At 37.7% G+C, this 72,089-nt stretch overlaps 1 protein-coding gene across 1 annotated transcript; it reads left to right on the top strand.

The window, feature by feature from the left end:
- The first annotated feature begins 12,117 nt into the window (after positions 1 to 12,117).
- RASEF (RAS and EF-hand domain containing) lies at positions 12,118 to 40,387 on the top strand. Its single transcript, XM_036403483.1, has 17 exons — positions 12,118 to 12,485; positions 22,723 to 22,869; positions 23,651 to 23,741; positions 26,217 to 26,312; positions 27,312 to 27,389; positions 27,906 to 28,021; positions 28,698 to 28,766; positions 29,702 to 29,786; positions 31,172 to 31,263; positions 33,389 to 33,623; positions 34,637 to 34,774; positions 34,870 to 35,017; positions 35,896 to 35,977; positions 37,022 to 37,136; positions 37,998 to 38,117; positions 39,106 to 39,182; positions 40,279 to 40,387. Exons 1-17 carry the CDS (start codon positions 12,118 to 12,120, stop codon positions 40,385 to 40,387), a joined length of 2,166 nt encoding a protein of 721 aa, XP_036259376.1.
- The last annotated feature ends 31,702 nt before the right edge of the window (positions 40,388 to 72,089 follow it).

The raw sequence follows: 72,089 nt of genomic DNA, 5'->3' as shown, positions 1-72,089 counted from the left end.
TGAGACTGTGAGCTGATATATGGGTCTCCTCGAGCCAGGTCTTATAAGCTCTTGGAGATTTATATCACACCCAAGATAGCTCAGCTACATTAGAAGGCATAAAATCAGCAGGATGGCTTCTGTGGTAGTGTTGGAAACAGAGAAGTTTTAATAAAAAGCAAAATAACAAAACTCTTTACAGAGAAAAACCAAACCAGGTGCAAGAGGTTCTTACTCCTGGTAAAACACCTCACAAAAAGCGATTAGCTCCTTTGTACTCTTCTTTTTCTACTAAATTGCTTAGGCAGGACTTTTTGGCTCTGTCCAATTAGCTATCCTTAAGTTTGAAGTGAAGTCCCCCAGGTCTTATGAGGTGTCTTTTTACCAGATTGAACAGAGAAACTTCTGGGCCTCTTTCCTTTTTAAGGAAACAAAGGATAGTTTTGTCATTCTGTCAACAGGGAGCACATTCCTATAGTTAGCTACCTGAATTTCCCTTGTGAAACACGGACATGTGAGCACAGACACTCTGTAGCAGTCAGCAGAGAGGTGGCAAGTGGAACAAGATTTGAACCCACTGTGTTAGCTGTACTGATTGGCTACACAAGGGTTCAATGCATGGAAGAGGTGTGGGCTCACTGCACATGCCGCCTCTATATTTGCAGGAGCCTGGGATATCCTAATGTCTGGTAACCATAGAAAGCAGCTGCTTTGAACAGGCTGCCAGGCATGTGTAAAATCCTGTTCATATGGACAAATCATAATTTCAATTTGTACAAAGTTTCTGGGAAAAAAAAAGGATCTCTTAAGGGAAGGTGGTGCACATGGATTTCATGTGGTAGTCCCCTACTAAGAGTCATCTCCTCCTTTTTAGGACTTGATGCTTTGAAACACACAGTGGGGTGGTATCTTGTAGGTCTTATGAATTTGAAAAGCAGTTTTCTGTGTAAAAAGGGGAAAATGTCTGATCTCTCTTAGGAGTAGGTAATTCATAGTTCCTAAAGGCTGCGTTTTGTAAAAGTTTTTGGAAATTTCATGACATTTTTAGTTGGTTTCAGTTGAACTAATTGTGAGAAATTGAGCAATAGGAACAAAATTTTATCTGTTTGAAGCAGTCCATAATTGAGAAATTAGTTTATGCATTATTTGTTCGTAAGGATGACATACTTCAGATATTGTAGTAATATCATCCAGTGAAAACTATTACCACTTGTGCTGCACATTCCAGGGAAGGATTTTTTTTCATAATTCAACAGTTTTTTGGTTTTTTTCCCTCTGGCATATTCCTTAAAAAAATTACACAAACAAGGAGGAGAGGAGAGTACAAGTAATCAGCTGCACTGTCCTCAGAGCAGTTCTTCAGCATTCTATGCAAGGAATGTGGGTTATAAATTAGGCTGATGGAAAGAAATCCTTGCCCATAAATCTGATATTCTTCAACAAAGAAATCATGCATGTTTTAAAAGCTCTGAGGTTGCTTAAGTATTTTCTGTTAAGGATCATCTGACTGATTTATTTATTTAGACTGACATGATTCTTTGATTCTATAACATAAAATTGTTTTTATAAGGATGGACTGCTGATCCTTCATCCGATCTTCCCATTTCATACCACAGTATTGGATATTATCATAAATTTAGGTATATCAAAGCTTAAGACAGGACTCTGCCCCTCACAGTCACTTGGAATTGTTTGTGATGAACTAGAGCCCTGACCAGTCAAAAGGAAACCCAGTAGGGTACAAGTCCTTGCCACAGGAGCATCTAATTCTCCAGACTGCCTCTCAGGAGTCGATCTGATTTTTTTCTACATGTGGTTTTACATTTCTTCATGGCAGGCTTCAGTTAGTTTTAACAGTACGAAACACAACATAATGAAAACATTATCTTCCTTTGTAATTATGACACAATCTTTAGTCTGAGTTTCCTCTTCCAAGGTTAGGCATCTAAAATAAGTTACTTACATGGCAACTTTAAGATTGGCCTGATTTTCACAGCTGGCAAACACAATCTGTGTAGCCACTGTATGTTTCACAGGGCTAACTGAATTTCACAGTTTAAGAAAACAGAAGTACTGAGTTGATTTTGGAGTGGCCCACAGTGAAATTGGCAGGTGCCTGAAGCTGTCTGGATTGAAATGGGGGCACAGGGGCCCTGCAGGCAGCCCTGCAGGGCTGTGCTCCAGCTGCATCTAGGCAAGCCAGCACATGGGAAATTTCTGCTTTCCTGAGCTGGATAACTCACCCACAGTTATCCCAGGAAACTCTTCACCATGATTGGTAATACGTCCTTTAAGGATATCTGGCTTTAAACTAGCTTTGTTAAGCACTGGGCTCAATGTGCCAAGTTGAATCCTTCAGTTGAATCCTTCAATTTCCTATATGTCTACATATGGCTGCATGACAGGTGGTTGCCAACTGCAACCAAATATAAACAAACAAACCTGACAGGATCCATATCCTGTAAATAAAGTTTCAGTGGCTCTCCTGACAGTTCTTCTCCAACTTCTCTTTCATCACTTTCAAATACCTGCTCCTCTGCTTCCATGTAGGTCTTGTATTAAATATGAATCCTTTCTTACTTCGGTCCCTTGAATTTTGTAAGACAGAAATTACTCCAGTCTTGCAAAATACGAAGACAGATTGAAGTAGTTATGCAATGCATGGAGAGGGGAGCTCCTCTTCTTCTTAAAATAATAGAAATGGCATAGAAAAAATGGCATTAGAGAATATGAAAGAACTGATTTTGTCTCTTTTCTTCTTCAGATGGAATGAAAATACTTGGAAGAGGCAAAAAAGAATAATCATGGTAATTTCAAAAAAGTTTTTTAATCAGAGAGAAGGAAATATGTTAACAGAAACTGGTAATAAGAACAAAGAATAAAGTTTGAAGTAATATAAGACATATAAGTAACATAATTCTCTTCAGGAGAAATGCTCTTTTGTATGCTCCTAGTTTCAGGAAATAATCACACCAAGTTTGCAGCACAATGCAGGTTCAAGATTATGATGAGAAATTTAAACAGGGACTTTCTTATCTGGGTGTATATTTGCCATGTGAAAGCAGCTATAAAACCTATCACCTTGTCCTGTGTGACTCCTTTGGGATGAATGGACAGTTTAAGCTGCAGTCTGGTTTGTTGCAGAATACAGAAGGTGTTCCATGAATAAATCTAGTTTTTCCCTAACTGTAATCTGTATTTTCAAGGCAGTTTGACCGCTATGAAGCTTGAGTTGCAAGTGAGATCTCTGGTGGCTCCTGTTACACAGCAGTAGCTTTAATTGTAAACCACTAGAGAAAAAAGTGAAGAGTTGAAAGTAAAACAATGTCTTTTGCCTTCTCTTTTATGTCACCCTTAGGAAAAGTAAAAGAATGTAAGATGGTGTTACTTACCTATTTCTCAGAAGAATTGTAAAGGGATTTTAAGTTGTATTTGGAGGACCTTTTTCAAACTCCATATATTCAAACTCTCCCTTTGTTAAAATTTTCTTCAAATCTTGCTATTTTCCAGAGGTTTTTCCTTTGACAACTTATACATTATTTCCTTTTATTTCCTTTGATTTTTCTAAAGCATACAAAATTACATTGAAACATCATCAACAGTAGTAATGTCGAAATATTCTGCGTTTAATATTTATTTATGGTTTTCCAAAAGTAAAGCTGACTCAGCCTTTAAATGGTGTTATGTGTAGGTCTCTATGCCTATAGAACCTATGAAGGTGTTTTTAAAGACACCTGGAAGAATGTAGGGTTAGCTTGGTTTTTGTTTGTGGGTCTCTTGGTTTTTGTTAGTTGGCCAGCTTTTTCTTGGTCTGTCTGGAATGTGTGAAGCTCAGTTTCTGCAGAGGTGCCATTAAAATACTTTTTAGTAACCACAGAAGACAAGTGAGGGCTTGGATATCCTTCAGTCTTAGACTATGGCTACAGCATTTCCTTTCAGATTGTGAGGACTTAATTCAAATATGAAAGCATTATTATTGTCATTAAGGTCAAAATGTGTTCTAAAAGCCATTCACAGCTAACTTTAAAAATGCAGTCAGGTTTTGTTACTCTCACAGGAATATTTTTGTACTTCAGGATACTATATTAATGTTATACTAATTCATAACGACTGTTGTTATTCACTTTTATATGCTGTCCATTACTTTTTCAAAATTTCAGCTCTCATAGATTTTTTACAGCATTGTGATATAGTTATTTTAAGTAGTGTATTATGTTTTTATTAAATGACATAGCACAGAAACTCATGAAGAGATTTTTAATAAAACAATGTGTTTTATTTAAATATCACTTTTTAAAATTTATCATGAAAGTAAGAATAATCATGAAAATCTATGGTACTGCTACAATAGATCATTTAACAAATTGTTAAGAGCATAACTTTTTCTGTTGCTCTGGATTGCTTGTGAATAGTTTTTATTTTTTTTCTTTTTTTTCCTCCCTCAGATTGCTGTGTTCAAAATTACCTATTGGTTCATCCTTAGTTTTGATTGAAAGTTATCAGTTCACACAGACTATTTGAAATCAGAGCTGTCCTTACTTTTACTGAAGACAGTCACATGAAGTGTTTTTCCTCCTGCATCAGGTGGGGGAACTCGATGGCCTCTTTGTGCTGAGAGAAACCCCAGAAGTCAGCAGAGCGCATTCAACTGTCATACAGCTATAAAGTGGAATGAAATATAATATCCCAAAGCTTTTAGTCATGTAGTATAGTCAGCTAAAGCACTTAGACATCACCATGGCTAGAGCCTAGTTCAGTGCAGCTGAGCGTGAGCTGAGCTATTACTTGTGTACAGCTGTTTCAGAAATCAGGTGCTTTTGGAAGAGGGTCAGACTGTCACCAAAAGCATTTATGTTACAAACACAGAATTAACTTTTCATAGGAGTTCTTGAGTATTTACTTAGAGGCAACTTCGTCTGTAGAAAAAAAAAAATCATTGGAATAATTATTTTTCTAGTCTTCTTCAGTTGTGTAAATATTGAGGAAGCCTCATATCAAGCCTGTTAATGGATTCAGGCTCATCAGAACATGTTATTTTTCTTCATGCTTTGGGGACAGGTGAAAAGCAACCCTCTGTTAATAACAACCCTTTAGTGGAAGAAATGTTCAATAGAATTAATTCTCTTTTTTCCTGACTGATTTTATACTGTGTTGCTGAGATGAATTGTCTTTTCTGCAATTTCCATGCTAAGAAAAGAAGATTCCTTAAATTGGTAGAAATGAAAAATTAGTGTGGCTGTATAACTCTGTGATTATTTTATGGTTTGTTTTACTTTTCTTCTCTGAGTCATGCAATCTTTAATCTCTTTCATTTAAATCCCCCATTAATTTTGTTTTATGTTTCCTGGATGTTTCCTTTTTAGAAGATCCTTTAGGATGGCTTTACTACATCTGCATTTTTGTCCACCTCTCCAATATTTTATGGCAATATTTTTTGGTTATTGTAATAAGTAATAACTTAAGGGTTTTTATTACACTTATTTTATTTCTCTCATGATAAAAAATTAACCCTCCTTAGGTGGAGAAAGGTGAAATTGGCCATGTTCACAATTATTCAGCATTTAGGTTTGAACTATTGTCAAAGTGTGATGTATTCAGGAAGTAAATTCTAATAGGATTATAATCTCAAATGTTATTCTGACCTTTTATAAATAAAAAGGCCTACACAGGTAATTTTTCTGCTCTTGTAAATTAAAGAAAAAGGACTGTTCTCTGGCACTGACGTCAGTGGGCATGGCAGTGTCTACCTTATTATTGAACTGGATGTGCCTTCCAAAACAGAGTGGCCACATTAAAACTGGATTATCCCATCTCCCAAACAGTGTTCATTGAGACAGAATCATGGGAGATGCTAGCTGTGCTGCAACCAATGCCAGAGGTTGTTCTAAACAATAGAACAGCATAGGTAGGTGAGTTTCAGTGTCTTTGGGAACAGACACAGAATCATTAGTTGCAGTTAAGGGGACTTACAGATACCATCAGGTTTTGGCTGGGGAAGTGTTAATTTTCTTCACATGGCTAGCACAGAGATGTGTTTTCCATTTGTGCTGAAAACAGGGTTAATAACATAGAAATTGTTAAAGCTGAGCAGAGCTTACAAAGAGTGAAGTCTTTCTCTGCTTTTTTGCATGGCCTCACTGGTGAGGTCTTCAGGGGTGTCTAGGACTTATGAGGGCAAACAGCCAGGACAGGTGACCCCAGCTGACCAAAGGGATGATCCAGACCATATGACATCATGCTCAGTATATAAAGGAAGAAGAAGGGGTGTTTGGAGTGATGGCGTTTATATTTCCAGGTCACTTTATGTGTAATGGCGCTCTGCTCTCCTGGAGATGGCTGAACACCTGCCTGCCCTTGGGTAGCAGTGAATGAATTCTTTGTTTTGCTTTGCTTGTATGTGTGGCTTTTGCTTTCCCTACTAAACTGTCTTTATCTCCACCCATGAGTTTTCTCACTTTTATGCTTCTAATCTGTCCCTGATGCTGCTGGTGGAGGAGTGAGTGAGTGGCTGTGTGGGGATTGGCTGCTGGCTCGGGTTAAACCTTGTCCCCATCCAAAATTGTTGTCAATGGAGCATTGACCAGTGATGTTTTCCCCAGGAATATTGCCCAGAAGGCTCGAAATGTAGGAAGGTCCAATGGCCCTATGGGCACTGAGCTGCTCAAAAGCAAACATCCCTCTTGGGATATACAGGTAAGACATTCTTCCCTTATTCTTTTAAGGCCTGTCCTGGTGATGGTACACAGAGTTTGCCTAACATGAATAGCAGAATTGATGTGAAAGAGTGGCAGACACTTTTGCTAGGATAAAGTAGGAAGAAGTACTGGATATGTGTGTCTTGTTTAAGGAGGAACCTGAAGGTAAGAGCATTACACACAAGATTGGAAATGAATTCCGTCTTCCTCTCTGTCTGAACAGATTTAAGTATTTCGTGCTCTAGTTAAGCAAATATCTTTCAGACTGTCTTACAGCTGCTCAAGTGATTGAGTAGATACCATTTAGTCAGAATCTGTGAAAATAATGTAAGATTTTTTGGACCAGACAGAGAGAAATAAAAGATGGATTAGAGATCAACTGGCATATGGAAAGCTGTCATCTAGCATTTTCACCAAAGTCTATTTTTGTCTAGTTATAATGCACTGTAAAACATAGATGCTTGGCACAGTGGCTTTGAGCAGCTGTGTGCTTCTCAATTCCATCACTGTCTCCAGTATCTTTGTGGTTAGGACACTTGCATGAGGAAAAAGAAAGGTGACCCTAATTTCCTTCAGGCAAGGCAGTGGTTTAAACGTGAATCTTCTGCTTCTTGGGAAATGTTCCAAAACATTGAGCAAGAAAGGGAGATAGGTAGAGGGTGAAATAGTGATGATTGTGTTTGCAAGGGAAACCTGGACCTTGCTGTGTTTTTGAAGGAGCTTTGGCATCATTTTGCAGAAAAAGGTCAAAGCTAATCCTGACTTGGAAGGAAGCATGTCTGTTTGACCTAAAACTGTTTATCTCTCCCTCAAAAGGACACTTATATCCTCTGTTTTCAGCAGTGCTCATTGTTAACAGGATTTGCACATGGGGAATTGCATTTTGAGATGTCCATTTCTTTAAGAACAAAGAAGCGTCATCAGTAGATGTGATTTGGTTTTGACTATTAGAATTGAAAAAAACTATATAGACTACCCAAATCAAGGAAGGCTTCCCATAAACAAAATGAAATTTGTTAGTATTTTGTAAGTAATCATACGATTCATAAGTAATCGTATTGCCAGCTGCTTACGTTATTCAAAAACACTACAGATTTTGAGAATTGGCAATATAATAATATGCCTTTAGAACAGACTTCTAATGTTATTTTTTAGGGGCTGGAGAACATTAGACCAGGATGAAAGTGATAGCTAACATGTCCAAACTAGGCCCAGCAGTCATAATCAGTCATTTCAGCATCTCCCTGGCTATTCAGTTGATCATACAGACAAGATTTTTAAAAAGACTGCCAATACTTAATAATTTCTGCAAAAGCACCTTGGGTACTTTGATATTTAAATATCAAGGGTCACTTTTGTCTTTTTCAGGCTGAAGATACTTCACCTGAAAGTTTTATACTTCATGATCTGGAGTCATCATCTGAAGTTTGTTAAAGTGTTATAATACCATAAGAGTCTTTTAAACTTTCATTGTCTGGACTGCTAAATGTTTAGGAGAATAAAAAAAAAAATCTGTATATCCTGAGAAACATTTTTGGCTTTTAAATGTACCTCTTCTTAGACAAAGAACTTTTATTGTCACTTTTTGTGTCATTTTATCAAAAAGTCAAAGCACAAAATTGTGTTCTCTCAAAATATAATTTTTAAATTTCTTGAACTAAGTTTTTAAAGACATAGATTATGCCTTTTTTAGGGTGAATCACTTTCAGTAGTATTAAAATTATGCAGCAGGGAATGAGAGCATGCAGAAATGTTCTATGATCTGTCCAGACTTGGCATTTAATATGTACACCTATCCTATGTGTTTCACACAAAGTGCATGCCAGGATAGAACCAGGTAAACAGTTAGTTTAATGCCATCAAAGCACAGTTCAATGCATCAAAGCATAGAAAATGCCATCTAAGTAATAAAGAGTGCAAAGGAAGACACTTTGGCAGTAAGAGAATGGCAGAAAATGGAAACCACTAGGAAAAACCACTACCACAGCCCATCTCATGGAGAACTCCCAGACTCTGCTCTGCGCACCATCACCCTCCTCTCCTTGTCCTTCATGTGCCTGTGCACACTGTGCTCCCCTTCCTGATGGCACGGGTGATGAAGAGGTCCCGGCCAAGTAGGTACCAAAGGTACAGATGGAGTGCCACACTGGAATTGTGATGCTTTGAGATCTATAGTGATTTGTAGAGATGGTAAAGTTTGTGCTGGGGGCGGGGGGAAGAAATTGGAGTAGGTTTATATAATTAGTTTTCAGTTGGGATACCTGTATATGATATGAACTGTTTTCAATATCACTGCTGATTCTATTTTATTTATGCTCTCTTGATGTCATGTGCTTTCCATGTAGATTGCACAATTTATGCTCAACTGCTTAAATTGTCCTAATGTAAAACAGAAAAAGGTGAATAAGAGAGTAATTGCAACCACAGAGGGATAAATTTCCTTTCTTAGCCAACCCTAATGCTGGGAAATTTAGTTAAAGTTTGCAGAAACTATCCAAAATATACATTCTGTCCTCAGCAGATCAGAATAGTATGGATGACATTGTAGATAATGCCCAAGTCTACAAACAATAATGATGAAAAGTAAATCAATGAATAATTGTTCCAATTTATGTTCTATTTCCTAACTTTTAAATGCTGGATGTTCCAAGTTAAAAATCTTCCTTTAATACGTATGTAAGGTTCCTGAGACAACATATAGAGAGGGATGGGAAGAGGGCTGTTATTTCAGGCATTGAATCTGACTGGAGCAGAGTACTCCAGCTTTTTTGGGCTTCTGCATAGCTCTGCATAGCTACCTTCAGAGACCACATGTATTCAAATAGCATTTCCAGGTTCCATAGTTTATCCCAGTGGTCAGCTCAGCTCCTTTGCTTCTTTGCTTCCTGGGACAATAGGTCTTGATATCATATGTTGCCAGCCTTTCTTTTCTGACTTACCTGTCTCTTCCAATCTGTAATATTTAATCTCTGTCTCTATAACAGTGTCAAAATCCACTTTTTCCCACTCAGTAAAATAGGACACTTTAGTAGTGATACAATTAATCCTTTCTCATTCATCTGTTGCCTTAGGTCTCTCTAAAGTTCCTAAGAATGATTTAATTTTCTCTTCTGCCTCTTCAGCCAAATAGATGCTTGGGCTAGCTTGTGAGTTTCATGGCACAGTGAAGCAAAACAGATGACAGACTGAAAATTGAAGGCATGGCATACCTGTATCTTCAGTATCTTATGCATGAATTAAAAACTTCTCTTATGAATTTAAGACTACTATGCCACATAAACAGTGCCTTGTATTTGGATATTTATTTAATTTAGAGCTGGATTTGAAGAGCAGGTCATTCTAAGAACAGAGACATGATTTCAGAAGAAAGCATGCCATTGCCTGCTGGTAATCCTGGTCTCACCACTCTTTGGTCCATTAAGACCATTCTTTGGTCTCAACAAATATTATCTTAACATTTATTATCTTTGTGTGGTTGTGTCAGAACTATTCAACTAACCCATGTCCTGCTAAGCAAGAAGCAAGCATGGGCTGTGTAGTATCGTGCACCATTGCAAGCATGATCTGTTTTGCAGCATATACCTATGCCACGGTAGTGCTAAATGATACACTGTGCTTCATGCCAGTGCCTGAGATTTGTGTGACAAAACTTCTCTAACAGAAAAAAGATAAGGAAAAAAGGGCATGTCCAAAGTCTATGCCCTCTGCTTAGCAGCCCAAGGTAGTGACTATTAGTAAAGATACACACAAGAGTATGTTACAGAGTGGTTAGGATAGCTGACCAATGTCAACTCATAACTCTGCAGCCACAAAAAAAAAAAAAAAAAAAAAAAAAAAAAAAAAAAAAAAAAAGAAAAGAAAAAATAAAGCAAATAAGCCATAAATAAAGCAAATAAGGTGAGCACCCTGTCTGGCTAGTCAGACACAATCAGACCTGGATGAGGCTGCTCCAGTTCACCTCATGAACTTGTCCACTCTGAAAGCCAAATGTCCCAGCCCCTATAAAGAGAGCTGGGTTGTATATACAAGACAAGTTTCTCTCTTTTGATGGCTGAACAACCCTTCATCAACCCCTTAAATGTTCCATGATACACTTTAGTTATAAAAAATTGGTAGATAAATAAAAGACCATAGAACAGGAAGAATACTTTTGTTAAATTAATTCTGTTTTACTAAAACACTAAGAAACTGATGATGAGCAACTTTACTATTATTAGTAGTTTTGCAACTTTGTGGTGGAAATGTAATAAAATGTGTAAAATCACAAATTTAAGTCTTTCTGCTAGCTTATATTTTAAAGCTAACATTTATATTTCAAATTGCTTAACAGATACATTTCCTTAAAGTGTGGGGAACATTTTACAAAACTCTTTACTCTCTAGAGAAAGACTGCTGGCTGTCTGCCTAATCCTGATGGATTAATAATCAAAAGCTGCACAAAATGAAAAAAAAAAATCCCTTTGAGGGCATTCTACCTCTTAGGTAAAGGAACTTGATAGTTCCCATTTACAGTATGTGCTTTATTCTGAGGAGAGTAAGATGGACTATTTGTGCTTTGCTAGATCACATAATTAGGCTGTTTTGGTCAATAAGGAAATGCTGCTTTGACCATTAGATTTGTAGTCTGTTTATCACAACTGTGATATAACACAATTTACATCTGCAGATAGACATTAACAAGAATAAGTGCAGAGAATTAAATAATAATTTTAAAATATCCCTTAGATTCAAATGGAATCTGAGTCTTGAATTTGACTTCAACAAGGAAAACATCTTGACTTCTGTCAAGAAAGACACTAGTTCTTCACAAAGCACTGAAAAGCTGCCTCCTCTAGTTTATTGATTTGAATAAAGCTTTTACATTTTCAGTTTAAGATGGGATTTTAACAGTCCACATTTCTAAATCACCGCTGGTGAGGCATCTGTGATCACATACCCACAAGGTATAACTCCAAGACTATTCGTGCCAGAGAGAATTTATCTGTTCAAACTTTGTGTTATCATGTGGCTTCTGGGTCTTCCATGAACGTGAAGAGTATTTTTATTATGTTGGAAAACGGCAGTTAGGTTTAACACCTTATACGGTGACCGCACAGCGTCAGGACTCACATTTGAGTGCTGCAGGGGGGTGAGACATGTGTTTTTACCCTGCGTTGCTGTCTGTAGTTACCTGTGCCGTTCGTAACATGCTGGGCCCGAGGGGAGCCCCGTGCCCTTACACTCCGTGAGGAGGGTGCGCCGGGGCCGCCGGCAGCCCGCCCCGGGACCTGCCCCGGCCCGGAGCCGCCACCTGCGTTCCGCCTCCCGGCCGTGCCCGGCCCCGCGGGGCGCCGGGGCGGAGCGGGACCCGGCCCGCCCCGCCGAGCCGCAGGTAGGGCAGCGGCCCACGCCGTCCCATCGCGTTCTGTCCGCGGTCGAGTCTCCGCGCCCCCGGCGCTGGCCGATGGATCCCGAGGCGTCCGGGGACGAGCTGTCTCGCCTGCGCGCCCTCTTCCTGGCGTGCGACGCCAGCGGCTCGGGCCGCATCGAGCGGGAGGACTTCGCTGCCCTCTGCGCCGAGCTGCGGGTGCAGCCGGCCGAGGCCGAGGCCATCTTCCAGCGCCTCGACAGCGACCGCGACGGGGCCATCACCTTCCCGGAGTTCGCCCGTGGCTTCCGCGGCGCCACGCGGCCGCAGCCCGCTGGCAGCGAGCCGGGGGGCGAGGACATGGAGGAGGAAGAGGCATCAGCGGTTTGGGTCGCCGCGGGGCTGGAACAACCCTGGAAGGACTTCGAGGTGCGGCTCGGAGACGAGGCGAGGTACATCCCCAGGTAAGGTCCGGACCCGCCCGCTGCGTCCCACGCCGACCCCGGTGGGGGGAGCGGGCCCGCGGCCCCGGGGTCGGCGGGCTGGGCCATGGGCACCTCGGCCCCGCCGCTGCCGAGCTGGCCCCGCCGTCCTGCGGGGCGGGAACGGCTCTCCTGGCGGAGCCGCCGCCGGCGCTGATGCAATCCCAGCTGGGGAGCGGCCGAGGAGGCTGACCCCTCGCCCCCGTGCCTGCAGGTGCAGAGAGCTCTCCGCACACCTGCCTCTCGGCTGCGGTGGTTTCCAGCGGTGTTCTTGCAGCCTGCAGCTGCTCCTGGCTCCCTCTGCTCTGTTATGCCAGCGACCCACGTGGGAAAGTCTGGCTGCTAGAACGCAGGAGATGTGAAGTTCTGCTGGCTCCGCAAGAACTTTCTCCTCGTGTTGTTCCCCGACCGGCCCCCAGCATTTTTCTTTTAGCCCAGTCAGTCTTTTCCTGGTAAAGGCTGACCAGCAACATCGTTGCCTCCACATTAACGGTGTTGGTAAATATTGCCCTCTATGGGATGAGCTCCCTGAAGTTTGTGAGAGTCTTTGTCCCCGGTCTCAGTGAAATGAAGACAACTGATGGTAGCTGTGTTGGAGAGTAAACCCATTTACCACGGGTCTGTCAGTACGCGGCTGGTTCTAGTGTACAGAGACACATTTTGGTCACTCTCAGGAATCTCCCTGAAAGCTGAGGTGGTCAAAATGAATTTGAAAATGTTGGCCATAGAAAGTACAGAGTGGTTCTGCTTAATTTTAAAATTGTAATTTATGATGGAAAATAAGTAATCTGAGTTTCAGGACTTGGCAGCTAGTCAAGAGAGGTTAAGAAAGTAATGCACTTGAATATAGATAGCTCCATGTTTTTTCTATATAGTGCTCTTTAAATTCCTACCTATACCAATTTGGTTCCAGCCACATTAAAAATATTTTGGATTATGAGGCGAAAATTTTCTTCAGAAAATTTTTCAGTTAACCTACTAGTCATGTGTAAATCCAGAGTAAATTTTCTTTTCTTTGTGGACTAATACACTTTAGTCTTATTGGACTGCCCCATTTCAGACAGGTTAGTATTTTTGTACAGGTTTTAATTTGTTCATGGTGCTTTCCTTGTTAGACACTTGCTTTCTAAAGGACAAAAGACTGTTTGAGAACTTGCAGACACAGTTAAAAACCTGAACTCAGAAACTCAGTAGGAGCTGGAAAAAAATCTGACTCACAAGCCAGTGGTAACTTGTGAAAGCATCTGTCTCCTGTTGGTAATAGTTCCGTTTCAGTATCTTGGTTACTGTTTGCAGCAGCAGTTTCAGTATAGTCTGTGTCTAAAAGGATAATAGGAAGGGGAACAGCTTTAATTGGCTCCACTATGCAGACACATCTGGTAATTTTGCTAAATTCATCATGACATAATGTAATTTGTGTTATGGTTCTTTTACATAAAAACTGAAAACTAAGTTTTGATGGTTAAATACTATCAGGTAGGCAGTAGTTTGATGTAAATGTTTCTTATTCAGGTTCAGATTTGAGCATCCTTCACAGTTAGCTGTATTTATTAGATGTGTGTCAGTGTCAACTGAAAAACAATTGGTTTTTTTTCTCTCTCATCCTGAAGTGCTAGGAGCAGGTGTGTTCTACAGCTCAACTTTTTTCCAGTTGTAGTCCATGTCTTTTTTTGTTGAAATATACGTGTAAAGTTTTTTTCCCATGTGAGTATTCCCACTAAAATCATTAGGACCACTTACATGAGTAATAAATAAATTGAAATTCTTGGAGAATTTCAGTAGAAGAATATAACAAAATCAAGTGAAGTACAAGCTGGACTTCAAAAAAGATATTTATCTTTTTGTTTAAATGATTTAATTTGTTTTAGTTGTTTGTCACTTCAAGTTTTTATTAAGGAAAGGGCAGTACTTTGAAAACTAGAACAGGCTTGGAACACACCTGAATCTTTAGTGCTATAAAAGAGTTGGCATTCTTATGCTGGGATTTATTGCTCTTCATAGATTTGTTGTGACATTGATATCTGTGAGAAAAGTAATTACAGAGGAGAAACTCCTCAAAGCCAGATGAGTGCAGTTGGGAGTCCATGTTTTTTAATCTCAGTTGTGTGGTTTTTATCTTGATCCTTTTGGGGTTCAGTTCCTCAAAATGCTCTGCCTTGTGGCCGCAGGCTATGGCACAAGACTGTGGCCAGCAATACATTGGCACATGTGCTTTGATGCTGTTGGGGTTTATATAGAGAGAAGCAAGGCATAGCAAATGGAAGTAGAGAGGTAAGGATTGAATTCAGGAGAAAATGACACAGTAAACATCTGTGGTCTCTGTCCCTCCTCAGCTTGAGTGGAAATCATGGAACCCATGGAAATCAAAGGGAAAATGTCCACGATGCACATGGTTCTGTCTCCGTTGTTTCTGAAACTGGAAGTTCAGTTTCTTTGACTGAACTTTTAGAAGACCTAAATTCCCTCCATAACGAGGTGTGAAACTCAGTAACAGAGCTATACCTTGCCCCAGTCCTCAGTGTAGTAGCAGGCATTTAATGCAATTTGTTTACTGCCAGATACTAAAATAAGCGTATATTAAAATAAGCATATTTCGAATTTAATTACTTCCTTGCAAAAGATAATTTTATTATGGGATGGATCATAGCTCTGCTGTTTGGTGTATCAGTTGCACAGTCCTTTAAGATTATACTTCAAAATATTCAAGTCTGTGCTGAAGCTGTGGTTTTATTTTTTGCAGTTAAACAGGCAGAGTCGCATTAAAGAGTCTCTGTACAGCCTTTCTCCTTTCCTCCTCACTTGAACAGATTTTTTGTACTAAATTAAGTTTGATTTCTTGGTTAGGTGTTTACTGTGAGTCAAAGTATGTTTGCCTTAGCCTTTACTTGTACTTGGTGGGCAATTTGCTTCTAGGGAAAATAATGGTGGAAGGTCTTTGCAGGCTGATAACCTAATATGTGGAGTCAGACTTTAGTGGAATTTTACAGAGGGTTGTTTGCTGTTGTTGTTTTTTTTTCTTCTTGTTACTGTTTTGATTTGTTTGTTTTTAATTTAATTTAAAATGCAGCTACCCTTCTGCATTGTTACATTTAATCAGGAATAGTGAGTAATTAAACACAGAATCATGCAGTGCCTTTAGTTTATATGTATTTATAGTGAATTGCCAGTTGGAGATCTGTTTTATTGAGAAGTCAACCATGTTCATTAGTTTATTCTTCTAGGAAGTATTTGCAATGGTACAGGAGTGGACGAAAAAGAAACGTACCTTTTTGGTGCTCCAGACAGTGAGTGCTTCAGTGCTCTGCTGCACTGGAAATGTTTAGCCCTTGATGGTGTTACTGGACTGTTGCATTCTTTCTTGTGGCCAATCTCAGTTTGAATTTCAGTGGCAAGACTAAAAGGTTCCCTCCATGCTCTTAATAGACAGTTGTTTTCCCTTAAGAGTGTGGGAATGTCTCCCTAATGGAAATCCTTTTCCACTCTTCAGTTTGAGCAAGGAATAATCTAACATCCTTTGACACTACAAGAAAAATCTTACGAATGCTGTGGCATTTCTCTCTCTAGAAATAACAGGCAAAAAACTTCCTGGAAAACAGATTTTTAAATTTCAATGTCAAAGACTTCAGTCAGGAAGAACAAAGGCTTGGGAATGTCAAAAAGACTAAGCCCTACCAGGAAACTTTTGTGCAATATTTGGCAAATTGGATAATCTTGTTGGAAAATGAAGTAAATTAATTAGAGCATGAATGGATGGATTAATCTGAAGCAGAAAGTTTGTATCCCTGTTTCGAGTTAAATCTGCTGCCACTGAGAGGCCTCATACTCCATTGCTTTGCTATTTAGTCTTTGTTTTATTTGTGTGCCTTGTACTTTCAGCCAAGCTGACTATTCATCAGACTCAGATTTCAGTGCTGCCTGATTGTGAGATTTTATGCCTCATACAATTCCAAAGTATCTTAATGTGATTATAATAACAGTGTGCTCCCAGTCATGTCATCTGGAGCTGTATAGAAAATGTGGATCTGGGGGATTTGATCAAATGAGAAAAGCATGCTGTTCTTAATGTGAGCTACTTAAACTGTGAAAACAGGCGATGCTCATGGGATATACCACTGTACTACAGCAAAGAAGAGAAGCTCTGCTGCATAAAAACCCATCCAAAACCTGTCTTGCTCTTGCTGTCATAAATTAGGATGGATTTTTGCCAAAGTCAATATAGAGCACAGTATTAACTTTTTACAGCAATTTGTGTTTACTTCCATGAGATGATCAACCGTGATGTCAGAACTGGAGAGGTTTCCTTGGAAGTTGAAGCATGTTCCCTGGAGAGGGGATAAAGGCAAATCATGGGAAAAGCCACATGCTGTGTCCTTTTTTTTTCACCACTGTGCTGGAGAGGGGGATCTGTTCTGTGGGAATGTTGTCTTGTCTTTTAATACATATCATGACAGGGGTCTGAGAGATGTGCTCTGCTGGAAATGTGGTGAATGCCTTTCTGTGAGCTAGAAGACTTTCTGAGCTACTTTAAAGTTTACTGCTCTTTGGATTTTTGCTTTAATCCAAACAGCGTCTGTGCCAACAAATTTAAGCACTGTAGCATTCATTTTCCTGGATTATTTTCCTGGTATCATCATGTGATCATTTGCCATAATGTCTTTGAGGTGCTCTCCTTTTCTTCAGACTTAATCTTTCCCTGCCTGTCCCACAGACTTTTCCACTGCTGCTCCACTGGATGTAAATCACACCTCTAAGGGAACAGCATTCATGCTTTGGAAACATTAAAAATCTTTCCTCTGGGAATCAGACCTTGGCTGAGCTGTCTCATCTCGGGGTTACTGATTTGATCGTCTTTTTTTAATGCAGCCTGGTTCTGAAGGGGCAGATACAGAAAAAGAAAAGGTAGTATTAAAAAAAACCCATAGTGCTTCAAGTTTACAAATATTTTGAATTTTACACCATGTTAAAGTTCTGTGTAATCTATTTTTCCTTCAGGCACTCCATCTAGAGTAAGTGTTAGGCACTCAGCTGTGACATAGTTAGATCCTTTCTAATCTGGATCAGATTTGGTTGTTCTTTTCTGCTGACTGGTACAGTGGCATATCCAATGTGTCTGCTTTTCAGAAAAAAGTACCTGTTGATCTCTGGGAGGCACACATAGGCTGTTGGTCTCCAGTGTAAGGACAGGTATCAGATGCATAATGCTTTAGCTTTGTTTTGTTCTGACCACCCAGCTCAGACCTTCCCAGCTCAGACCACCTTATGCTTCATCTCTTCACGTCCATACCAGAACAGAACTTCTACAAGTGATGAGAGCAATTTTACCAGCTGATCTACAGTAGAAAGAGATCATTAAAATAGTCTTCTAAAAGCTAGTACTGCCCTTAGGGTCAGACTGGGTGGCCTGTGTCAAACAGCATATTCTTTCTGGTGACCACACATGTAAGATACTGAGCAACTCTGGAGTTGTTATTAGTTGAAAAAATTCCATCATCTTTCTCTGAACTCTGTTCAGAGTGTGGATTATGAGGCAAATGGTCACTGTATAATCAGCAAACCAGAAATAATACTATGAATTGGTAAGGATTAAGATAGCTGTGTGGATTAAAGGAAATTATAACACAATATAATCTAAATATTTGATATCGCCAAAATCAGTGTTGTGGGGTTTTTTGGTGTGAGTTGTCCCCCTGCCTCCCTTCTGCTCCTCTTCTATTCAACCATGGTATTTTAAATCTATCATATTAGAAATTGCATTGTAATCAGAGCAGTTTTATTTTCTTTATGCAGTTCTCACAGGAACTCTCTGAAACCATGTGAATACTGTAACTTTGCTTAAGTTAACTCATGTGAAGCTGTGCAAATATTGACTAATTACTCTTACTAAGTACTAATTTTACAGATGGTTTATGCTATAAACCATAGTTTGAGATGAGGTAAGGTAAAGCCAAAGTAGTCCTTGGCCACAATGCTATACTTTTTGTGGATTACTGGTATTTGGCGTCTGCACTTTGCAGAAGCAACAGAAAAAATGCATGCATGATGAATAGTATAACCATAGTGCCAGATGAACAAAATGACAAATTTTCATGCCATATATTAGAAAGTGCTCTTTCTATGCATTAGTATTTGCGAATACCTTTAAGTTCCACACTAACACAAATGTGTTAATGTGAAACTTATAGGTGTGCAGCTAAATACACTGAAAAATGAATTTAGGATTTCAAGGAAAACGAGTTTTAAAGAGCAAGTCCAAGCATTTGAGACTAATTTTGCTGAAACATTTTCTCTAGCAAAAGGACAGACTATTTAGAGTTCAAGTCAGCTTGGTGAAATACATTTGTAAAATATTCTTTGATAATTAATTTTGAATAACTAATGAATTTGCAGAAAAATAGCATGTATTCAAGAAGAAGGGGCAAGAAAAAAATTGGGCAGTATTCATTGCAGCTAATCTGCCCTGCTGCAGCAGTGTCACTGATATTCACTAAATCATGTGAAAACAGATGAATGATTAAAAATATAAAAATGGCAATTTGGAACAAATAATCTTCAAACATTTACTGCATGTTGATATAATATGAGTCCATATAATTGCTGCTATCTTTATCATGGATCCATGGATACTTGGAATGACTAAATCACTGACAATCTTTGCAGTTCATGAAAGCATATTACATCCCTCTGAAATCATAGGTGATTAAGTAATCCTGCTAATTTTGTTGCATGACTTTGATTTCTCATCTGTTTTGTTGTTGTGTTTGGTGGTTTTTTGTGATTTTTTTTGATTTTTTTTGATTGATGTAGTAGTTGTGAGTCTACTTTTTAATTGAGACATCCTGTATTGTTGCTGTAGAAGCACTCATGTAAGTATCATTGAGAGTTTCAGTGACCAGCTGTGATCTTTCCAGGCCCTTTCCGGACTCTTGCATTGTTGTACTGATATTGGATATGGATACTTCTTGAGCCTAAGTGCTGCTTCCTAAAACTGTGTTACTGAAATATTTTGAATCCAACTGTGTGGTAGCTGGTCATTGGGCAAAACATTTTTTTTTATCCCAGAGGGAGAATAAAACCTCACAGTAACTACTTTGGGTTTCTGACTACTGCATCTTAGAGCAGACTTAGATGTGGGGCAGAGGATCAGCATTATAGGCCTACTGATTTATAGCTTAAATTCAGGCACGTGTATTTCCAGATCACAGAATATTCTGAGTTGGAAGAGACCAACTAACATGGATCGTGAAGGCCAACTCTTAAGTGAATGGCCCAGACAGGTTTTGGTCCCACAACCTGGTGTTATTATCACCATACTCTAACTAACTAACTCAGGTTTGCATATACTTTGAAAAGAATTACAGAGTAGTTATGGTTGGAAGGAGCCTTTGGAGATCTTCCAGTCCAACCTCCCTGCCAAAGCAGGGTCGGCTAAGAGCAGGAATCTGGCCAGTTTTGAATGTCTCCAGAGAGGGAGACTTAACAATATCTTTGAGCAGCCTCTTCCAGTGCTCTGCCAGCCTCAATGTCAAAGAGACTTTTCCTCATATTGAGGTGAAACTTCCTCTGTTTTAGTTTAGGGCCGTTGCTCCTTGTCCGGTTGATGGGCACCACTGAAAAGAATCTGGCACCATCCTCTTGGCACCCACCTTTCAGATATTAATATGTGTTAATGAGATCGCCTCTCAGTCTTCTCCAGACTAAACAGGCTCAGTTCCTGCAGTCTCTCCTCATAAGAAAGATGCTCCAGACACCAAATTATCTTTGTGACCCTCTGCTGGACCCTCTCCAGTAGCTCCTTGTCTCTCTTTTACTTGAGGAGCCCAGAACTGGACACAGCACTCCAGATCCAGCCTCACCAGGGCTGAGTAGAGGCACAACTCCCTCGACCTTCTGGCCGTGCTCTTTCTGATGCACCCCAGGATACCCTTGGCCCTCCTGGCCATAGGGGCACTGTCAGCTCATGGATGGCTTGTGATCCACCAGGAGTCCCAGGTCCTTCTCCACAGAGCTGCTCTGTAGGGACAACCCCTGGCCTGGGCTGGCACTTGGGGCTGTTCCTGCCCAGGTGCAGGACCCAACACCTGCCCTTGTGGAGCTCATTAAGTTTCTCTCTGCCCAGCTCTCCAGCCTAGCAAGGTCCCACAGAATGGCAGCAGAGCCTTCAGGTGGATCACCACTCCCTCAGTTTAGTGCCATCAGCAAACTTGCTGAGGGTACATTCTATCCCTTCATCTGGGTCATTGATAAACAAGTTGAACAAGACTGGTTCAAGTATTGATCCCTGAGAATGACATTGACTACAGGCCTCCAGGTGGATTCTGGAAATGTCCTTAACAGTTTTTTAAATGCAAATCATTAATTGAATAAATATACATTGAGTAGTTCTTTAATGTTGCATTATTTATACAGAGTTTGTAGCATCTGATGATCAGATAAATCTGTTTGTTATTGCTACTGTTTGTGAACTTCAACATTACTCTCTTTAGAATACATTTTGAAAAAGAAATTGTGTGCATACATTGGAAGATATTTAACTTACTAAATACAGGTAATACAGGATTAGCCTTTGTAAAGGAGATCCTCTGCAAGACAAAACCACATAAATTTCTCAGGCATCAGTAAATCTTTATCTCTTTGTGCTGGTTTAATGTTTCTCTATCTCAAAATAAATGCCAACATTTCAGCTGGAAGCAAGTGTTACAGCATCCTGAAGTTGTTAAATTGTTTAAAAGGGAATTTGAGTGATAGTAACATTTGTGGTACTGTTTTAGTAAAGTAAGTTAGACCTTCAGTGGAGAAATCACATACAAGAAGCAGAGTGCTGCAGCATTGATAATCAAAGCTGTGGAATTGCTTCAAGTGAGAAAAAATGAAGAGAATACACACTTGTTGGATTGCACAGTTGTTGATATCATGTGTATGGTGAATGTATTAAGTAGCACTACCTGCCCTGAAGATAGGAAAACTTTAGCTGTCTAACAAGGAGGATTGTTTAATCAGAGTTGAAGCTTTCATTTGCAACTAAAAGGGAGCATGTATTTGTAATGTTAGATATGGTGTTGGACTTGAACTTGCAAAACATCGTTTCTGGCTGTATTTCTGCTTCTGATAATGTGTATTTCCTAATTACTGGCCTGTTTTCTCCACCTTTCTAGACATCATCTTCTCTGTTCCTTTTTTCCATTTGGTTTTTAAGTTGTTGAATACGTGTTCATGTTCTAGCATATAGTCAATGTCAATCACATTCAGTTTTCTTTAGGACAGCTAAATTCTGTTGCAGAATATTTTCTGCTATGTTGCCTAATGTAATCCAGGAGTTGGAACCTAGCAAGTAAAACAAAGGTTTGCACGACATACCAGTAGCATGAACAGAAATCAGTGCTATTTGTGTAGTAGACTTTGTAATAGTGGTTTGGCTCTTACGCTATTCTTTTTTTTTTGTAAAGGTTCTTTGCTCTGACAATTAGAACAGCATACAATCTATGTAAATTAGTCCAGATTAAATAGAAATCAGAATATACTATTCCTGCATTGAGGCAACTTTTCACTGTGAATTTCAGGAGAGCTTTTAACAACTAAAATACCAACAGAAATGTTTTCTTTCTTCTTTATGAGATATAGCTGTCATTTTTCACATGAGAGTAATATACAGAATTAACTTCTTATGACAGATTTATTTGGATATAGACCAGAATAATTTGCGTGAGACTGAAGAGCTGTATTCTTATTTTGCTTACAGCCCACCTCCCTCTGTCTCCTTCCCCTTTTAACTTAGGTAGTTGGCATTCATACCCGTTTTCAGTTCTTATGCAACCTCCTGAAATCTTATGTTTCTTCATGGATTATGATTAACATTAGAGCAATCAAGAAACTTGATATACATTGTGGGGTACTCCAGTGGCATTCTCTTCACTACACCATGAACAGAAGTAGGCAGTTTGGTGTTTTTTTAGTTTTTTTTGTTTTGTTTTTGTTTGTTTGTTTGTTTTGTTTTGTTTGGTTTTTTTTCAGTAGCTATAGTAAAGCAGAGAAGTGGAAATGGTAAACATAATTTAAAGAATTTTGACATACTGTACTGAATGCTGAAAGCCTGTATCTAGCTTGCTAAATTTTAAAAATAGGTAAAGAGGGGAATATCATAATTTGTAGTAAGTTTCTCAAACCTGTAATAGAACATTGTTCCAAATAAGTGCATTAAAATGTGCATATTTCTCTTTTTCAGACAAGAGCAGGTCAGTGTTCTGTATCAGAACATACACATAGCAGAACCAAGATTAATCCAGCCATATGAGCATGTCATTAAGAACTTCATCCAAGAGATCAAACTTCAAAGCACAGAGATGGAAACTCTGGCAATAGCGGTAAAAAGGTATAGTGAATTGTCTTTCTAGTTCAGTTCTGTGGTTTCTTTTTTATTCCTCTTCTCATGCTTTTATTGATTAAACTATTGAGAGTTAATGCTAAAATCTGCCGTGCAAAGTATTTCTGTAAACTGAGTTCTGAAGTTAGTTTGTGTGCATACCCTTGTGCATAAGCATATATAGCAGCCTGAAAATGATTGCCTGTTCATACTTTTGATAAATTCTGGGCCAAATTTTTGCATCTATTGTTAGTTAAATGCCTTCAAACATTTTGACTCCTCTTCCTTGGCTGCAACTTTGAGTTTTATCATACATATCCACTATACTTTAATTTTAGAAATCAAATTTTTGCTTCGTGAGCTTCAAGGAATGTATTTACCTGTTTTAACTACTTGGCACTGTCAGTCTCACATCATAACTGCCAAGACCAAACAGATTAGGTCAGAACAGAGATCTTGTATGTGTGGGTGATGCAAGTTGCTTTTGAAGTCTCTTCATAGGATAACAAGGGGCATCTTTCATCTTTGTAAATTAATTTTAAAAATGCAGATGTATTTAATGCTAATCATCAGCTTGCAGCTGTTATTTAAAATCTAATTTGCCAGTATCTTCAAAATAATTTGGGATTTAGGTTCCTAGCCACACCAGTTTCAAGGTCTGGGCAATGTTAAACTGTTTCCTTGTCTTTCTGTCTTATTTGTTTCAGTTGAGGTGGGCAGATAGTTTCACACAGTGTTTCTTTCAAGCTGGAGGGCAATTCCTAGGAGAAAATTTTCTTCTAAATTTTAGGGCTCAAGACAAAGCAGCAGTTCAACTCAGTGAGTTAGAGGAAGAAATGGAACTACGGATACAGGCTGCAGAGCATAAAGTTAAAAAGGAAGTGAGTATTTTATATTTACAGCATTTCATAATTACTGAACTCTCAGTGGTCTTAAGCAGGATTGATGGCCACGTGTGGTTTGATCCTGATGGACTGACTCAAAGCTGCTCTAGGCAGGGCCTGGATGAAAAAATACTCTACTTGAGATGAAAAAATGCATGATCTTAATGCTTTCCTAAAGAGGAATATCTGCTTAGGTGTAATAAACCAAGGAAAAAAAGTCTCTCCCTTTTGTGGGAACATACTGGCCAAGAAGAGTACCGTTCTGAGACCAGTATTGAAAACAGACTGGAGAAAATTATATTTCAGCACTAAAGAATGTAATCTAGTTCTCCTAGTAAAATAATTTATGTATAATTTAATGCTTCAATTATTTGGTCCTTCTTTGTATATCTGCCTGGAGTAATGATCTTTTTTTCCTCCGTTCTCCTGCAACTACATTTTAGAGACTTAAGAGAGGGTAACTGTGATCGCAATGTGCCTGGGCCCCTCAAACTCAATGGGAAATTCTGTTTTGATCTGCTCAATTTTATCTGTTGTTTCAACCCACTTGCAGTCTATATGAAAAGGAGTAAAAATCCTCTTCTCTTACCCAGGGAGAGATATATTAGAGCCACATGTGACTGAATAATTCAAAGGAGCAAGACCAGCTCCCTGGTTCATTTTGAATTGTTACTACATTCATTTAAGATAAGCCAAACTTTATATGAGCATAACAGTTTGTAAAAGTGTTTTAATGAGGGCATAAAAAATGCTTTAATTAAAACGTATAGTATGGGCATAATTATTGCTTGGTCGGACACGTGGTGTACTGAACATCTATGTGTATTTGCTATGGGTTCTTTTACCAGAGTACTTGCAGAACCAGAAGTAACAAACTTCTGTCTGCCAACTTGCTGATTTTAAGTAGTTCACACTAATTGATATGTGAAGGTAAATGGTATTCTGATAGATTTACTTCAAGTAGCTTTTTATCCTATACAGTAGAAAACAGTCCTACCACACCATAAAAGCCTATTGTGTTCCTAGAAACAAAATATAATGGCAAAGAAATCTTAAAGATATCACACCTGCCAAAAAAATGTGTGATTTGATGTGTTTAACTAATGGTAATGCAGCTCCTAGTAGAGATAAATTTTCACTTCCAGAGAAGCTAAGATGTTAATGTTTAGAAAACAAATACATTTTCTCTGAAAAATTACTCTCCTCAAAAAGTGACAAATCACTGAAATACCCTTTTTCACTGCTTAAAAAAGATGACTGGGATGTGTGTGTTTGCAGTTATGTACTGGCATTATGCAGAAGTGGGTCTTCTATGTATTATCTACATCTAGTCTGTGTTCTCAATCACCGTTTGCATCTAGCCATAGGTATGAAAGATGGTCTGTTAACTTGTTTCTCACAAGGCTTTTTTAATTTTCACTCTCCAGTGTTCCTTGTAGCTCCTAGCTCCACATACCACACCTACTAAAACGCCCCGAGTGTAAATGTTAAGTTATTTACTTTGTGGGAATGTACTAAGCCATTAATCTTAATGTCTGTAATCAAGGCTATTGTTTGTCAGAGTGATCTCACTCATGCCACCGGGACACCTGCTTCTGCATGAGCCTATCCTGTATTTTGTTTCTTCAAGGGAAGCAAATAGTTACCCAACAATACTTACGAGTCCATGTAGTTGGCAACAGTAGGGGAATCCAACTTAAATTGATTACTTGGATTGTTGTTTTAACACATGAATACCAGCGTCACCTACAGGAAATTCTGAATTCTAAGCAAAATCTATGCCTGCCTCTTCCTTGTGGAAACTCAACCTGTCTTATAGGCTCCACTTCACACTGCTGCATTCTGACTTCTTGTGTTGTGAAACTGGAGTCTCTGGGAATGATTGGAATAAGTAGAGCACACCAGTCAATAGCACACCACATCCCTGTAGGCAGTACTTGGTGCAGTCTCTAAACACAGGCACACACCCTGCCATATGCCCTGGTAAAAGATGGCATTGCTTCCCTTTCCATCTGTTGAGACCATCCTGGTGATGTGGGTGGTATTGAATAGACAGCAGTGAAACCACCCCCTTGTCTCTGTTCCTGGGATGGTACCATTTATCTAAGACTAGAGATGCTGTCATCTGCTTTTACTGACATGGGCCTGTAATGTTCTAACACTTGCAAGCAAAAAAATTAAAAAGAAGGGAGTAAAAAAAAAGTGACATTGAGAATGTTAAGCACAGGAATCATGAATGAAAAACACTGAATGGACCCAAATCTTTACTCTCATGCCACTATTTTATTTCTATGAGTCTTTTAGAAGTGGACTGCAATTACAGAATCAGAACCTATGGATCTTCAGGAAGGGACAGAATAGAAAGACACATTTGTCTAAGCAAAAAGCATGTGCTTTCCAAACTAATGAATGAATTTTTTGATAAACGTCTGAAACCTGTCTCAGCTTCTAATGAGATTGAAAATATTGCAGGAGAAGCAAAAGGCTGAAGAAGCACTGAATGAGCTGAAGCGCCAGTATGACACTGAGGTTGGGGATCTTCAGGTGACAATAAAAAAACTTAAAAAGGTGAGTTGAAGTCTGGTGAGTTTTTTTAAGTATTTTAAGAAATCTTGACCTTATGAAATGCCTCCCTCAAGATGGATAATCATAATTGTAGGTTTCTAATTTAATTTGTATTAGTAAATGGCAACTGCAGATAATTTTTAGGTTGTGTTTACATTCTGTGCTATTGTATTCATGCTTTGTAATTTGTTGAAATACTTAGGAAAGGGAGCAGCAATTATTACCTAAATTCTGTAGCTTAACAATTTTCTAGGTCCATCAGGTTATTAATATTGCAGTTACCTAGTCTTATGTTTGGCCCATTAGAAATAGTCCAATACATTGCAACTAAGTATTTGTAATTTATAAATAAAGATGGAATTTGAAACACGGATATTGTAATTTAAATATAGTGCCTTTTAGTACCCAACTTTATGTATAGTGCCTTTTAGAGCTCAACTGTAATCTGAGATAGTAATTTGATTCCTAGTAAAAAAGTAAAATGAAATCTCAGGTAGGAATGATGTTTTGGAATATTTCATAATTTGGGTTTAATTTTGACCTTGGTTTTTGCTATAAGTTTTATCAGAATTATAGCAAGCAAAGTGGATATATTTTTTGGGTTTTGTATTTAATTGCACTTAGAAGAGCATTTGCAGAAATGGAAATTTCTTACAAGAAACATGAGAGCTTCTTGTCCAAGTACTACATAGCTGAGGTAGTAATAATTTTTTATATTTTTTTAAGTTAGTGTTTCTCTTTGTTTCTATCTTAACAGCAGTCTTCTGTGTCACTAGTTATGAATATTTTATACCTAAAGAGCGAAAAAAGCATATCAACCTTCTAGAAAGCCAGTGATTTTTGAAATAATGCTGTCTGCTAGTACATTTAGAAAAGCTCTTAAGTTTTAAAAACTTTAGTAACTGTAAAACCTTTTAAGGATTATTTATTGTGATTTTCATAAAGTTTTTTTTAATCAGAACAATCAAATAAATTAATTGTGATTTTTTTTAATACTTCCAGCTGGAGGAGCAATCCAAGTCTGTCAATCACAGGGAAGATGTAGTTGAACTGAAAAAAAGGATACATGATATGTTGCTGGTAAGAGAATGTTATTAACATATTAATTTAGCCTCAGTTTTAGTGTCTGCAATACAGATTGTTATACTTGTGGGAATTTGGGTTTTGATTTTTGTTGGGGTTTTTTTTGTTTTTTTTTTTTTTTCCTTACATTTAGTAATGGTAATCTAGAAAATAAACCTTTGAAGTAGTGGGTAAGTGTATGTGGATCTTTTAAATTGAGAAAGAACCTGTTTAAATGTATACGCATTCTATGTAGGACTTTTAGAAATGGCTTGAGATCCTGTGGTCCCATTTGTTTTTGTAACTGAATGGAAAATAAAAAGTTCAGAGGTTCTCGCATGTTAATTTAATGACTTCTCTGTTGATTTAGCCATCTTTAATTTTCTTTCCCTCTCTATGCCTAATTTTATAGTGTTTAATTTTTGTGTTACTTTGCTTTTTAAAAACTATGGTTTTTATTCTACTATTATAATATATCAACATTTTTTGGAAGTGACTATGACAGCTAACATCTAATATCTTCCTTTTTTGAAGGAAAATCAGAGACTTAGGAAAGATCTCTTAGAAGCGCAGACAAATATAGCTTTTCTGCAGAGTGAATTAGATACCTTGAAAAGCGAGTATGCAGATCAGTCTTTGAACACTGAGAGGTAAGTTAACCAAAATCTATTCTCTGATGTAATTATTAGGTATGCAGTTAGCAACTGTTATTTTCTAAATTTGCCTTAAAGGGTAGGTACATGTTTGATACCGTGTCATCAATGCTGCTCCTTTTTCTTGTTATGTTTCTGAAAGAGCAAGTTCTGTCTATGATGCAAACTCTCTCAATCTTGCAACAATATCCACTGATTTTAGTGGGACTTTATTAGGAATAAAACAGTACAGAATCAGGATTTTTTTTCTTCATGGCTTGCACTCACATGAGGACCTGTATAAATTTTAGTTTTGGAAGCCTTCCATGTCTATCTTAACCATTTGTTTTTCTAAAATGAATGAAAGCTACTCCAATTACTCTTTTAAAGGAGCATAAAGGCCAGTTTCATTGTGTGGTTATCATCAGATAATACAAATTATATTTGAAGGGAAAAGGAGACAGTCCCCATGGTTATTTTGTACAACTTTCATTTTCATTCACAGTCTTTGTTGAGTTATAATTGTAGAGATTAATGAAGTCACCAAATTATCTTACTTTGCGTAAAACTGCTCTCAGCATATTTCAGCATGAGTGTAAACTCTGCCAAAGGCAATATGGTGAAAATGTAATACTATCCTGACGAAGCATAAGTTAATTTAAGTTTGTTGTTTGTTTTTGTTTTTTTTTCCCAGGGATCTAGAAATTATTCGAGAGTATACTGAAGACAGAGATAATCTGGAAAGACAAATTGAAATACTTCAGTAAGTTTTTAGAAATTCAGGTTTTTTATTATCAAACTTTGTCCCACCATATCTGAGATAAGTATGCAAAAGATCGGGTTGAAATTTGGGGAACAGTTTCAAGTTAAAATACTGAAAGGGCCTAAATGATCATAAAAGGTGGTGTTCTCAACTGTCATAAATATTACTGTGGTATTAATTCTGCGGTGGTACTGACCCACTAACACTTCAGTTGTTTTCTTTCCATTTCTTTTCTTAGCCCCACTAACTTTCACTTCTTTCTATTAAGCTGAATGTGATTTGAGTCTGTCCATGCTATCATAAAAATTATTGCCTCGCTCTGTTTCCTATTGGCTTTGCTTCTCCAAAGCTTATTGTTTTTCCCTTATTGTTGTCTGGAAAGTACCAAGAGTGTGCAGTCTTATACAATAGGTGCACAAGAAGGGTCACAATGAATAGATTTTTTTGTATCTTTATTTAATATCCTTATCCTAAAAAAATTCTTTTTTTCAAGCAGATTAATTATATTTGTCTTCTTTATCACCTCAGCAATATTTAAAGGGTAGTCATTTTGTACAGAAATAGCTGGACTAGTTTTTTATTGTGTGGGTTGGGTTTTTTTGTTTGTTTGTTTGGTTTGGTTTGGGTTTTTTTGTTTGGTTTTTTTTGGGGTTTTTTTTGTCACCATTCCTACAGTACCTTTTTTTCCACTGACCAGAGACCATGCTGTACAAGTGAAAGTGGGCTTCCTGGGCTGCCCCTGAAGCCTAAAATTCACAGTGATTTTTTTCAGATGGTTTGTTTGAGTATCTGTCAGTGTGTTTCCAGTTTCATGTTACTCTTTAGTGTTAGCTAAAGAAGAAAAGGGTTTTTTAGAAGTATTTTGAAAATTTTTCTTTCGGAGAGTTTTTCATGTTTTCTTGAGTTCTGCAAGTTGAACTGTGTTTCCTTGTTAGATCAGCTAATAGAAAATTACATGACAGCAACGATGGTTTAAGAAGTGCACTTGAAAACAGTTTGAGCAAGTACAACAGATCATTGGTATGTATTTATGATTTTGTTACATTATCATAGAAGGTGAAAGAATAAACACAGCACAATTAAACTGGTACCTCCCTGGGTACTGAGAAAATAGAGTTTTTTTCAGTGGGCTCACTGTGGGAATACTCCTGTGTAGTTTTGTTAGATTTTACTTACGTTTTTTTAAGTACTGGAAGTTTTGTTAGAGCACAGCTGCTTTCCAGGTGCTTTGGAAAATGACTATTGTAAAAAATATTCTGTGATATTTAATGAGGTGAATAACAGTTTCTCCTGTGCTAGAGGGAATGTATTTGTGTTGTGTATGGGAGGGTCCTACCATTGTCAACACACTTTCTCAGAAAACTGCCCTTTTTTAATAGCAGGGTCTTAACCTAATTCAAACTTTTGTCCAGGCAAGTCACTGGGAAAATGAATAGCATGCACTACTGACAGAGACCTTAATCAGACCCTTTTGGGCTCTTAGAACTGCATTGGAGTCTCTTGTAGCAAATGTCACTTGAAATCCTCCAAACTAGAGAAAGGAAAGGTTGAAAGAAAGAAAACTACTCTACACTGTCATTTTGCAATCCTGTGAAACCTGTTAAAACTCCTAAAACTAATGATTTGGCATCATGAGGAAAGCAGATAGCTTTTTTAGAAGGATGGGGCCAGAATAATGGGCCCACAAAGACAATACTGGAGAGGAAGGAGGAAAATAGGGGTCAATTCACTGCCTGTTTGCAGTATTCCCTACCAGTGAACAAGTGCTTTTTGTTGATACAAGCTACAGATGCAACAATGGATACCATTTTCTACTATCATGCCTGGAAATTTAAACGAGCGTATTACATAGAAGACAGAAGAAGCTGTTTCCAGTTAATAAATGGAGGCACAGCAGAATGTACAAAATATTTTTGTCACATGCTATTAGTCGAGACCTTTCCTTCACGATCTCTCTTAGGAGCTAGGAGGTAGCTCTCCTGAAACTAGCTCAGCTAGTGACAGTTCCCCATTTTTTTCAGTAGTCAGCATGCCATGGTCTAAATATCACTTTTCAAAGCTTAGCATTTTGTAGTCTTGAGGTCAGAGTCATGAGGTAGTCAATGAAATCACCCTCTTGGAAATTCTGTTGTCTTTTGTAGTTGAACATGTCTAGTATGTTCAGTATAAAGGCAGTGGTGAAGCCTAAATGCTATAGGTAATAAGCCTTCTGATCCTCAGTCATATATGAAGTATGAGGTAATATATATATGAAATATATATATATATATAAAATATAAATAAACATATATTAAATACATCCAATTTGTAATTTTGATGATGCACACTTTTTTCCCTGAACAAATCTAGATATAATCCTCTGTGTTCATCAAAGTTATAGTGCATTTACTATGTATCTGTTGCAGCGGTTGGCAAATACCTCACCAGGAAGTACTCTTTCTAGAAGCAGTCCTAAATTTAATGGTGAACATTCTCCTTTAAACCCACGGTATGACAGGTAAGCCAGATCCATCAGCAAAAATGTGTGTCCTTAATCAATTGATAGATTATTTTGTCTTCTTTTTCTTTCAGTGGTATTCCAAGCCATAGAGAGATCTCTAATAGAGGTCTTAGTAGTCTGCCAGAAAGAAAAATATCTTGGATAGGAATTAAATTGACTTCACTTCACACTTATAATATCCCCATTCATTCAGCAGTGTCCTTCTTATTGTGTTGTCTCCATGTGAGATGTGTTTGCTGGCTGTAAAGTTTTGCTTGTCAAAAGCACTTTCCTGTTTCTGAATGCACAAAAACTCAATTCCCTAATGTTGTACCCTCTGCAGATTTTTAGAGGCATCCACTCTAAGCTGCATATTTCATTCAGTAATTTTCTGAGGGAGTAACTAAAACCTCTCTGCAGGCTTGGTTATGTTGTTCTTTATGAATATACATTAGTACATGCCACATGGTGCAGCCCTTGCATTTCCACAAAACTGAGAAATACAAGGCACTTTAGAAGAAAGTTTACGTGGTAGGAATAAAGTTTAGTCATAACATGTGTGACTTGATAATATCAAAAGACAGAAAGAGATGTGAATGTCCCAAAACCTGTTTGTTTTCAGTACTTTGTCTCCTGACATCAGATCAGCATAAGAGGTATTGGTTTGTATACTAACATGATTTAAGCAATCTGTTCTAAAATGTATGGGGTTTTTTTTTTTGTCTGTAAGATTCATCTTGGTCTAACTTGCCTTAAGCATATATGAAATTCCCGGCTTTGAATTCATAGTTCAGTGCAGTTAAGAATTGCCTGCTTAAGAACTTTATTTCAGGGAATGCCTGACAAACTTAACTTTGTTATAGCATGTACTCTTCCTCAGTAATTCAGTGATTTGATATAGGCTAGTAGGTGCATGAATACAAAGACCATGTAGGCTTTGATATCCTACAGCAAAGATCACATGCATGCATATGATTATTCATTAGCCTGAAGGGGTGTAAATTAGATGGTTCTGAATGTTACTGCATAGGACAATGATGCCACTGTCACCCCCATTTGGCCAGGTGCAGGGAAAGAATTCGACTCAGTAACAGCTTCATAATTTGGTGATTTTCCCCAGTGTACTCTTCTGTGTTGTGCCATCACAGGGGAGCCCCTCTGGGAGCAAGCTGTTGTTACAAGGATTGATGCTGACCTTGTCTGGTTTAGCAGGTCTGTGCATCACATCCCTTCCCAACATGGATGTGATGGGCTAAGGCAGACCCTCTCTTCTCTGCTATGACTTGGAGACCTTTACTGCCTTACTTTCGTTGATGCCTGTCCCTGTCTTGATGAAGGAGCATGATAATGATTGTAGCCATTGTAACCTTTTTTATAAGATTGGTTTTCTTAGGATTCACTCTATTAACCTTCCTTTTTCTGTGGTTTTATTTGCATAAATAAAATCTTTTTTTTTCTGCAATCCATACTGTCATTGCTGCATTAATTAAAATATTTTTATATATTACAGTATCCAGAAGGGGAAAAAAAAGACTTTTAAAGGAAGGTAAAGGGAAAAGAGAGGAATTCTGTGTAAAAGTTTAGGTTTTGCATAGTGTATCAAACTGTAAGAAAATTCTTTAGTGACTTCTTCCACCATTACCGATCTCCTGAACTTGGCTATTCCATCTTCTATATTTATAGCCGTTTCTTATTGGCAAGCACATGAACAAATGCGAACAAATGTATTAATTTGAATGAAGTACAGTATGTCAAGGTTGTTTGATGTCTTAGAGTAGGCCAAAATTCACTAAAACATCATATGTATTTTTCTTTTTCTCATGTCTTCATAGTACATCACTTTCTGAGTGTTTTTTAGGTAGGCTTTTTAAAATTAATGGATAGTCATAATTACTGACACTTGGAAAGTGATCATCAGTAACAGAGATGAAATAATTTGATTTGAGCATCCCAAGACATATGATTGAGAAAGAAATTCTTTATAAAGGCAAGATAGGGATTGACATATGTCTTAAACTTAACATTAGCATTTCTAAGAGTTGACTATTCCAGAAGGGCTCAGATTTTGTTGGGAAGAGCATTTATTATTGGGATTTATAATATGGAATAATTTATTTTTCCCCCTCCAATATTTTCTTATTAGGTCATCTCATTCGTCTTGTGTCGATGAAGATTATGATTCTTTAGCCCTTTGTGACCCGATGCAAAGGATAAACTGTGAAGTTGACAGCTTACCTGAGAGCTGTTTTGACAGTGGTTTGTCTACCCTGAGAGATTCAAATGAGTATGATTCAGAAGTGGAATATAGGCATCAAAGGATTTTTCAAAGGTCACAGTGTATGCAAGAAGGCTTTGGTGGTGATGCTTCTGATACAGATGTAAGTGCCAGATTTACTTCTTCTCTGAGAAAAGCCTTTGATAGGAGACAAAATTAGCTTCCTGTTTTTAAAATAAAATGGATCTTTGCCCACAGGCCAATTAAAAGTAAATATGTGGGTCATACGTATTTAAATTAATCAGTGAACATTTTTTGAAAATGTATAAGTCGTTCTCTTTTTGAATTTACATTTTTTGATACGTTTTTGGGTAATAACTTCATTTATTAAGTTTTTATTGTTTTTGGAGTTTGTCAAACTGTATGCAGAAAGAAGCTCATTTTCTAATGATAAAAAAGTGGATAGAAATAAAATAGGTTTCTATTCACTTCCTCTTACTATGCTGTGGCTGTGGAGAAAAAAAGCACCTATGAGATAGAATACTGTTAGTTCACACATTGACTTAGAGGCTAAAGTCTTGGAGAATTAAAAAAATCTAAGAAGGTATTACTGTGTTTGTTTTATTGCTAGTAACATTGAAAGAGTTTCTGAGGACTACAAAGTAAAAATAATATCAAGCACAGTGTAATGTGTTTTTTTTTTTAAAAAAACCTGTTCATTTAGTAGACATTAATCTCTGTGGAGACTTTGCTGTGAATAATGTTGATTACAACTGTGGTCTACTTGATTTAGCTTGAGTAATAGCATAGAGAGTAATGTCTTTGGGGAAATTCTTAATGTTTGCAAAATAAGCTTTGAAATAAAGTATTGTCCTAATTGTTTACTGTGACTTTGTTATAAGCTGAAATTTTCTTATAGAAATTAGTTTGCTCTATTAGAGTACTGAAAGAATGGATGCCAAACAATAAAAATGTTAAAAGACAAAATGTAGATTATACTAAACAGCAGAAATGAATGACAACAGAATTATCACAGTATTTTGATTAGAATTGCACAGCTGTATCTGATAATTTATCTCTGTTTAATCCAAACTCTTAAAGTGTTTTACTCAGTCCTAGCTGTGCCTTTCCAGAAAAACATACTTTTTTCACCAGAGAACTAACTCATACTTTCAGGTTCCAGAGATCAGAGATGAAGAAGCGTACAGTCCTGCTAACAGCACTGCAGTTTTAGACTGGAAGCCCTCACGACCAGTTAGTCGAAGCAGCTCAGTTGCTTCAACGAGGAAATACATATCTGCTCTCACCCCTCAGGTAAACAGTTCTTCAGGGGAAAAATGGAAAAGAATGATCCAGAGGGGTAGGTTTTTTTTTATGAGTTGTTACAGAGGGATTCTTTTTATTTTCAGTCAGATGCAACTGAATGCACTCCAAAATACCCCAGTACAGAGAAGGCTTACAAGATTGTTCTTGCTGGAGATGCAGCAGTGGGAAAATCCAGTTTTCTTATGAGACTTTGCAAGAATGAATTTCAAGGCAATACCAGTGCAACTCTAGGTATAGTTGGTGTTCTTCTTAAAATATTGAAATTAATTTCATTGTTATTTTGCATTGAAGAGGATGAAAAGCTTGCCTTTATGATTCCTTGCTAGGGATTTACACAAAGAGTTTCTTATGCAGGCTGTGAGACCTAATTGAGTACTAAAGCTTAGTAATAACAGCTGTTTGTAGCAGAAAATAGAGTGCTGGTCTAATTTTTCTTTATGAAGCCTCTTTCTGAATGACACGAAGCACCAGAGGAGGAATGTCAGTGCAAGGAGCTTTCAGTGTGTGTATGAGCTTTTCTGCATTTTCCATTGCTTTCTTGTTTTCTCAACACTTCCCTCTTTCATGTCTTTCCTACTATTTTTGTTGCAATTTCTTCAAAGTGTTATTGAAGCTTTGCTTTAAGTACAGCTAGAAGGATTTCTGACTGACTTCTGTATGGTAGTATACTTGTCAGCTAACAAACTTAAGTCTTAAGGATTCCAAAGACTGAATTTTGTCTTCCAATCAAATCATACTTTTATATTTGTTTTATTGCCTCTTGTCAGGATTTTTGGTCTAATTTATCTTTTTCTTCCTTGGTATTTGAAATCGAGTTTTTTATGTGTATTTTCACTTCTTTGATAAAACTGTTTAGCGAAAGAAAGCAGTGAGAGTTCTTGCTTGTTGTTCAGAGTGCAATTTCTATCAATTCTTCTCCGAAAAGGCAAATACATTCAGGGGATTATTGCAGTTCAGAAGCATGGGCATGACTGACTGAAATCTCACACCCTATTAAAAAAGATGAATTTTGGATAAACTGTTATATGTAGCCCCTACCTTTTAATTATTTGTGGTTTCTTTAAGATTATTGATGGGTTTTTTTAGACTATACACATGATTCTTTTCAGGTGTGGATTTTCAAATGAAAAGACTAATTGTTGATGGAGAACCTACAGTGTTACAGCTATGGGACACAGCTGGGCAGGAGAGGTTAGTGATACCCTGCACTTTACCTTATTTGAATTATTTTGTTTGGAAAAGTCATTTGCCTTTTTTTCATCTAGCTGGAAAAAAAACATTCATTGTTTGGTCCATATGTAAATATCTGTAAACAGATGCAATTTTTCTCTGCTGAGACCTCAAGACAGGTGGAATGCTTATGTGTCATCTTCGATGATGCCTGAGGTATCAAGAGAAATAGTTGAGGTTCACTGCAAGATTAATTAACTAAATCTGTGTGTCCCTCCTTGGCAATACTAAACGATGGAGTAGATGCATATGGTTTCTTCTGTTTTTAGTCTTTAGCTTTCTATGTCCTTATTACACCTGTATTTTTAAGCAGAACTTTTCTTAGAGATTCCCTTCCCTTCCTCCCCATCTCCTGTTCTTTCCATAAAAATCATGGTCCCGATTTGCATTGTATTTATTATATAAAAACTTCTTTCCAAAGACTTTGGAATTTTGTCAAAATTATCTTTGTATATTGCTGAGTTTATATCCATGATTCTTCAAAATATTGTGTAAAGTTTCCTCAAAATCCTATGACATCTTTACTTGAGAGCCATTAGTTCTTTACCAACAGCTTTTAGGGCTTATTAAGAGGTTAATCTAGTGCTGTGGAAGTCAGTTTAAGATGTTCATTGACCAAGATTTGTGTTGGCTGTATGTACGTAGGAATCCAATCAGCCTTCTTCTCATGTAATAAATTTGTGAAGGATATTTTAATATCCATTGTAAATACCTAGTTACTATACTTGGTTGAGTAGATTGTATATTGAAAGATTGTAGATTGTAGATTGAAAGTTCATGACAAAGATGGCTGTAATTGATCATGAAGTCCTCAAATAATTTTACGGGATTTCCATCTTTTTTAAAGGCAGTAAAGTGAGCCATCAGTTTAGGAAGTTACATGTAGGTCGATCATAGAATCATAGAACCGTTAAGGTTGGAAAAAACCTAATATCTTAGTGATATTAAACTGAACTATTATTTGATAATGTGGCCTTATGCAAATATTTTCTTTTTTTCTAAAAGATTTCGAAGTATTGCTAAATCATACTTCAGAAGAGCAGATGGTGTCTTACTGCTATATGATGTAACATGTGAAAAAAGCTTTATTAATGTGAGAGAATGGGTGGATATGATTGAGGTAAGACCCTTGCATATGTTAGAACTTAAAAGCTATGTTTCACTGCACTATTAGGTTTTTTTTATTTATAAAATTATATTAGATGTAAATTGTAATTATCCAGACTGGAGGCTGTCATAGAAATAAAAGCTATGTGGAAGTCCTAAATGTATCCTGATATACTCAGTTAGAATTCAATCTGATACATCTTTGTGTGTTAAAGGATGTTGTGCAATGACACTCTTACCATTCACTTCCTTTTAAAATGAATGTGACAGCATATTTCAGATACCTTCTTGTGGATGGCTTGAATATTCCTTGGAGTCTTTGCATTTTAAACCAATGTATTAGATTCTGTAAATTAGCTATAGCTTAAGTGAAATTTTCAGTAATTCTTTCTAGTTATGCTTCTTGGTTTTTTTATTTGAATATGAATTCGCATGTAGTGCAAGGGGTTTTTCTCTTCTGCTGGGGATGCTTAATAGGAGGGAAAGTGGCAAGCAAAATACTTAGTTCATCTTCTGTGAAAGCATTTTCTTTTAGTCATGGTATAGGAGTTGGTTACTTTTCCCTTAGTAATTTTGTCATACAGCATTTAGATGCAGTAACTAATTCCATTAGATTAACTTAACAAATTAAATTCCTTTTTTGGGAAACAAGGCTTATGGGAATGGAAACATGTCTTTGCGGGCTGATAGTTAAGCTGACTGCTTACATTTAGAGTGCTTTATAGAAAATTCTCAGCATAGCTTTTATAATTTGTCAGTTTTTTTCTACTAGTGTACAAGACTTTGTGGAAAGGAAATTGATATGACATGATGATGTTAGCCATTTCTTTGTATTGTGAGTGTTCTAGCAATAACAGGATGTGACTCCTTACAGGATGCAACTCATGAGAATATTCCAATTATGATGGTGGGAAACAAGGCAGATCTCCGTCAAGATGTTACAGAACAAGGGCAAAAGTGTGTGCCTATAAACTATGGAGAAAAGCTGGCTATGGTAAGGTCCAAGTGTATCTCATTAGTATAAAATGGTCTTAGGAATTTTTATCTGAAAGCCATATGAGAAACTAGTAAACAAAGGTAATTTTATGCTCATTTGTCCAAGTCAAGTAATGTGGATTCATGGACTTAGCATTAATCTATCGTGTTTTGATGGTGTTTGCTGGGTTAAATCACATCTCAGTGTCTGCTGAGCTGAAGTTCATTATTGGCTCTGAAAAACTTCTCAGTCTTTCTCATAAAAAGGTGGATGGACAGACGACTGAGTTTTTCTGCTGCCAAATAGAAGTTGCCAGTTCAAATATGAGGCACACTATTGACTGTCTGTCCAGATTTTGTGTGGAGTATTTTCATCTTCAAGAGACTCTTGTATTCCTGCCACATGTGCGGAAAGAAAAAAATAATTTTCTGCTATAAATAGAAGTGTGAACAAGTTTTTTTTGCACGTATTTATATGGGTCAAAGCGATGCACAAATCCTGTATTTTGTAGAATAATAGGAGGAGTCTTAAGGGTCTTGGATGGATGAATGCTTGCACAAGTGATTGATTATACTGGGATAGATACCATGTCTGTTACTTGTGGAATGATGGTTTTTTTTGGTTAACTTACAATAACCAGATGCTATAGTTACAGTAGCTAGCAAGTTAGGTTAAGTAACCTGTCCTGGCCACTTTCTTACTATTTTACAGTCTTGTGGACAAGAAGATTGAGTTTGAGCATTAAGTTTATAATATGGCTTTTTTTCAGTTTATTAATTCAGAATATACTGATTATAAACCAGAAATAATTAAAAAACAATTACTGTTTTATTTCACAGTACTAAAGAGAATGTGTTGGACAGTGAAAAACACTAGCAGAAATCCTGTTCATTTAAATGTACTGTCATTCTTTGTGTTATTCAGGAAACAATTTGTAATTAAATGTACCCATTCACATGGGAGCCATCTCAGATCAGTTAGCTTAACATTTTATTTTTACTCACAGACTTACAATGCACTATTCTGTGAAACAAGTGCTAAAGATGGATCTAATATTGTAGAAGCAGTTCTTCATCTTGCTCGGTAAGTAACTATGTTTTATTTTCACCTAAACACATCTGAGTATATTTTATAAAGAGGACATGGTATGTGAATGCACATGGAAAGATACACATATAGTTTTAAAATTGTACCAATGCTAAAAAAATTTGAAAAGAATACTCTGTTAAATCATTATAGGTAAATGCAAGATGGCATGTATTCACAGTTTAATGAAATAACATTTTTGCTTGAAAATGTTACAAAGCTCTGTCAATAATTAAAATTTAAACCAGGACTCAGTTACAGAGCCCACAATTTTAAGACCTGTTTGCTGAGTGAATTGTAATTTTAGTTGTACATGGATTTGTTTTCTTGATGATACTTTCATAATTTATTTTGAAATGTAATAATTCTATGTGTAATTATTTTTGATTCTCTTACACATATTAATGTTTATTCAGTTTTATTTCTGACCATTCTAATTGCATATATTTTCTTTGATGTCCCCTTCTCTAAATTATTTACAGATAGAAATTCGGTTTATGTACATTTAGCACCCTGGTATTTCTGTTATAGTGTGTGAGCCAAATATTACAATTCTACTACCTTTTCAAACCATTTTTGGTTAAAGTATAATTTTGAAAGGCCTGTAAGAAAGAAGAAGTTGTGGTTCCAAGAAAGTGGTCTGTAGCCCATAATCAATCATATATGCACAGCTTTTAAGTCTGCATTTCTAAAAAACATCCAACAACATGCATTTTTTCTATGAAAGTAAATTCATACTTGAAACTGAAGTTATTTGTTTTTGTACTTAGAGCTATGAACATACTCTTTTTTACGGTAAAATACAGAAGCAAATAAAAACTTCTCAAAAGAAAATGGAAGATAAATCAGAACATGGGGGAGTTACTAGATATTAAAAAAATTCATATTTTTATCACTATGAATTGAATAGAAACATCAATATGATTACCAAATTGGAAAGTTGTGAGACACGTTGATTCTGTGCTAATTTATATTGTATTAGCCATACAGTAGATGGTGATGAACTCTGCAGCATATAGTGGTAGAAATAGAAGAATGAACATGAATAGAAATGTGTTAATTGAGTGCAAGTTTTTGTTTTTGTTTTTTACAGTGAGGTGCGAAAACGAAGTGATAATCAAGATGATACAAGATCAGTAACCAGCCTGGCTGGGACACCCGTCAAAAAGTCAGCACTCACAAAAACCTGTTGCAATGTTTAAATGACAAATAATTTTCCTTAACTAAATAACTTGTATATTTAAAAAAACCCAAGTTAACAACTAAACCAAAATTTTTCAGTAGTGTTTCCTTTTTATTATGGATTTATACATTTGTATATTTAGAAGCTACACATAATCTTCAAAGTCCAGACTCTACTTTCTACTCATTCAAATTTGTGAAATTGCTTCGCCCCATAGACTCTTTCTTCAGTTTTTTAACATAATATTATTCAGTGCAATGAGCTCAGAATCAATGCTACAGTAGTTGCTGCATACAATATTGTAATATATATTCTTGTCTCTACCTGCATGTTTCTTCATGGCATTCGTATTTCTTATATACAGAACGTAGTAATATCCAATATCACTCACAGGTAAAGAAAAAATTACAGCTTCAGTTAATATAATCTCTTTTTGATCGAGTCTGCTTATCTAGTTTATGACAGCCTTAAGTATATGTTGATTAAACATTTCTTAAGAAAACTCCAAACCATTAAGGCTTGCCTAGGTCCAAGTAATCCCTAAGTTTAGCGGAACCAGAATGGTCTTTATCAGGAGAAGACAGTGGCAGGTTCATGGTATTCTGTTGTAGTTCCTCAAAAGTTGGCTAGTTAGAATGTATTTCATTTTGAGTGTTGGGGTTTGACTAAGAAGTGAGAAATAGACTTTATAACTGATCCTACACAGCTAAGAGGTGAAAGAAGCATTTGTCTGGACTATTACAGTTCAAAATTCCAGAGAGAATGTAACACCTGTGATATGTAGAATTGCTGAAATGAGTTATGATCCAATATCTATCTGCCTATTTAAGTTAGATGCATATTGTTACTACGGACTGGTCCAAGTTGTAATTTTTCCTTTGCTTTTTCAATTATCTTCTATTCAGTCACTAACTGAAAGATTGTAATAGTACATAGGAGTCTGATTTAATATATATTTTAGTACATTTTTTATAAGTTTTAAATCAGCAGGTGAAAGAATTGCTGCACATGCACAAGCATTTGTAAAATTTTTCAGTAAAAGAACCCTGGAATGAACAGCAATCACTTTAATGAGAGTTCCTTCAACTGATTTTAGAAAAGTTCTGAGAAACTTACCCCAGAGGGTGGTAGCTTTAGGTGTCAGCATCTCTAAACTGAATTTTGCTTAAAATAGTTCCCAAGAGTTCCATAATGTAGTAAAAAATTATGGGCATTTGTACAGTTAACGGTCAAAATCCAGTTCTTAACTTTCACTGATTTTGGTCAAAATAGGATAGGATCTTTTCAGAGCCAGAAAACTGTTGTCTTCTCTGTTTCCATTAATAAAACATCTTCAAGCTGAAGCCTAGTTTAGTAAATCAAACCTGGATAAAGTTTCATCAGCTGATGGAAAAACCATATGACTAGTAGCTGTTTGTTGCATTTTATCAGCACTGTATGGCCTGTACTGTGTTATCTCTTGTATAAAACATGGGGATCTGATAAACAGGAAGGTTCATAATTTACAAATAATAAAAAAGTTTCAACTAGGAAAATAATTGGTTTTAGGCATCCTTTCAAATATGTAATCAGAGCAGCTAATCCTTGGGTAATTATCAGAAAATTTTTTACCAAGAGAGAGAAATCTAATGCCAGAATGAATAAGACATTTTATTTCACTGTATAATAGTTCAGACCTAGAAGACAAAACATGTTTGGTGAGGGTTTTTTGAAGTACTAGGAGAATCTTCACATGCTACCTAATTCCATGCAGGAGATTTCAGGGTTGTAGCATCTTCCCAAATAGCAGTACAGGATGCCTCACTGTAGTTCTGAGACTTATCTGAAGCATGTGGCAGAGAATGCAGGACACTCAAGTGTATCAGAAATATGCCTAACCACATACATATTGTTTGCTGTTAACCTTCATTATTTTAAAAAATTAAAATACAGCTTCAATTAGCTTCTTTGAGCAGAAAAGCCAAATTTAACTGACTGCTTTGATGAGGGCCTCTTCTGTGTTCTTTGTGTGAACCCTTCCCTTTGTCCATATGAATGAAATGGAAGTAAAATTAATTTGGGCAGTGTTTGCAGTAGGGAAAAATGTGGAAGATTATATAGTCCTTGGTTTGTGAAGTGTGAGCCTTCAACATGTAGGCATTTGCATTTTCTTGGGATAAGATCAAGATTATAAATTGTTACTTATGTTCCAAAAATGTTTCTCACTCAGTGTTGTTAGCTTGGAGAGCCTGGACTAGGGATCAGTGTTCTAAGTGTGTGTCCTGAGCTACTGTGTTTGACCAGCTTTGTGGTCTTGGCCTCCAGTAAATGAGGTGCAGTGTTTGCTTAAACATAATTGACACACCTGCATGAGCAAAGTGTTTTGGCTGGATACAGAGAATCACATAAAGTGATTTGCAGGAAGGATTTCTGGAAGTGGTTTTGTCCAGCCTTCCAAGGACCCAAGCAGAGATGGACTTTGGCTAGCTCTAGATTTGGTTATCTGTGGGGTTGGATAGCCTGCCTGTGAAAATGCTCCAGGACAGAGGTACTCCTACCATTCTGGGCAACATGTTCTCATACTTGTCCTCCTTTTCTGGATAAACATTTCTTTTCATGTCCAACTTCATTTCCCCAAATGACTACACATTTCTAACAGTTTTCCCCCATTCTGTAGAAGAATTTGACTATAACCTTGGTCATTTCCCTTTCAGTATCTGTAGCTCTCCCTTGGCCTTCTCTCCACCAGTGTCACAACATCAGGAGTATCTCTTGCAAAATGTCTCTGGGTTTCACATCCCAGAAATAGCAGCATGCGTGCATGTGTAGTAATTGCTTTCATATCTAATATTTTTATCATACAGAGGGTGCCATGAGAGTATCCATGTTTGTAGAGAGGCTGGTTGAAGGACGTAAGTTCAGGGACTTGCCTCCATACCAGTTTTTCCCTCTCTGCAGGCCACTGATGTTTTCGATACTTTTGTTTTTAATTTATTTTAATAACCAAAATCTACTTATGTTGTTTAGTCAAATTATGTAGCCTGAATCAATTTATTAAGTTCTGTAATTTTTTTGAGTCATGTAAAGCAACTTTAATTTGAAACAGTGTTGTTTTCTAAATAAGATTCAGGGTTGAAGGTTGTTAGCTGTTAACAAAGTTTTACCTTGGAGGAAATTTATGATCAACGTCTAGAGGACTGAAAATGCACTATTAAATGGGGATATAGCTATAGCTCAGTTGGAACTCATTTTAGAAATCCTGTGATGGTCAGCTCCATCAAATTTTGAATGTTCACATAATACTGTGTTGAATTTATGTTAAAGCAAAAGAACTTGGAATAATATTTAAATCTAGAAATTAAAGCATGTATTTATACGTGGAAATAATGAATGCATAATTTTTTCTGTTGTTTCACTTTAAAAGGTTACCTTGTCTTCCGCCTAAAAGGTAAAATGGCAAACATCAGCTTTATGCTCTGACATGGTTGCACTATTGTCCTTTGAATGTTTTTATGGTTTTGTTTAGTACATAAGAACTGTTTGTTTAATCACACAAATTTATTTTTTTAGTCGGTGAACGTGTTCCCTTAAGACATGTATTTATTTGAAAAAGAAATGTCTTTTATGTTTTTCCACGTGATCTGTAAATAAATTATTTTTATTCAGTTGACATGGAAACATTATTTTATCCTGTATTTTTGACCCTTTTTAATTGTAATTTATTACACATTTCTGAGGTAATAATTCCTATGACACACTCCAAAAATGTTTTGATCATGTAAGTTCTTGTAACTACTTTGTGCCTGTTTAGCATATATTACTGGCTTAATAAGACAAACTTCAGCTTCTAAGTTCTGTTATTGCCTTACATGGCTTAAGTATTTTTCTGTGTAACTACTTTTGTATTGACTAGAAAATCCTCTGTTAGGAAAAAAAATTACAGTTATAAATCTGTATAAGATGCTAAAATGTAGTTTAAGGAAAATATCTATAGGCCACTCCTTCAAGGAACATCGTTCAGCTGTGCATACATGCAGATCTCCAAATAAAGTAATAAGTTCTGTGTTAGTGCAGGCAATCCACATATATATCCTTTTAAAGATGGTTTCTATTTTTTCCCCTATCAACTGTTATGCATCAATGGTAGGGTAGCATTTTAGGTAAAAATACTGCAGTCAACGATCCCTGATTCATAAACCAAAGAGAATAATATATTCATGGTACTTCATTATATTATAAAGAAACATATTTTCAAGATGTTTCTAGTTCTGTTAGATAGTTGTAAAAATGGACTAATATCTCATGTACAGTTCCAGTGGCCTTTACCACTACCTCTACCAGACTTGATATAGTGTGTAATTCTCTAATGCTGTCTGGGCTACTTATGGATTAGGGAAGCTTTTTTTAGAGTGCCAGTTATTTTATTATTTATCTTCCACTGTATTACTATCAGTCCTAATCCTTTCTTATTGGTATCCTTAGGACTAGTAATACCAATATTTGTCATTATTAATTTTTTAAAACTATTCCTTATTTTGAGGAAACTTCCTGTAAAAGAAAATGTGACTCAATATGTAAAGTGTTACTGAGTCTGTACAAAGAAGTCCTTTCTCTGCAACTCTGCTCCTTGAGTTACAGCTTCAGATAGCTGGACTAATACAAAATTAATCGTGAAGTTGCTGAGTAACAAATAAAACCAAGCTGTGGAAGTTTCCCACTTCAGAAAGGAAGCATGTAAAATGTGAATCTGTTTTTAAACTAGTATGAGGAAGAAATTGTACCCATTGTGTGTTCATCTTTCAATAAAAGTCTGTATATACTATAAATAATTCTAAATTATGAAAAGGTTTTAAAAATTTTATACAACTAAAACTGGATTTAGTGCAGCTTGTCTTTCCTTGAAACAACTCATTATTTACTGTAAGTTTGTATATATAGGTTCAAAACTGACACCTTTCCTGTATTAAAAATTACTGTATAATAAAATACGCTTCAATAGCCATTTTTCTAAAGTGTATTTTCTTATCAGTACATACGAACAGCAGTCCAGCATAAAATCTGTGACCTGTCAGCTTAATGTTGTTGTTGTTCACTGACTTCTGCAGCCAGTTGCATGCAAGAGTGATCCAACTAAACACCGGTATCTGGCTGCCTCCAAATTTTTAGCCTCAATGAACAGTCATTAGCTTTGAGCTGAGAGATGTCTCTTACTGTGATTCTCAAATAAATCTTCTGTACTTCTTTACAAAGATGCTGTACTGTACTGTAAAGATGCTGTGCTGTAAATTAGCTGTACTTCTTTACAGAGATGCATTAGCCATGCTGTCCCTAACCACTAAGATGTGATATTGGTAAAGTAAGAAAGAAAAGAAAATAAGTAGCCCAAAATAACAAGCCTCTTGCAAATATGCTTCGTGTAAGACTCTAGGCGTCAAGCAAAAAATACTTAGGGGGACGTATATCAAAGACAAAAAATGCCCCAAAATACAAATTAAAAGCTGCATCAGGTAAAATTGTCCCATTTAGATGTTACCATGGAATCACAGAATCGTGTAAGTTAGAAAAGATCTTCAAGACCGAGTCCATTGGGTAAGACCAAGTCCTGTGCTTCTAAGCTCACATGTGACCACTAATGATTGGATTTGGAGCTGAAGCATGAATGTGTGCTGTTTCTGAAGCAGAACAATAAGCCCTGGAAGGATGGGATGGGGATGAGGGGTGTGTCACTGTCAAAATGCCCTTTTCAAAACCCAATTTCCTTTCTTTTAGAACTCAAGACATCATATTTGGTGATGTCTTGAAAAATACCTCTTCAGGTATTTTTCCCTTTTATTTTTGTAACCTGTTCTTCACCAGCCACAAAAGCAGTAAGAATTAAAATGTGGTTTTGCTTCCTTTATTGCTTCCACAAATTAAAAGTTATTGTTGAAACTGAATCATTTAGCCGTATTTAACACCTGATGTTATCAATGTATAATCAGAAACCATTTTTATAATCTTACATTGGGGGCTATATCTTTACTGACATAGTCAGCAGGGAAGTCTAGTTCACCAGCTAGTAATGTAAACCAAGGAAAATTAGGCGTGCAACAACAAAAGCTGGTCTTACTGCAACAAAAAATACACACCTGGTAGTTTTGTTTAAACTTTTCTGTTACTTTCTGCCAATAATCACAGATTTTCTAAGAACTTGCTATTGTTCTCATTTTGAAAAAGATATTTTAAAAAAATCTTAATTAAAAATAGGAAGCAAATCAAAGACAGAATCAAGGATGTTGTCCTTAAAAAAATGGAAAAAAAAACCTCCATGCATTCCTTATGATTAATGACAAAATGTAAGATACAGGAAAAAAAGACCGGGACTATATTTAGTACACAATGCTGACTGCCTCATGTTTGTTTTTCCTGAAAGTAGCTTTCCACTTCAGTCTGTATCCATTCCTGTGGAATGTTTCCTTTTTGTAGCTTTTAGGGTACTGTTCTTTTCACGTCACAAACATATTTTTAGAGATAACTGTAGTTGGATTAGTTGGAGAAAATCTTCAGGAATTTTGCAGTAAATTTATCAAAGTTCTCTTTATCAGTTGAGTAAGTTAAAGTACCTGAGATTTGCAACGGTTCCACAAAACAAACTCACTTAACATTTATATTCTGAATAGATGCACATTCTAAGATAAAATAAGGAAGCAAATTAACTGTGAAAAATGTCTAACTAAAACCAGGTCTGTGAGAGCAGATGGTACTGTATGAAACTATGTGTGTAAGTGATGAAAATAAAAATAGAAGCTATTTATTGAGTGAAATGTTTTAGATTAATCTAAACCCCAAACTGTGAATTATAGTACCAGTTTGTGAAGTAGTTGATATTTTCCAAAATACTTCTGCTAGTGTTTATGCTAAACTAAAGACATTGTTCTGGCACAATCAGAGCTTTAATAAACTTTTCCATAGCTGAGTTGTGGACCACAAGAATCCTAGCTGCACCATACACAGCCCTTGCCAACTCTTGCAATTCTTACTCATTATACTTGATCAAACTGGTGGGAATCTGAACCAAAGCTGTATAGATGAAGTAAATTCTCCATTTCTGCAAATGCACAAGAATACGTATGCTTTTTCCGCATGTGTTTCCAAGTCATCAGAAGTGACCAAACACAAGTGATAGTGTAAGGCTAAGCAGCGACTAGTAAACTTGGTTTGTACAGCAATGATCCAATTCTGGAAAATCACGTTTAGGGAGTTATATATGTACACATATATAGCTGTACCTGTATACACGTAAACATTAGAATATATACTCTTTCTTCTTTTTGTTTATATACAAACATGCACACATTTATGTATTTATGCTGCATGTATACATGCATGTGGAACAATGACTACTGTCCCTTAAAAAAATTAAAATCCTGGATCACAGAACCCTTTCTGTAGTGGTTTTCGTAAAAGATAAGGGTGACATCAGTCATCTTGTCATGTTTTTTTCTCAGTGTACGTCTGCTCTATATCCAAGGCTGTGTCTTGCTAAACATGTACTGGCAACTACTTTTTACTTTTGAAAACCAGAGAATTTTTATGGGCTACTTTGCATATAGAATCACAGAATCATTGAGGTTGGAAAAGATCCTAAAGGTCATCAGTCCAACAATTAACCCAGCAGTGGCGTCACTAAACCATGTGTAAGTGCCACATCTACTTGTCTTTTAAATTTTTTCAGGGTTGGTGACTCAACCAGGTCTCCAGGTGTTGGAACCCAGGGCGCAGGGAATGTTTCTCTGCCTGTCCTGAGAAGTCCTGATCCCCACTGCTTTTAACCTTCGTCCATGGAGAAAGCTCCCAAGACTTTGGGATGAATCGGAATCTATGAGTGTGTGAAATAGATAGTAGTGTAGTTTATCACAGAGTGAAAAACTTAGAGTTTTGGGTTTTCAGTATGGAGGTAAATAGAAGACAGGATGGAGGATTTTGGGCGTTGTCTGATCTCCCTCTTGTTCTTCATCTACTCCATTTTCTGCAGTGTTGGTAGCACAGAGTGATGGTTAGAAAGAACCGCAATGCAGATGTTGTGTGGACAGACAAATGATTAGTTATTGGTAGAAAGGTAGAAATAAAATATGTTCTAAGAATTAATTGGATTAAATAGCTTTAAAAGACCTTGAACCAGTGTGTCTTGTTACTTTTGTATGCTAAGTCTGGCATGTATACAACATGCTGAACTTTTGATAAGAGAAAAAATAAACAGTAATCTGAAGACCAAAAACTGAGCCCTGTCCTTCTCTCATTCCTGGCACAGAATCTTTTAGGGGTCTCCCCATCAGGGGGATCCACAAGGGAGGTTTCTACACCCTGGCAAGGCTACTGTAACAATTTTTGTATCCCATTCTGTATTTACCTGAGAATGTGTATCAACTTTTGAGTATAGAAGTGCCTCACAATGAATTTCTCTCAAGATTTACATGGATAATTTACATTGCAAGGTGGTCATAAGGAGCAATAGTGTCTTTTCTATAGAATCAATGGACCATTTGAGCATTACAGTTCTCACAGAACAGCTGTGCTTTTTGAAAAAGAACGTGAATAATTGTAACATCAAAGTGCTGTGATGGACATAAAATCTGTCCTTAAGTGGGGAAGATACACAGATCATTTTATGTGCATAATGGATAGTTTTGGAGATTTTTCCTGCTAAAGAAAGTCTTGTGTCTTTTCATCTCTCTTTTTTTTCTCTCTCAGTGTATTTACAAATAATAAGGTACTAGGGTGGGTAGAAGTCATGCAGCCTGTGTGTAGTTGCTTTCCCAGAGAACATGATGACAAATCAAGGTTTTAAGTGAGTTCAAAATAAATATGATACTTAAAGTGGATGAAACAAATAGGTACTTTAAAGTCTGAAATATCTTTTGTGATTAGTTACTGATAGGATTTTGTTGAATAAAAGTAGTAAAATTTTACTTCCAAAGAATACATTTGAAGTCAGATGTGGAGCCTTCAAACCCAACAAGTGAAGCATGGACATGCTTATATTTTTAAATGAAAGATGTATAAGAAGGTTTAACCTTAATCTTTTTCTTTAAAGACAAGTTCTATAAACATTTTGTTAAGTCATAATATTTTGTTAAATTCCATCTTTTCCTTACTTTTACCTTAAATTTGTGATTTAGGATTTAGACAAGGGAGTACTTTATATATCAATAATTTAAAATCTTTTCTTTTTAAGGAAAGTAATTTATTGAAAAAAATATAAGCAAATATTTGAAGATTAAAAGACTGTTTGCACAGCACATGGAAAAAGACTTTCTGTTTTTCTCCCAAGTTCTGAAGTTTTCTCATTCTTATTTTCATATAAGAATGGGAAATGATCTTTTGCTTTATCCTGTGTCTCTACTTGTCTGTCCATCCCATACTCACTATCCTCTTTCCATGCTTTCCACACCCTTCCATTCATATCTTCTGATTTTCTTTCACCCATATCTGGTTTTTTTGCAAACATCCATCCCTTCTGTTTAACAATGCAAAGACTTTGTCTCCTGACATTCCCAGACTGTCACAGAAAATTTTCTCAGATAATCATGATAATTTCTTTGCCATGTTACTAAAAAGCAGCTTAGGTGGTAGACACTTCCTCTGAGATATTTCAGGTAGGGAAATTCAGGTAGTGTGAGGAAGGAAATTTCAGGTAGGAAATTCAAGGATATTTCAGGTAGTGTGTTTTTGTCACTATTTCTTTTCAGATCACAACTTTTTGGTGAAGTAGAAAAGTGTAGTGCAAGAACCTAGACGAGTGCACTTATGTGTCCCAGAGATTGAGTATAAGTCAGATAGCTGTTTAGTATAGCACACTATTCTGCCAGGTTCATTGCAGAAACTAAAAGGTTTACTAATGACAGAGGAAATAATTTGCTGCATTCATCTGAAGTGTTGTAGTCCTGGGGTAACCAGAAAAAGGGAATGTGTTGTGCTTGTCAGAGCACAAGTGCATAAGAATACAAAAGCTGTTGGAAAACTGAAAGATAAAAAGTGCATGAGCATGTTTTTTTTTAACTATTAATCTGATTAAGAAGAGAATTTTACTGAATCTAGCTACAGAAGACAAGTTTGCAAAATCGAAAAAATATGCGTCCTCACGACTGACTGATCTGCAAGGCCTGGGTATGTGCTCTGATCATGTTCCCCATAAGGAACACGCTTGTTTCCTGGTGAAACATAGGTTTAAGATTTTGCATCAAGAAACTGCATCAAAGGCTATGATTTTCACATTTTTTTTTTCAATACGGGCAAGGTCCCATCAGAATACAAATCTATAAGCAAAATAAAGAGAAAATAAGTCACAAAATATTGAAAATTTGGAACTACAATATTAAGGACTATCAAACAACTTGTCTATCATATAACACACTTCTTGTAAAAAAATACAGGTTAATTTTTAGCAAATATTAAAGCAGTCACTTATTCCCACTGAAATGCTGGGCAATTTTTGGAATGAAGGCAATGATGCACATTTATGATTTACTCTGCTTTTTGTGGAAATATCTGAAAATGTTTATTGTGAAAGTCCCCAGTAGTGTGAACACTATCACGTCTATAAGAAGTTTCATACCTAAATTACACCCATTTGTTATTTAACTAATTGTCATGTAATATACCTTTCTTGCTTTCAGCTTTTCTGAAATGCTTGTCATGCACAATTTTACTGACACGCAGAAGTATTGCTGGTCGTAATTGTATTGCACTACACATTTTATTTGCAGAAATATGTACTTATTTACATTCAAATACTTTGTTTAATCAAATGATATTTTAAGGCTAAGGTTAATTAAAATTTCAGTGTCATTAAATTCTGTCATAGTTCTATGAGCAGAAGATCACTTATCTTGAGAGCAAAGAAACCTTTTGCAGCAAAAGCTCTCTTCCCCAGTTGCATCTTCTGTGTTGTCACTGGAGGGCAGCAATGTCCAACAGAAAACTATTTTACTCCTCAGGTTTGGCTCGTGCTGCAAAAGCTGACACTCAAGCCCCCCATTTTAGAAATACATCCAGTCCAGACGTGGGTTTGTACAGCAGAGCATTTGCCCTGTGCTAGTTAAATCCAGTTCTGTTTTCATTAAAACAGCCTTTCTGAGCTGTTTATTACTTGCTTGTGAAAACTCCCCCAAGGCTAAAATTTCACATTCAAGAATCTTACACCACCTTCCCACCCTCCTCCCCACCCCCACTACACTGGACTTTTGCTGTAGATTGGTTTGGCTCTTCTCTCGTTGGAGTCTGTGGTGCAGCAGATACTGCTGTGACTATGGGTGCCAGCTGCCACCTTGCAAAAATAGTTGGATGAATTTCATTCTTTGATTTATTTCATTTGTCTTTTAGGTTACTATTATTATGAAAAAAACATTGTTAGGGAAATTTTCTCTAGTGACAAGCATTTCATTATAGCTTTGAATGGATGGAAAGAACCCCATTCTACCACCTCTGACTGATGTTTTACAGAATGAGGGATGTGTGCTGTGTTTTGTGTCCTAGACTGTCTTGTGGGCTTAAGAGATTACTTCTTCTAAGGATCTCTTTATATGTGTATCTTGCTAGCCTGACTATGTTAATTTTGAGTAAGCAAATAATAAAAATATAAGTAGAAGACATTCACTTTGCGAATATCCTGATTAGAGTTTTTGTTAGTGTAGAGGCATGCGGTAATTGACAATTAACTCAATTCAACTAAAACAGCTGTAAATGTTAAGACTGGCTAGTCCCAAGGTATTTATTTATTCATTGCTCCATTTCATCAATGCAGAAAGGTTAGTTCTTTACCCTGCTGATCAGCCTAGGGTAATGAACAAATGTTTGCAGTTGGAAACAAATAAGCTCCATGCTAGCCTTACTGTGTGCAATGGAAAACACTTGCAAACATAGAAAAAATGACTCATTAAGTGGTGAACCTCTGACCCTGGAACAAAGACACTGACCTGATGCTACAGGAGTTTTTGCCTTTACTGTGGAGGCTGTGGGTTGAGGTGAGAACTAGCCCACCACTGCTCTCACTGCCCCTGCTAATAAGGTCTAGGCTAACTACCTGTGGCTGTGGAGATCTTGATGCCCCCATGGGGTCATGGTATCCTTGAATTAAAAATTGCCATATGCTGTATAAACTAATACATAAGGCTACCTATAAGGTCCCAACCTTTGGCAAGGTGCTGGCTGGTGCTGGCCAGTGCGAGTGGGCTAAGGTGGGATAAGGATCCCGGGAGCTGGAGAGTGAGGGTGAAGCAGGACCCTGGCTCTGAGGGATCACCTGTAGTTCCCCCTCAGCAGAGGGGCTGCAGAGTGGGAGTGGGAGGGTGAAGCCACAGGGCTATGCTCCCAGCTACTATAAAACATTGTCCCCTGGCTTGACTGGTATGGTGAGGTGGTGGGTCCTGATATCTACTGCTGGGGATAAGCCCCAGGGTGTATTTCTTTGAGTGGACCCTCTCCCATATTGTGTGTACAAAATATGGTCCTTTCTGTGGGAGAAGAGAGAGCACATATTGCTCCGATGCAGACCAGTGAGACTGGTGAGTGTGGAGAGGAAATCAGTGTAATGAATGAAATAATTTAATAGTTACTGGAAGGAAATAGGCTCAGAGGCTTGGGGAGAGATGAGAACAGAAACCAAAGTGGGTGAGTGGAGGTCTAGAGAGAGTGCTGTTTATATGGACTGCCTGCAACAACACCTATTTTTGAGAGGATATCAAAAAGGATATCAGCCAGTCTGTGTGCAGCATGTGTCCTTGCTGCACACTGGGTGACTGGGTGTTGATGCTGCCTTGAGCTCCTGCACACCCTGTGGAGGAGCAGGGCACAGCCCTTCCATGGGACTCTGCTGTACAAGTTTATATGGATTCCCATTGGTTTACGTAAGTTTTGGGGGTTTTTTATGACAGAGAATTTCAAGATTGTTTCATGTCCACTATCTGGAAGAGGCCCAGATCTGACATAATCTTGGGGAGGAAGGACATGTTGGTGGCTGTAGCTGCTGGGGACTGGGAGCTGGGGCATTCAGGCTTAAGCACCTCTCCAGCCGCCCTGGGCAGCAAATGCTGAAACCCCATACAAACTTGTGTATAAGCCTGACTGTGTAAAGGTAGGATCTAATCCCAAATTAAAGGGTAACTGTATAGAAGTTGTATTACAGACCCGTTGGACCCCACAAGGAGTTTGTAAGATGGTGGGGGCTGAAGCTACTGTGAGGGGATGGTGCTTCCAGAGACAAAGTGTGAATTGTTACTTTTCCTTTTCCTGAACTGAAACCATAAGGAAAAAGGATTTTTTTTTTAGGTCTCATAGAAAGCTTTGATTTCTGGTTTTTTTTTTTTTCCCTGTGGTTTTTGAGAGGAGTTGAGTAAGATGACAATAATTTAAAAGCTAGTCTAGCTGTATTTCTTGTGGAGATTTGATATCAAATGGCATATATATGTATGTGTGTGTGTGTGTGTGTGTTCATGTGTGTGCCTATTAATATATATACACACACCCCCACACACATTTTTCCAAAATGAGTTGCTTATGAGGTTTCAAAAGCCATGTTTATATGATTGTTTTTGTGTTGCTTCAGTAACTCTGGAGCATTTATCCATGTAACAGCATGGCCTTCTGCTTCACTGGTTATATAGAACTCATGCCTCAATAACTTTGATAGGATTCAGATGAAATGCTGCTTAGTGTATTTTGTGTTTAAAAGCTTACTTTTAGCAAATAAGAAAAGCAGTCATTTAAAAAGACATAATCAGGTTGACTTAATAGGCTAATTAGGTTTAAATATATATATTAAAATAGATGGCTGAAGCACTTCTTTTTAATTGATGTAAATGTTGCTTTTTATTGTGGTACAATTGAAATGTGGACTATTGTCAAATATAGTTTTTGTAAATGAAGAGATCTTCATCCCCGTATAAAAAAATAATATCTTAATTGGCAGTGTATTTGAGGAATTGATTATGAAAGTTGTTTTAGGAAGACAAATATCCATGTGACTTTTACAGAATCTTCACAAGTGAACAGTTACTACAGGGCATTGTGGTGCTAATTTCAATTAGCCTGCAAGAATAAGCTTAACCCTTGTGTTACCAGTACTCCAAAATGATTAAACTGACAGAGTAGAATTGGCTGTCCTAGCAGATAAGTGAGACTCCATCAGACAAAAGTTAAGCAAGGAGCACCCCTAGAAGGGTAGTCCCCATATTTCAACTGACTAACTGGTCATTCTCCAGTTGCTTTCTTGAAGGTTCTTAGAGTTCAGCAGTTACTCTCAGTGTTCATCTGTTGTTCCAGTGACAGATGAAGGTTGATCTGGAACAAGTAAGAAAGTAGTTTTTTGAATCTGAGAGTCTTACCAGCTATGTCTTCTCATATGTCACTGAAATTCCATCTCAAACTCTGGTGTTAGTAATTCCTCAAGTATGGGAAAGCGGAAGGGTTGTCTTGCAAGTGAGCTTCCTACATTAGAACTCCAATAGCTTAAATTCCAAATCTAGAATTCAACCCAGACTTGAAACAACTGATTGCACCTAGGGAAAGAGGGATATGACAGGTAATAGTTGAGCAACTATTTTTGAGTGCTGAAATCAGCAAGATCTATTAGATAATGTTTAAAAGATTGTTAAATTCACTTGGCTTATCTCATCAAAACTTAGTAAATAAGAGACTAAGAATGCCTGAAAGGTTTTTTTCTTAACAAGCAGATGACTACCAGTTAGAGAACTTATTGGAGAAACATGACAAGTTGTGGTTATTACACTGTCTCCAGAGTACTCTCCAGAATCTATTACATGTAGCTGTTTGCCAAAAATGGCTGGAAATCTACACTGGTGATTTTTTTCATCCTTTTTTAACTAGCAGGAAATATGCTACTCAGTGGATATGGAATTGACTGGATGGCCACACTCAGAGAATTGCAATCAATGGCTCAGGTGGACACCCCAGGGATGACTGGTGTCCTCAAGGCTTGGTGTTGGGGCCAGTGCTGTTAAACAGTCCTGTCAGCAACATGGACAGTGGGATGGAGTGCACCCAAGCAGCACCAAGCTGTGTGGTGTGGTTGACACACTGGAGGGAAAGGATGCTATCCAGAGGGACTAAGAGGTCTGAGACATGGGCTTGCGTGAACCTCATGAAGATCAACAAGGTCAAGCGTAAGGTCCTGCACTAGGGTCAGGAAAATCTCAAGCACAAATACAGGCTGGGCAGAGAATGAATTTAAAACAGTCTTGAGGAAAATGCCTTGGGAGTGCTGGTGGTTGAGAGGCTGGACATGAGACGGCATCCTAGAGAATCAGTTGTGTACCAGGCTGTATCCACAGCAGTGTGACAATCAGGGCAAGGGAAGGGATTTGGTTCCTCTGCTCTCCTCTGGTGAGACCCCACTCACAGTGCTGCATCAGCTCTAAGGCATGCATCAGTGGAAGGACATTGAGAAAGTCCAGAGGAGAGCCATGAAGATGATCAGAGAGCTGGAGCACCTCCCCTGTGAAGATGGGCTGAAAGAGTTGTGACCATTCAGTCAGGAAAACAAAAGGCTCCAGGTAGATCTTACAGCAGCCTTTCAATATCTAAAGAGGAGCTACAAGAGAGCTGGAGATGGACTTTTTTACAAGGGCTTGTAATAATAGAACAAGAGGAATGGCTTCAAACAGAAAGTGAGTTGACTTAGATCAGATAAAGGAGTTTTTTACAATGTGGTGCTGAGACACTATTTCAGGTTGTCCAGAGAATTTGTGGGTGACCTGGAAGTGCTCAAGGCCAGGCTGGACAGAATTTTGGGCCACCTGATCTTGTGGAAAATGTCCCTGTCCATGGAAGAGGGGTTGGAAATAGACAAACTTTAAAGTCCTTCCAACCTGAACTATTCTATGATTCTATGAAATATTGACATCAGATGTTTACTATTCCATTTTTCTGTGGTAATCTTGGACCTGCTGTTTCAAGTACTTTTCCATTCATGATTCAGGAACATTTCCACAAGACATGCATATATACTTGAGCTATGGAAATTAATCTTTTGGTGAGGTACCATGAGTAGGTACACTTTAAACACTTGAAAAAGAGAACTCCCTATTCGGTCATTTAACCCCACAGACAAATAATTCTTCCTTATTTGGTCTAACGAATTTTTTTTTGAGCTCATGCAAAAAGATAAAGCTCATCTCGCACTTTGAGAATTGTTGCAAGACAACTTTAACTGGAATGGTGAAAGTCTTCATTTATAATTTATTTTTATCTGATCCTTTTTTTCAGTGTGTGTCCCCGTTCCCCCCATCCCCTCCATCTCCCCCCTATTCACGGTTTCAGTATGAAACTACACTGGTTAATAAAGTATAGAACAGGAACCACTGCCTGTATTACAAAACTCTGTTTATTTTGAGAAAACCCTAGGCTGTGCCTCCATGCAAGTTGTTTTTCCTGCTGTCTAGGTAAATCAGGTATTGGTGAGGCTGGGTCCATATCAGTTAAGCTCACCAAACAGCTGCTTAATCTAAGAGTTTTTTAATTAAAACTTTATTTCCTTCAATTAGAGACAGCTGAATGCCCAGCAGTGAGGAGGCAGAAGAATGTGGGCTGTGGAGCTGGTCTCTACTATATATTGGAAACATGTAAAATGTATAATGGGGAAGCATAAGAGCTAAAATAAATTGCTTGAAATAAATTATTCTGAGTAATAAGCCCTGCTCAGTGGTGAGCACCATTTGTCTAGAAGAAAACATGGTTTTTAAACCTTGCTTAGAATGCAAGTATATGTTGTGAGCTGCTTCAACTGCTGGAGCAGTGATCTGGGTGTTGTAGTTTGATTTGGTTAATCTTTTTTCTTCCATTGTTTCAGGTGATCAAGGGAACCTGATAGGGCCAAAGAGCCTGTAATAGTCATTGTTCACATGTCAGCCTTAGTTTCATCTTGCACAAGAAGAAATTCTTACATTTTATTGCTTATGTTGTTGACATAAGTAGCTAGAGATCTAGAGATATGGTGTTACTTGAATCACTAGAGTGTGTTATCTAGAAACCATGGGCGAGTTGACACCTGAAATTCTTGTAGCTGACCCCTGACTCTGGGATAAGAGTAAAACATTTTTTGAAAAACTGTTGCAGAAGATAGAGCAACCAAATGTAGGTTTAATCTTTTCATCCTAGATATAGCTCTGTGTGGCAGAAGACTTAGTTCTCTTTTGGTTTTACAAGAAGATATTGCAAGATGCATAGTATTATCTCTGATAAATTTTTTTCATGAGAGTCTCACATCAATAAGTACAGAATGCCAAGTTGCTATCTGAAGGGATTTGGGAATGTCAAGGAAAGCTTGACATTCAAAGAATTAAAATACAAATCTTAGTGTGAGCTTGGACAAAAGAAGATTTCTCTGATTTCCAACTATTTTTTCTTCAAATCTCTATATTTGTATCAAAAAAGAAAATGTAACTTTATGATTGTTTTCTTATATTCTGCAGAATGTATGTTGTGAAGTGGCTAGTACTGTTAAACAAACCACCTGATACAAATGGATGATTTCACTTTTTTTTTGGATGGCTTTTTCATGGAAATGGTTGAGTAATTTCTGATAATACATCAAAATAAATTTAATATAGCCTTAAGCAGAGAGAAGCATGAGAAAAAAATTCTTAACTAGAAAAATTTGCTGTAATTGTAAGCAAGGGATAAAATTATAATAAGCATAATGCAGTCTTCCTTTTTCTTGCAACACAAAAAAAGTAAAACTGAAATGAAAATTTTAAAGGAAGAGAAGTAGAGTATATATGAGAGTCATTACTTCTAAACATGATGAAAAATATGTAAAGTCATACTTGTGTGTGATCTCTTACTGCATCAATATCCAACATGGAAAATTCAAAATTAATTTTACAAAATTATTTGATAGTTTTCTGTGATTCTCTTTTTGATTCACATTGCTGTGGATGCAGGTCTTATTATGTGGTAGGAAGGATTGATCTGTGTATTGATTTTTGAGGGGTACCTAAAGTCATGTAGTCCTTTGTCTTTCATCTTCCCTTTTCCCTTTCCCTGTGTAATTTCCCAGACAGAACCTTTCCAATAGAGATGAAGCATGTTTTTTCACTTGTGGAACAGCAACACCCTAGCTCTCTGAGACAGAACCAGCCACTAGGAAAAAAAACAAGATTAACTGGACTGTCTGTTGTCCCCCCAACAGAAAGAAGGCAGTAGGACAGAAGGTCAAAATAAAAGAATGAATGGAGACAATAGATAAGAGGGTCTGTACATGGAAGGATAGTCAATAAATGATGAGAATCATTGAAGACCCACCTCCATTGGGGGTGTTACCAGTGTCTGAAAGACCTACACCTCCTATCACAACCACTTCCACAACAACAAAAAAGAATATAGTTGTAGGTGATTGACTTAGAATTGGAATGGAGTCCAATATGCTGTGTGAACCTGGGGCCAGGGTTAAGGACATCACCAGGAGGCTTCCTGGTAAGGCCCTTGGACTACTGATCATTGCTAGTCTGCTATGGGGGTAGGGATGAATTTGCAATGCATAGGTTTTGGGTGATCAAAATGTCCTTCAGGGCATTCAGATCATTGGTATGGAATAATTACATTCATGGACAAAGGAAGGGCTGTGAATGCCACCTACCTGGATTTATGTAAGGCCTTTGACCTGGTTCCCCACAACATCCCTCTGTCTAGATTGGAGAGATGATTTGATGTGTGGAGTCTTTGGTGGATGAGGAATCGGTTGAATTGAGCTGGTTCCCCAGAGGGTAGTGACCAATGGCTCTCTGTCCTTATTAACACCAGTGTCAAGTGGAATCCCTCTGGATTGGGATTGGAAACGGTACTGTTTGATGACTTAAACAATGACATAAGGAAAGGGAGCAAATGTACCTCTAGCAAGTTTGCAAATAACATGAAGCTGAGTGATGCCATGGACACTCCTGAAGCATGGGAAACCATCCAGAAGGGCATGGTCAAGTTGAAGGAGTGGGACAGTGGGAATCACATGAGTTTCAACAAGACCAAGAGCAAGGTGCTGCACCTGGGTCACGGCAAACCCCAGTTCCATCACAGGCTGTGGGATGAACAGATTCTTCTGAGAAGGACTTGGGGGTGCAGGTGGATGAGAGGCTGGACATGACCCAGCAATGAGTACCTGCAACCTGGAAAGCCGAAAGTGTCCTGGGCTGCATTCCCAGCAGCCTGGCCAGCAGGGAGAGGGAGGGGATTCTTACCCTCTGCTCTGCTCTGCTGAGGCCACACCTGGTACACTGGCTCCAGCTCTGAAGTCTACAACCAAGGAAGGACATGGACCTGTTCGAGCAAGTACAGAGGAGGGCCATGAATTCTAGTAATAGCACACTATGTCCAATCAAATGCTTAATGCCATAACCTCAGGAAGACCTTAAGATAAAGGCTATTGGAACTAAGGAAATTCACTATATAAATGTAAGGTTTCATGCCTACTGTACTGTGTCTATTTGAGACAGAGGGTTTCTTTTTGTTTGGTTGGTTTTGGGTGTGGGTTGGGGTTTTATATATATATCTATATATCTTTTTTTTAAATAGTAGGCTTTATGATGCTATTTTGAATTTGTTACTGAAACACTGTTGCCAACAACTCATATTTTGGCTGTTGCTGAGTATTCTTTGCCCAGCATCATGGTTTTCCCTTTTTCTCACTTTCTTTCTTCCCTCACCTTCCCCTCTCAGGGTTGGACCTAGGCAGGAAGCTGGCAGGAGAGCTGACCCCAAAAGACCAAAGGGATGGTTTAGGCCATATAACATCACAGTCAGCAATGAAAGCAATAAAATCAATAAAAGGATAGAAGGCGGGATTAGGAACATGTGTTGTTTTGGCTTGTATTTCCCCAATTAATCATTGTGTGTTATGGTTTGCTAAGGCTCTGCTTTGCAGGAGGTGGCTAAACATCTTCTAGCATATGGGAAACAGTGAAACTGTTGGCTTCCACATGTAATTTTAACTCCCCTATTAAACTGGCTGTTTTAATCCATGAATATTCTTTTCTCTGTTCTGTTTTCTCCTCTTTCCAAGGGATAAGGGAGTGACTGGCTGGATGTGTAGGTATCTGCCCTACCCACCACAGGATTTTTTGTTGCACAATGGGGCTTAAGAGGTGCAAGATAACATCAGACTGATTGTAGTTTGAATTTATAGCTGTTATAACTGCTTAGCTGTTTATTGGCAGGCTCTAATGCTTGCCATGAGGCTCATTTACTTTACTGTATATTGGAGCCTCTGGCTTGCTGATGACTGTTTTTGGTTTTTGTTGTTTGATGTTCTGCTTATCATCTTACTTTGCCATGCCATTTTGATAGCAACATATTCCCATGTGCCTGGGCTGGTATATGAACCTGGCAATGCTTCCATTCATGTGCTGCTATACCAGATATGGATGGAGTCAACTATGAACTAGATCAAAAACCCCTGAAGGCACTATGGCTCATGAATAAACCCATGCTGGAGCAGGCACACCCTCAGAGGAACTGCATCCCATGGAGGATTCATGCTGGCACAAGTGCAGTGTGTGGATATCGTTGCAAAGGTAACTCTATCCAAAGGGAAAAGGGGTGCAGATTGTAATGGATATACATTAACCTTATCATTTATACATATTGAACTGGTGTTTGAGTTGTATGTTGTAGGAAGTAGTACAGTAGGAGAACCCAAGTGAATGGAGGACCAACCTCAGAAGGAGCTGGGCAAGAGAGCTGGTGACAGCCAACTGTCATTGCTTCTCAACAACAGGCAAGCCTTGTATTCTGTTCTGTACTCTATAGAACGCACCCCATCTATGGTCTGAACAAACCCAATGGACTTTTATCTTCTTTCTCCTATTTTCTCTTCATCCTAATAGAAAGGTGAGTGAGCAAGCAGCTGTCTGCATATTTGTGTATTGGCTGGGATTAACCACCACGCTTACTTGTCTGTTACAAGATACATTTAAGAAAAGTTCTCTCTGGATGTGTTTGTCACTTCTCCCTTGTTGAAGCCTAGAGTTCACCCTTTTAGAAAGAAATTAACTATTGGATGCTATTGGAAACAGAAACTTAGCCAAAAAAGGCTTTTTTGTGTGATCCAGTAGAATGTTTTTTGTTATTGATAGAGAAATGTTCCTTCTTGATTTCTTTTATGTTTTGATTGAGTTATGTTACTTGGTTTTGGTATCTTTTCAGCAGAAAGACATGCTGAGTCAAAACTCAAACTAGTACTTAAAATTAAGAGTATGTGAGAAATCACTCAAATTCCTCACATTTTATAAATGGACAGTGAATGGATTATTTATGCAAAGACTTCAGTTTTGGCTTGAGATGCTTTAATTTGCAATTAATCAAGTGGTAAATACACCAAAAAAGAGAAATTGCTTATGTTTGCAAATGAACTTTATGACGATTGTGGAATAAGAATTTGAAAAAAGTTGAGAACCCTCCACTAAGAGTTTTATAATTTTATATATATGACAAAAACTAGACCTCCTTTCTATCCTGTAGATTAAAAAGGAGCAGCACTGAACAACATGACTGACACCAGTAAAGTCAAGCTAGGTAAAATAAATGGATGGGAAGCCAATGAAACTTAAGTCAGCTTATTTTTCTTTTCCACTTCTTTTGGTTCTGAATAAATAATTCTTCAATTAAGAGAGTGTATGGTAAGGACCTTAGACCCTCTTGAAGTATGCTCATAACTGACAGGACATACAGAATATCTTCCACACCAGAGAAGGGTAGCAAATTTTAGACAGCAAACGATAGAATATGATAGCAAATCTTTTTTCCTTGTAAGAATATGGCAATGTCATTTAATCCCAGTGACTGATTCTACTGGCTATCCTTCTTTTGTCATGAAAAAGAAATATACAAGGTCTAGCCAAACAATTGAATAACTATCGATTTGACAACAAATTGTCTAACATTTTTATGGCCTTTTTGTCCCTGTTTACAAGAAGAAAAGTTTATTTTGTGGCAATAAGCATCTGAAACTCAAGCTTTTTTGATAGACAAAGCTCAGGCTGATGTGTGCAATTCTTTTCTTCTTAAGTATGAGAGTTGCGGTGCTGAATTGGATTTTTTTAAGTGTTTATTTATATATATATTATTGTTTTTAAAAAGAGATTGCTAAGTGGCAGAGATTTCAGGTACATCAGGTAAAAGAATAAGGTTTACGTACCCTTGCCAAGATAGTCCTTCTTTGTGGCTTTCTTGCTCAAATCTTTTGGTTGAAGAGAGAGGGATTTAGCCTTTTGGATCAAATGTAAACATGTCTGTTGACCTGGATTTAGAAATATCTGATAACTAAGGCATAGAGTATCACACCTTAAGCTCACTCAAACAATGATGCCAATATTCAGTGGTCCGGAATTGTGTTAAAAGGCAAGACCCAAAAAATAAATAAATAAAAGAACAAAAGAGGAAAAGACCTGCTGGGCATGAGGTAAATTTTCTGATTCATCTTTTAGCAAATAGGGCAGTGTTGCAATCAGTGACAGCAGAACACATGCTGGGGCAGTCATTGGAGCAGAAATTCCATGTTGGCGTATAATCTTTTCCAAATATGAAAGAAAAATTAAGTAATGTTTGAAAATAGTAATTCTTTCTAGTTGAAAAACTGATTGGATTTGAAAGCATTGATTTACTTTTAACTGTGAATCATATCTTTGGTGTGGTAAATAATCCTAGACTCCTTTGCATAGATACACATTTAATTGAGATCAGCTTGTGGCTGCTTCTCTCATTACTTTAATTTCTCTATGTACTGAGAAGAGTAACCTTTCAGAAAATGTGTAATATTATGATATCTGATGAAAACTACAGGAAAATAACAGAATGAGTAACAAATCAGGCCATAACAGAGCAATGGATGATCTGTGATAATAACTTTGAAATGTGAATTGTTTGCAACACCTTTCCCTTGACAGATTTGATATTGTAGGCAGAAACACTTGGTCAAAATCTTCACTGCTCTCCTTCAGTAGTGTCTATGTCTTTTCATATTTAACATGACAATATTCAATTGTTTTATTCTTATACAATCCATTAATATATTTGACTTGTACTGACATACGTGAAGGCTCTTTTAATGGGATTTTTGTGTGCACAAAATCCATGGATATCTCACTAGACTGTTTTGTTTTTCATAATGCCTTTGTTGTGGCTTTGTTATGTTTGAACGGAAGAGCTATTACAGAGCTTCTGCACTTGAAATTCATGTCCCTAATATTCAGTAAGTTGACAAGCCCTTCAGCTCAAAGAAATGTTGAAGGTAATACATCCTTCCACAACATGTAAGGAAATCTTTCACTATAACAGAGTACTTGAAAAAAATGAAATTTAAATTGATTAATGATGGTACTTGCTAATTATACAGTAGTTTTCCTCTTCAAGATACTTCAATCATTAATTAATTTTCAACACCTTGCTATCCTCATTTGTTCCACCATTTGCTACTTCACACTTTACTCCTATTTTCTACCATCCCGTAATTTTCCATTGCAGATAATCCATTCTCACTGTGTTTTTCTTACATCCATTTGGTGGTTATCTATAAGCACCATCTGATTCTTCAGTATATGTTTCAATGCACACTCATCATTGAGCATAAACCACAAACCTATAGAACATTTAATGTGCTGTATTTGAATGTGCATCAGATTCTGGAAAACTTACCATAAATTGACCTGAAATATTTTCAGTGGGTTCTAGATTTAGCACTGCTGATTCATTAGGAGGTTGTCATATATAAAAATTGCTGCTATATAAACAAGTCGATGAGAATAACTTCAGCAGTGTAAATAAATACTTACAATTAATTCCCCTTTCAACTTGAGAACGTAAGAGTGTGGAAATATTAATGAAAGTATTATGAAATGATCAGTTTGCATCATAAATATGAATTTTAATTCCCTAGAATATTAGAGAGAAACAGACAAAATTTGTTTTAAAATTCAGTAAGTCAAGCATTATAAATCTGTGGTACAGCCAAAATATGGGACACAGGAAGATAATGTTTTCTTTTGGGATTTTGTGACTGCCTCCAGAGAAAAGCATTTCTTGCATCATCTCTCCTGCAAAAAGGATGGAACTGAAATGCAGATACTTGCAGCCTCTCTCTGGATTTAGAATAATGGAATGCTTTGGGCTGGAAAGGACCTTAAGCATCATTTAACTACAATCCCCCTGCTGTGGTCAGGGGCACATACCAATACACCAGGCTGCCCAAATCCCCATCCAGCCTGGCCTGAACACTTCCAGGAATGGAGTATCCACAGCTTCTCTGGGCACCTTATTGCAGTGCCTCACCAGCCTCACAATAAAGAATTTTTTCTATATACCAAATCTAAATTTCTCCTCTCCCAGCTTGAAGCCTTTTCGCTTTGTCCCATCTCTACAGTTCTTGATGAAGAGTCCTTCTCTCTGGCTTCCCTGTAGGCCCCCTTCAGACACTGGAAGCTTACTATGGTCCCCATGTAATCTTCTCTTCTCCAGGCTCAGACTTCCCGGCTTCTTCACTTTGTGTTCAGCCTAGAAGTGCTCCAGTTCCCTTTGGGAATCCCCTAAGTACAGCAATGGGCTTTCTTTCCTTTTTTGTTGGGAATGTTAGGTGTCCATTAGGATAAGGATCCATTTCATATAGTAGAAATTTGTGACAACTTGTAAGTTCTTGTTAGTGTTTCATATCTGCTTGAGAATCACTATCTCTCCTCATTTATAATGTTGTGAATACTTCAGAAGTAAACGGGTTTTTTTCCATTCTCCATTGACTTCATTTACAGGAGCTGTTATTTCCAACATTTTTAAGTATTCTGTTTGATGTTTGTCTTCATTTCAATTTGTTTATTACAGATATATAAAACTGTGCATGGTATTCTGTGTATCTGGTATTCTCCCCATTCCCAAAATGTGTACAGTTGCAGAAATGTTATCAAAATCAAAGGTTTCTACTTAAGGTAACAAACTAGGAGGTAATTTGTTTTATTAACTCATGGCTTCAAAATGGGGAAAACTGATGGTTGTACTGGATGTTTGCATAAACATTTCTGACTTTGTCTTAGAGGCACATTGCTATTACACTGCATATAGATTAATTGTGTTGCTTTAAGTTTTCTGAAGCTGTTCCACATGGGTTTATTGGCACTGAATTCTCAAAAACTGCTTGACTTTGGTCTTGAATACAGAGTTTTGAAATCCCTATCTGACTGTATTTACCTACTCTAGATTATGTTAGATTCATTATTACTAGTGTAGTATAGACCACATTTTGCAATGTGTTGGTCTAAAAAACATTATTTACATTTATGATAAGAAAGACTACTTGATTAGTTTTTTGTGTTTGAATTTTTCCTTCCATCCCAGCAAAGTGGGAAGGGTTTTGTGGTTTTGGTTTTTTTTTTTTCCTGATTATTTCTAATCACATGTTTAGTTTATTTTTAGCAGCTAGTTTTCTCTAATGAACCTGTTGAGTTGAAGTCCATAAAGATAGAAGCCCAACCCTTCTTCATGTTTAAAAAATATAGGAAGTTCTGCTTATTGGTCATTTGTAACTGAGAGATTTTTTAAACTTCAAACAAGAGCTCTATAGCCCTATCACATCATCAGAACTAAAATAGGTCTTACTCCTGTGAAGATTTCTGTAACAGAAGATTTTAGTTATTCTATCAAACAACAAAACACCTGTGAGGTCTTTCTTTATATTACAATGGGAAGCTAGCTGAAATCTTAGGAAGTAAAAGGTTGTGCGTCTTTTATTTCATCTAGAAAACTGTCTGCTCTTTTCCAGAATTGATACTGACAATTCCCTTGAATGAGCCTACTGAGCTAAACATGAATCTTTCTTTTACCTAAGATTTCTGTAGTAAGGACCAACACTTCTGGGTCACCAAGTAGATGTTATTTTCAATGCTTGCTGCTACTTCATTTTGTGCTTCATATTGCCTTTTCTATAAAAATAAGTATTTCTCTCCCAAAATCAATTATTTCTTATCAACATGTCAAACTTAATTTTTAGATTAAAAACTAGTTCTGAATTTATATACTCAGAAATTCTTGGCCTGCCAGAAAATCTTACTGCACAGGTGTATTGCTTTGAGAGGGCTTGGTTCTTGGCAGCAGGGCAGCCACAAAGGTGGCTCCTGTGAAAGAAAAGATCCTGGAAGCTCCCACCATGTCCAGCAGAACCAATGGCTGATGGCCCTGAAGATGGACCTGCTGCTGGCCAAAACTGGGCCAATGAGAGAGGCTGGTAATGTCTCTGTCATGACACATCTAAGAAGAAAATCAAAACAAAGTCACAGGGTTTTGCTCCTAGTCAGAGAAGAGAACATGTGAGGGAAACAACATGGAGACACCAACCAGTGGGGAAGGAAGGGCAGGAGGTGCTCCAGGCACCGGAGCCAAGATTCCTCTGCAGGCCTCTGGAGCTGAGATTTCTCAGTGGTGAGATCTTGGTGAAGGAGCTGTGCCCCTGCAGCCCTTGGGGATCCATAGGGAATCCAGAGATCAACCAATAGCCCATGGGGATCCAGGGGGGATGCAGATATCCACCAATAGCCCGTGGGGGATGCACAGATCCACCCACAGCCCACGGGGGATGCACAGATCCACCCACAGCCCATGGGGTGGGAGGTGTTCAGGCTGAAGTGGGTGGATGCCTGGAGGACGCTGTGATCCAGTGGGAGACCTGGCGGAGAGAGAGGGCCCTGCTTCCAGGCTGGAGCAGCTTGTCCTTGGAGGGCTGCACCCCATGGAAAGAGAGGCTCATGTCACAGCAGTTTTGGAGGACTGCGTGCCCATGGGAGGGATTCACACTGCAGCAGGTGTGGTGCGGCTGCTGCTCGTGAGAGTGGACCCACACCTGGGAATCTCACTGAGAATTTTCTCCTGTGGGAGGGACCCCATGGTCTCACAGGGGAAGGACTCCTGTCCCAGAGCAGCGGAAGAAAATCTCAGTGATGAACAGACCAAAACCCCCATACCCTGTCTCCCTGCTCTGTCTGTGGGAAGGAGGGAGGGGCTGGGAGGGAGAAGGTATTTCAAGGTATTTTATTTATCATTTTCTTCCTCTGACTCTCTTAGTAATAAATTCACTTTGCAACTTAGTGTTGAGCTTGTTTTGCCCTTGATATATTTCTCTTGGTCCTTATCTCACTCATGAAACCTTCATTAATTATTTCCCCCCCTCCTTTACCCAGCTGAGGCAGGGAAGGGTGAGCGAGTGACTCTTGTGGGTGCCTGGCATTAGGCCAGTGTCAAACTACAACAGGTGATAAGCATGCAGCTGGAGAAGGCTAGGCATGGTCTAAATAGGTCCATTTTTTAGCAACAAATATGATGAATAGAAATATTCCTCATATGCTCCTAGCATAAATGATCAAGGCCATTCAATTTTTCAACAAAAACCCCAAGAAATATAGTGTTCTACCATTTTTTCCTGGGTCTGAAATGCTGTCCAATGGCAATGACAATTGTTCTACTAAAAAAATAAAAATATGATTATGCTATCATTAAGAATCTCTTAATTATAAAACTTTCTGGAAAGATTATGCAAGACTGAATAATGCTGATCTAAAGTGATGAAAGAGATGGCATGTGATAGACATGGAAGCTCGTAAAGATGATTATAGCAGAATCATTGTCCTAGAATTGATGGGGTAAAATATAGATTAGATTAGATTTCTGTCTTGACCCTTTTTATCTAGGAAAAACAGACTGAAAGGAACTGATGGATGTTATTTTAGTAAACCGATAAGGTAATTACCCACAGGGCTGTGCTGTTCTGATAGACTTGCTGATGAGCAATATTCTTATTAAATTAAGTGTAAGAAAAGCCTGGTTTGGTCTTTATAAAGAAACTGCTCATTAACATAAACCATTTTGCTTTCACTGAACAAGTTTAGAATTGAATAACTTGGGGGCTAATTAGCCTATCTATATTCTGTGGTGATTTTAAGAAAGATATGCCATGCCTAAATTCTGGCCTATGCTCTGTAATTAAGTGTAGTTGTTGTTTGGAAGAGTAACTAAAGATTCCTCAGTGTCATAATTGCACCTGTTTGTAGCTCTATCAAGCCCACAGGTAGTGTTTAAATGGGTAGATTTCACTGAAGCTCTTTCTAGGAAATTGACTTAAATGACAGGAAAAAATTGGTCCAGCAAAATGGTTATGTACTGGGATAGAGCCCCTGAAAATCTCAATTTTTAGAACAGTCTTTTAGACTTTAGACTTAGTCTTTTTAGAACAGAAGGAGAGGGGTATGAAATAAGCTCTTTGTCAAGGGACAAGTATTTGTTTAGTTGTGGGGTTACTTCCATTTGAGACTTAACTAGCCTATAGCAAAAGAGGAGGGGAGAAGAAATGCTTCCTTGTTTCAAAAGGAATCCAAGAAGCTCTCTATTGTCTTTATGCTTTTTTGATTTTCCAGAAGGGTGGGCTTACAGGTATCATCTGAAGGCAATAAATATTGTTGTGTGTATTGCCATTGCTCAAGTCTTGTTTAAATCCAATAATAGTTGTTGAATTTGTATCAACATGTAATTATCAAGTAATCTGACAAATTCAAGGTCAATATCAACAATATAACAGAACACTATCTCTATCTACTTATACAATTTTTACAACTTTCTCAACACGTTTCTTTAATCCTCAGAAATAGTAATTTTCCAAAGTCCTAATGCCATTGTCAGAGAATCTGTGGATCACTAGGCTTACCCACATTCTTGAACTGGTACTTTTATTTTGACATCCCTTCTGGGAGAGCTGCAGGTGCTGCAGCTCAATCTGCATCCATGTAACCTTCCACAACCTGCTGACCGTACCATGGTGAAGAAGCGTACCATCTCTCTACAAGGTCACATAGGTCTTCCTGAGGTGGGAGGCCCAATCAACCGTCTAAGCAGAGCAGGCTACACTTCTGGAGTGAAGCTGCTTAATCAGGTCCAGGCAAAGGTCACAACAGTGGTGAGATGACATCTAGCTGTGTCAAACCCACTCTGAATGGCTGCTCTGTTACCAAGGTCTTTCCCTCAGTTGCTGTTAAAATCTTACCCTTCCCTTCAAGCTCATTCTTCTTTCTTAAAAAGTCTTCTGTTATTCCGCTGGTTATAGTGTTTAATTTTGGCAGATGGTAATCTCATGCAAACCTTGCTAAATGCCTCACACTGTTACCAGACTTTTGGCAAACACTTTGTGAAAATTTTGCATGGGCCATTCATATATGCTCTCCATGTTCTCATGTCATGGCACCTATTCCTATCCAGATGACATCACCAAGAGGGACCTCGTGAATTCTCCATACTTAGTTTCCAAAGTCTTGCATGAAATTAGATGATGACCTAATTTATACAAGTTGTCTTATTTATTGGAAGGAGACTGTAGTTAGAAGGAGACTGTAGAGAAGTAATGTGTCAGACCAAATAATGCATCTGGGAAAATCAGATGTTTTAGAAACATTATTCTTTGTGGGTTTTCCTAATCTTTTTGTGTAACATGGTTCTGCTTCCTACAAATACTCTTCCTTGTGAGTTTTAGGCAAGGCCCACAGAGTCCACCAAACTGTTTTGTTTAAATCCAAGACACAGATAAAAGGGATATTTTGGAAAGGGATTTCTTCCAAGTTCAGGGTAGGTGTGGGATTAATCAGAATTGATGTCTATTGTGCATGGCTGAAAGGTTTAATCTTCACAAAGGGGTAATGATCTGCCTGCTTGGCTCCAGAGGCTAAAGGAAAAGCAATACACCTAAATACACCTAAACTGAGGTATAAGTAGAGAAAATTGAGATTTTTTCCAGAAGCCTAGATAGCTTCATTGAGAGTACACCTTTATACATGTAAAGTCAATCAATATAAAGTCTAATTTAAGTCTTTCCATGTGCTACCAGGTTCTTGCAATGTAATCTTCCCTTAAGTAATCCATACTTATTCTATAAGAAATTACCTCTAACAACTTAAGTGTACATGAGGAACCAAGGAACATAAATATATCTCTTGTGCTGTTGGGCATTTTTTTAAATGGATATCACTAAAGCTAGTAATACAAATTCATTTTCAGATAAGATAGGTGCGTGGATGTCAAAGATTTTTTGGTTTCTATTGTTCTTGAAAATGGTGATTCTGATTTCTTAGGTGATAAACATTTAATTTTACAGTGCTTCTAAATGAATTTTGGGTATGGTGATACAATTAAATATGACTATGTTGAAGGCAATAATAACAAGGTCAGTTGGTCTCCGATTCAATATCAGTGATACACAGTCTGTGTATCCAGGATGAATTTTGTTAAGGTTCAGGTGGTGTTATTTGTTCATTATTTTCCACTATCATGAGCAAAGATAGTGATTTATAGTGACTCAGCTTGCACTTACCTGAAGAATGTCTGTGTACCCAGACATCTATGCACCAGCAAATTGTTACATTTGTGAATGGCAGCTACTCCAGAATCTATCCAAAATTTAATGCAAGAATTTCTCCATTCAAAAAAACACTAATCTGAACTAGGGACAGTTTTATTCATTCATGATGAATGATGACTGATGTTCAGTTGTAATTTTTTACAGTGTTTTTCAAAATCTGTAGTATGCAGTACATTATTTAGAAACACAGTGTATTTCTTGGTTATGGTTCACTGCATCCATGTACTGTTTGTTTTTCCATGTGGTGTAGTATAACCCCTCATCCTGACTCCATGACTTTGGGGCTTCTATGGCAGATAATTCTTGTGCAATTATTAGCACAAGAAAGAAAGTTGCTTTGTTTAATCAATGCCTTATCTTAGGATCAGAATTTAGTTCACTACAAACAGTTGTAGAAAGTGAAAGGCAAGTACAACTGAATCATTAATTACTTTTATTCACAGAGACCTCATTGATACATTACCACTCTTGAAAGTTGTTTTCAGAAATCAGTTTCAGTACTGCAAAGTACTTAAATTTTCTGATTATATTTGAGAACCAGGGTAAAATTGTCTTGGTTTGAAAGGAACCTCCCTTGGAATGGAGAGTATGACTGCTGGCACAACCAGCGAGAACAGAAATCCCAGGGAAGTCTCTTCCCGCTGAGCGCTTTGGTGCGGTTCCGGTGGTGGCCGGCAGGGGGCGCTGCTGGCTCCCGGCGGGCCGGGCGGGTGCGGTGATTCCCCCGCGCCTGCAGGGGGCGCTGTGCGCGGCCCCAAGGCTCCCTCACGCCGTCACGGTGGCCGGGCTGGCAGAAACGGGGCCCAGCAGGAACCTCGGAGCAGCGGCTGGAACGCCAGCGTGGGCTCACCTGGGGCAGCAAGCAACAGGCAGCAGACACTCTGCAGCTGTAGCTGGAACCGCGGGGTGTCCCGGCAGGCAGGAGATGCAAAGCTACAGTCTGGCAAAAAGCCAGAGCTGTGGCAGAGGAACGACGTGGTTGGACGGTGGCAGCCCGGCTCCCAAACACAGCCAGGAGAGGCTCCCTTGGAGGGGGAAGGGGCTCAGGGTCCCAGGGTTTTCCCTGAGGCACCTGAGCAGATGATGAAAGTTCTTTTTTTAGTGAGGTGGTCTATTAATAAGGTCCCAGTGTAATGGCAGCTCTTACAAGAAGAGCTCCACTCATGGTAGAAGAAAGCAGGAGATGGAACCTCACAGTGGTGCTGAATTCTCCCCAGAGCAAATGCAGGCTGTCTCCCCCTCTGAAGCTGACAGGGAAGAGAGCTAGGAGCTGTACCCAACCCCTTCCTCCAGCCCAAACCTCCAGGTATCTCTGCTGCTCCAAGAG

Source organism: Molothrus ater, chromosome Z, assembly GCF_012460135.2.
Source record: "Molothrus ater isolate BHLD 08-10-18 breed brown headed cowbird chromosome Z, BPBGC_Mater_1.1, whole genome shotgun sequence".
NCBI lineage: Eukaryota > Metazoa > Chordata > Aves > Passeriformes > Icteridae > Molothrus > Molothrus ater.
The sequence above is the reverse complement of the archived record's forward strand: the minus strand, read 5'-3'. Positions and strand labels throughout refer to the sequence as shown.

What these genes read in the sequence shown, in the direction of transcription:
- RASEF (XM_036403483.1), top strand. Translation starts at nt 12,118, where the DNA reads ATGGATCCCGAGGCGTCCGGGGACGAGCTGTCTCGCCTGCGCGCCCTC. An exon ending in GAGGCGAGGTACATCCCCAG is followed by an intron (nt 12,486 to 22,722) that starts GTAAGGTCCGGA and finishes TCTCTTTTTCAG; the next exon opens with ACAAGAGCAGGTCAGTGTTC. An exon ending in GGATACATGATATGTTGCTG is followed by an intron (nt 27,390 to 27,905) that starts GTAAGAGAATGT and finishes CCTTTTTTGAAG; the next exon opens with GAAAATCAGAGACTTAGGAA.